Genomic DNA, 66,191 nt, shown 5'->3' with positions numbered 1-66,191 from the left:
GCCACCCCCGTCCTAGCCCCTGCTGCCCCCTAATGGACGCCTCCCGGCTGACATGTCAGCGCCACGGGCCGGGCCGTAAGAAACTCCCGGGCCACGGTGGGGTTGCGACAACCACGTCTCTTCGCAGACACCCCACAACCGTTCTTAGCCGCAGCAGCTTTCCTCCCCTCGGGGCTGCTGCCCGCGGCGGGGTCCAGCCTGCGCCCAGCGGCTCCTCGTGCCCCGGCTCCCCGCCAGGGAGAGCAGCTCCGAGCGCGTGGCCCAGGGACCCGGCCCTGTCACAACGCCGGGCACCGCTTCACACTGGGCCGCGGGGCACAGAGCATCCCCGGGCTGGGGGCGCTGAAATGACCCCTGGCAGCCCGGCAGCGCCGAGGGGTCGCCTGGCCATGCTGGGGCAGGGGGTCTGGGCCGGGCCCCTCCGCCCGCCGAGGCTGTGATGGCAGATCGCCCCTGGGGAGCAGGGGCAGCGAGGCCAGATGTGGGGCAGCGAGGGGGGATCAAGGCTGGATGGGGGGCAGCGTGGGGAGCAGGGACAGTGGGCAGGGTCGGATGGGGGCACTGGGCGGGGGAGGGGGCAGTGCTGGACGTGGGGCAGAGGAGCTGTTTTTGTGAGTGCTCAAAATAGCAACTGTACCAAACTGCTGAACAGAACCAGTCCCAACTTTCTTCCCACCTGAGCCACGGGAGACCCAGAGACCCCAGCTCAAGAGCCACCAGCCCCACACGTGTCTGTCCCCCCACGGCAGCCAGCTGGGGACCCGCCAGCCCATAGCCAGCCAAACCCCAGCCCCATGAGAAAGGAGAGGGCGCCCTCGGCAGGGCAAAGAGGGAACAGCAGCCGCAGTGGGTGCCCTGGGGCAGGCTGGGGAGAAGGGACGGGGGTCGGGTGCTCTGCAGGGCCCAGTCACAGACGTCAGCGGGCGAAGGGCCCTGGGCCCAGCCCGGCCTGGTCTGCACCAAACGCTTGGGTCGAGGTGGCTGCAGCGCTCCGGGCACAGGCGCCAACTTCCCCTCTTTTCCCTGGGGTCTCGACCCCCACATCTGCCCCACCCCACCCCTTCCATGAGGCCCCGCCCCTGCCCCACCCCTTCCCCAAATCCCGGCCCTGGCCCCGCCTCTTCCCCGCCTCCTCCCCTGAGCACGCCACGTTCCTGCTCCTGCCCCCCCCTCCTGGAGTGTGCAAACGCCGCCAAACAGCATATGGGGGAAACTGAGGCACACACAAGCCTCCTAACAGTATCACAGAAAATTCCTATTTCATCACACTGGGTACCTGCCGGCAAACACTGGAGCTCAGAGCCAACCCCCCTGAGACAGGTCTGGGACTCTGCTGGGGACGGGGCTCCGGGGTGTGAATCTCTGGGCCGCGGGAGGTGAGGGGCCCTGGGGGCGGGGGAGTTGGAAGGCTGGGTAACAACTGCCCCCACCCCCGTGTGCTGCCGCTGAGCTGCTCCCCAACCCTGCTGCCCCACTGCTGAGCCCCTGGGGCTGGGAGTGTCAGGCTGGTCCCTGCGGCCCGGGCTTGGGACAGGAGCATCTCTCCAGCTGCCTCTCCCCTGGGAAAGGGATTTGGGGGCCCCCTCCCCGCTCTCCCCATCCCTGCGCAAGGAGCCCATCCAGCCTGGGAACAAACCCGCAGCCTCCCCCAGGAATCACCCCCCTCTCAGAGCCGCCCCGTAGGCTCCTGCCCCCTCCCCCCAATCAGATCCGGCCCCTGCCCCGTGCCCAGCCTGGCTCAGCTGTGTGTTCGCACTGTGCCAACGGGCGTTAGATGGATCCCAGTGGGGTCAGACTGTGTGAAATGCTCGTGAGGGCTGTCTGCGTTAGTCTCCCCCAGAACGGGGGGTCCCGGGCTATCAGGCGACAGGGAAGGGTTTGCTCTGAATCAGTGAATCCAGGCAGGAGAGACGTGTCACCGAGCGTGAAACACCAGAGTGCCCAGGCCGGGTTCTCTCCACCCGGCCCAGCAACAGACGCCCCAGGGTGAGTCTGCACTGCGGCTCATGTCAGCGTAATTTGTGTCCCTCGGGTGTCGCAGGGGCGTGCACAGGAATACAAATTTGGCCGCTTTTGGAGGGGCCCTTTCTGTGCCCCCCGTGCCTGGAGGAGCTGGCTCTTCCCCCCCCCCGCCCCCGGCAGCCAGAGGAGCTGGATCTTCCCCCTTTCCCATCATCCCCCCCTCCGTCCCCGTCCCCCCCTGGCAGCCAGAGGAGCTGGATCTTCCCCCTTTCCCATCATCCCCCCCCCCGTCCCCGTCCCCCCCTGGCAGCCAGAGGAGCTGGATCTCCCCCCGTGGCTCCAGGGCTTGAGGAACTGTCGTCTCCCACCCTGGGGCTGGGGGAGTTCTGTGCCTGTGCTGATTGGGGGGGAGTGCCCCTGCTCGACCCCCCCGGCGCATGCCCCTGTGTGAATAAACCACCTCCCGGAGTGACATAAGTGACACGGACACAAGCACTCGTGGGCCCAGCGCTGCTGGCGGAGAGCGTCCCCCCCACTCCCATGCCGCGCGCAGAGATGGGTTATCGGGCCAAGGGGAGATCTCCCTCCCAGCGGCGTAAAGCGTCTTCACCAGACGCGCTGCAGCAGCCCTGGGCGTGTGGACAAGCCCCACGCCCCAGGTGGGCCCTTGGGGGGCCTCAGAGGACACAGGACTTGGTTGAGGGCCCCCCACACACACCCCCATGAAGGTGAGAGGTGCAGGAGCGCTCGTCCCACCAGCGTGAACATGGGCAGGAAGGGCATGAAAACCCCCGCCCAGGAGAAATCCCTCGCTGGACGCGGCGTGGATGGGAAGGGGCAGGAATGACCAGGCACCAGATCCCCTGGCTGTGCCCGGGTCAGCCCCACAGCAGACACAGCGCTTGCTTCTGACAGGAGTTCCTGCGACCTTTGGGGCCCGAGGGCTGTACCTCCCTGGTGTGTGTGTGGGACCTGCTGTAACCTTGTAAAGAAATCCCAGTGCTTGGTCTCCGTTAACAAGTCTTTACTGAGGTTATTGCAGGATTGGCTACAAGCGTCGTCTGTGGAGTGGGACCGAAGGTGCTACTGACCTGGGGAAAGCGACTGGTCCTTTGGGACAGGGAGAGACCCGAATATCGCTGTGATTTGTGGGGGAAGGGACGATCGATCGATCAGAAGGGCAGGCTGGCCGGGGTGGCCAGACAGATGGGAGAGCCCAAGGGGACTGTCTGTGGCTCTGCAGTGACATCCTTACAGGGCCTGCGGAGTTCACACCCGATACTTTGGTGAAATCTCAGGACAGAACTCAGCCAATTTGGGGTTGGTGCCCCGGGTACTAACTGTGCCCTGAGATTGGTACCCACACTCGTGAACCACTCGACAGCGTGACAGGGTCGCCCCAGGGCCCTGCGGGGACTGAGGGGCAGGGACGGGTCCCCAGGCGGAGACAGCGCGGGCTGGAGCCGGGCAGAGCGCGGAGAGCAGATGGGGATGGGAAGGGACCGGCCCCAGGTTCTGCATTCTCCAGGCTGGGCGAGGGGCTGGGAGAGACGGACGGAAACTCCTGCTGGCCGGGGGTCTGACGCCCAGGATCTAACTCAGGAGCCCTGCTGGGAGAGGGGAGAGAAATCAGCCCCTGGCCGTGGGGCTAGCGGGAGGGACGGGGGATTTTCTCTGCCAGGCCCCAGGGCGCCCCCAGGGACTCTGCCCGGCAGCCGCAGGACTGGGCGATGCTCGGCAGGACCCAGGACCCTCTGCCCCCGGGAGCAGCTCGGGGATCGGCCTGAACGGGGACCGAGGGACCCGCAGACTCCTCCTCCATGTTGCCAGAGCCCCATTGCCCAGCTGCCCCGGGGCTGAGCCGGGCCGGTGTCATGGGCCGAGGGGCAGAAGCAGCTGCCCCACGGGTGTCCCAGGCAGCCTGTGGTCAGTGTGGAAAAGGTGGGTTTAACGGGGGGAGGGGGATTGAAATTACCTGAAGGTTGGGGAATGGGGCGCCCTGAAAAACAAAGAGAGACATGGTCAAAGCCCTGGGCGGGGGGAGCCGGATCCTGGGGGTCAGAGCTCCAGCCCCTGCCCCACGGCATGGAATGCCCCTCACTAGGACCCCAGCCCCGCTCTGGCCCCCAGATTCCCCTGAGCCCCCCCAGCCCCACATCCCTCCAGAGACACCCTGGTGCCCTGCCCCCACCCGGAGCCATTCACCTTTCTTATTCTTCAGGTAGATGAGGAGTCCCGGTGCCAGGAAGATCAGCCCCAGCACGAAGCCCCCGACGCCCGTCAGCATCTTGCTCCTGGCGGAGTCAGACTGCGCCTCTGAAACAGGGACACGGAACGGGCCGGGTCAGAGCCAGGGGCCTCCGGGCCAGGCTCCCGTCTGCGCCAGTGACCAGCGCCAGCCGGGGCAGAGCCCGCAGGATCAGCTGTGGGACAATCTGCCCCAAGTCAGGGCTCCTCCTGGTCTGTGATTATCAGAGATCGGCTCAGACCCTGCAGCGTGAGGTCTGATATCCCTGTCCATTGTCAGCATGAACTCGTCTAGCCAAGGCCGTCCCTAGGGGGGTGCGGGGCCCATGGGGGGAAGTGACAGATTTGTCTCTCTGCCGGGAGTGACCACGCTGGCCAGTCGCACCAGCCTGCAGGGCCCAGAGCGGTTGCCCTTATTCGCCCTACCCAAGGGACAGCTCTGAGTCTAGCCCTGGATAGTCTGTGAGACACAGAAATAGCCCGTCTCTGTGTGAACCTTGCTCTGTTCTTGGGCTCAGTTATATCCTGTGGCAGTGAGTTCCACAGGCCAATTACACAGTGTGTGGGAAACGTCCTTCCTTTTACCAGGTGTGAATTTGCCCCCTTTCCATTCCACTGAGTGTCCCCTTGTCCTTGTGCTGTGATCTCCCTTCTCCAGACCAGTCATAATTATGGAGACTTTTCTCCTTTCCCAGCCCTGTCACTGCCTGTCATAAACATACAGCTAAGGGTAGCATAAAATCCCTCCTTTACCTGTAAGGGGTTAATCAGTTCAATTAACCTACTTGGCACCTGACCAGAAGGACCAATGGGGAAAGAAAATACTTTCAAATGGGGGTGGAGGGAAGGTTTTCTTTGTGCTCTTTGTTTAGTTCCCTCTTGGGACAAAGAAAAAAACCAAGCAGGTAACCCAGCTCCTACTAAAATGATACATCTAAAATTACAAAAATTGTAAGTAATAGCAAAAAATGTGTTAAATTATCTTTTGTTTTAGCTTGTAAATGTTCCCTATGCTAAGAGGGATGTTTATTCCTGTTTTTGTAAAGTTAAGCCTAAAGGGGAATCCTCTGTGTTTTAAACCTTTTTATTACCCTGTAAAATTACCTTCCATCCTGATTTTACAGAGGTGCTTCTTTTACTTTTTCCTTTATAATAAAGTTCTTCTTTTAAAAACTTAATTCATTTTAGTGTCCTAACCATAAAGGGTCTGGTCTGTACTTTTATTAAAGACAATGGGTTGGTAGATTATTCTCAAGCTTCCCCAGGAAAGGGGGTGAAGGGGCTTGGGGGGAGATTTGGGGGAAATAGGAACTCCAAGTGGTCCTTTTCCTGAATCTTTGTCTAAATCACTTGGTGGTGGCAGCAATACTGTCCAAGGACAAGGGAAGGAATTTGTGCCTTGGGGAAGTTTTAACATAAGCTGGTGGAATATAAGCTTAGGGAGTCTTTCATGCTGGTCCCCACATCTGTACCCCAGAGTTCAGAGTGGGGAGGAAACCCTAACACTGCCCCACTCAGGTTGTGTCTACACAGCATTTTGGAGCCCGTGGAAGTGAGCTCCCAGCCCAGGTTGATAGATTTGGGTTAGAAGGGCTCATGTGAGTGCTCTGCCCCAGGCCCATCCTCCGAGGGCTCCACAGAGTGAGGGGTGCCCCTGCAGGGTCAGGGGCTGCCCCACACCCAGAGGCTCTTACCCCAGTGCACGGTGATTGGGTCCCGCAGGCTGACGTGCTCCACCTGGCAGGTGTAGACGTCCCCGTGCCGGGGGCTCATCTCCAGCATCACCAGGATCTGGAAGGTCCAGTCTCCGTTCTGGAGCAGCTCCGTGGACACCACCCCGGCCGTCTGCTCCTGCCCGTTCTTGAACCACTTAATCTCGATCCCCCCGGGGTAAAACCCCGTCACGGAGCAAACCAGCAGGCGGGAGTGGGACCCAGACCCCGATGTCGTGGGGGAAACTTTCACCTTGGGCTGAACTGGGGGGAGAGAGGGGGAGGGGCTGGGATAGGGGCTGGAGACAGAGCAGGGTGACCCCCCTGTCCCCCAGGGAAAGGCCCCAGCTCCAGGATCAGCAGAAAGGGCCCCAGGGGAGTTGTGTCCCGTCACCCCCATGGGGACAGAGCCAGGGACGGTCTGACCCTCCGGGCCCAGGGAAACGGGGTCTCAGCCCAGGGACCAGGGGCTGCCCCCACCCTCCTGCCAGGGGCACCCCAAGGGGGGAGGGGCAGGGTTGGGGGGAGGGGAAAGTTCTGCCCCATCGTCCGGCCTCGCCCACCCCAGGGGGGGGTAGGAGCCACAGCAGCCGCCTGCCCCGAGGGGGGTCTGAGTGGGGGGTGCTGGGGGCTGAACCCCCAGAGGGGCGGGGGGGCTGGGAGGGGGGAGGGTCAGTCCCCCGAGACTGACCCGGGCCTGGGGCTCTGCGGCCTGCAGAGAGGGGGCGCTGCAGCCAGACCCGGGGGGGCCGGGGTGGGCCGGGGGGGAAGGCGAAGGGAGGAGACGTCCCCGCCCCAGCGCCGGGTTCCCGCCTGCTCCTGTTGCTGGGTGACCCCGGCCCCCCGCCGCCCCCCCCGCTCTCTGTGCCCCGCCCCCTGCCCGTGACCCCGCCCCTGCCCCCCCCGGCGCAGGAGCAGCTCAGCCCCCCCCCCGGCCAAGAGCCGGAGCATGGAGATAACTGGGGGGTGGGGGGCAGAGCGGAGGAATCCCCCCCGTGCTCACCTCTCCGGGCCACGGTGAAAGGCGCCTCCACCCCGTAGTTGTGCCGGCAGAACGTGTCCACCGCCGCCCGCGCGTCCCCCAGGGTCTCGGGCTGGCTGTTCCAGAGCTCGGCGTCGGGCCGGCCCAGCTCCGTGTCCGCCACGTACACCCCCAGCTCGCTGTCGAAGTGGACGATCTGCCGCCCGTTGTAGAGGTACCGGTCCAGGAACCGGACCCGCTCGGTGCCGTTGGAGAACAGACACTCCGCGTTCTGCTGGTACACGAACCGCCCTGGGGGGGACGGGCTCGGCTCGGCTCGGCTCGGCTCAGGCACCCCGCCCCGCCCCCTGCTGCCCCCGGGGGGGACCCAAATCCTCCGGGAGCGCCCACGAACCCGTAGCCGCCCCCCACCCCCGGACCCAGGTGACGGTAACACCGAGCGCGGGGCCGCTGGGCCCATGTGTACGGGGGGGGGGTGCTGAGAGCCATTGACCCGAACTGTGACCCCCGTGTGTGAGGGAAACCGCTTCAATCCGGGGGGTGCGGCAGCCCCCAGCCCCCTCGTCCCAGCACCTCTGGGAGGAGACACAGAGAACGGGGGAGACACTGAGCAGACAGGACACCAGGACAGGGGACCCTAAGGCATGTCGGGTCTGACCCCCCCCGCCCCCCGGAAACACCCAGCGCCTGCCCAGGACAGGGCTCCCCGGGGCGCTGGGGTCTCTGCTCACCTGGGGGCTCCGTGCAATGAGCCAGGTGGGTTCTCAGCAAGGTCAGTGCCACGAGCAGAGCCCCAGCCCAGCAGCTCCCGGCCCCCAGGATCCGACCAGTCCCCATCGCTGCTCAGAAGGGAGAGATCTGGAAAGTCGTCGGGACCCCCCAGCCTGAGACCTTCTCTGCCCAGCTCCGAGCACCAGCCCCAGGACGCTGCCCACAGCCCTGGGGATTGGGCACCCCCAGCCCAGGGGCCAGGCAGCATCGGGTCTGGGCAGCATCATCCGTTGCCAGGCAGAGCCGGCCCCAGCAGGGCTCGGTTCCATACTTCTCCCTCGTGGGGGGCAGAGCAGGGTCTGGGGTCGGGCTGCAGGACTCGCTCGGCGCCTGCCATGGCCCTGGGGCAGCTAGAGAGCGGGGCCAGCCCAGGGACCAGCCCCCCCCCAGAGCAGGGCCCCCAGCAATGGGACTGGGACCCTCCGTCCCCTTCCCCTGGTGCCTCGACACCCTGCTGCTGGCTGGGGCAGGCCGGGTCTGTGGGGCGGTCTCTGGTTGTGGATAAATTTAGGCCCAGTGGAAGGTTGGGGGCTGGCCCCACAGGCAGAAGTTCTGAGCTTCCCCCACCCCCACCTCCATGGGCCTGAGCTCTGCCCCCCAGGCACCCCACCAGAGCAGGGGGCTCAGTCTCCATGGGTCAGGCACAGCTCGGCCTCCCAGCTACTCCCACCATCGATCTCCCGAAGGGGCATCTCTGGCCCCACGTCTCTGAGCCCCTCCCCATCTCCGCTGCCTCCTCCCCCCCCCCCCCCCCAGCTCCCGTGAGGCCCAGAGAAGTCAGTGACTGGCCCAGGGTCACACACAGTCTGTGGCAGGGCCGGGAATGACCCCAGGGCTCCTGGGTCCCAGGCCAGCCCCTCTCCAGCCCCTCCAGTGCCCGGCCCCTCCTGCCGGGGGCAGTGTGAACACCCCGTGCGTTAGCTGTGGGGGACAAGTTGGTGCCAATGCGGACAGGAGGCAGTGGGTTTGGGCAGGGGACAGGGACCAGCGTGCCAAACACAGGGCCCAGGACAGACTCCGGGGGGAAGGAAGTTTGGTCACTAACAGCAGATCCACCAGAGGGAAAGGGCCTGTGTCCCATTCCCGCCCCGAGCCAGCCAGGATCCCACCCTGAGGCCAGGTGGGAACCAGTGCCCCTAGAGGGGAATGGCCGGGCGTCCCGGTCTCCCACGGATGGTCCCCCTGAACCCTGCCTGCGGCCTGGTGTGACGAAGCGGGACTGTTCTTAATGTTGCCTCTGAATATTGTGGGGGGTGCCTCAGTTTCCCCTAGGCAGTTCTTAAGTATCTAGGGGGTGGGGTAAGGGTGTATAATCACTGCAGAGCCCTACAGGGCAGGTGTGTGCAGGTGTCTGGACACAGAGAATGGTCCACACCCTGTTTTCTGGCCACTGATGGCCTGGGCCCTTCCCCCCTGCAAGGTGAGAGCTAAAGGGTTGGAGAACAAAGGAATCAGGTGACCTCCTGGCCCGGGAAAGGAACAAAGCCCAGGAGAGGAGGGGCTGGAGAGTTTTTTTAGTTTGGGGCTGGCTGGGGACATGGAGTGAAGGGCAGACGGGGTTGTCTGGCTCCCTGCCCCCCAAAATGGACCCAGCTGAGGGGTCCGGTTCTCTGCACCTACAAGCTCTGTGTTAGACCATGTTCCTGTCGTCTAATAAACCTTCTGTTTCCCCGGCTGGCTGAGAGTCCCATCTGACTGCGGAGTCGGGGGGCAGGGCCCTCTGGCTTCCCCAGGACCCCACCTGGGCGGACTCGCTGTGGGAAGCGCACGGAGGGGCAGAGGAGGCTGAAGGCTCCGAGGTCAGACCCAGGAAGGTGGAAGCCGGGTGAGCTGTGTGTCCTGCAGACAGGCTGCTCACAGGAAGGCGACTGCCCCACAGTCCTGACTGGCTTCATGGGGAGCAGTTCCAGAGCATCGCCCAGGGACTCCGTGACACCTGGTCTACACTTAATGCTTATCCCAGCAGAGCTCTGCAGGTTAGGTGTGACACCACCCCCGGGACACACACAGAGCTCCGGGGGTCAGAGGTGTGACCCCACACCCCAGCACACCGCTGTGTCGCCAAGCCCCCCGTTGCACACAGTCGCTCTGCAGAGCAGGGCATGTGTGGACCGGGCGAGGGCCATGCCGGGAGGCGCTGTCCCCACATGGGGGATAAACCCCTCCTGGCTGCGCTGCGTCCACACTGGGCTGTTGGCAGAGGCTCACCACGCTGGGCCCTGCCATGCAGACACAGCCCGCGGCCACAGGTGGCTGGGGGGGAATTTGCAGTATTGCCAGCCCCGAATGTTCAGAAATCCTGAGTTCATGTAAAAATACCAGCTGCTGCGAGGTTCTTTTAATTTGCCTGATTTGCCTGAAACTTCTCTCGGCGAGGCTCCGCGCTGCTGCTCTGCCCGGTAACAGCCTGGTCGGCGCAGGGATTTCTGCCATTGGGTGCGGGCCCCTGGGCCGGGCTCCCCTGGCCAATGCCGGGCGCTGCCCCCCAGCCCTGCCCCCCCCCAGATGTGACATGTGCCCCCCCGGCCCCCTAGCACTGCCGGCCCTGCGCCCAGCCCAGTGTCCGGGGAGAGGAGATGGGCGCAGGACGGGGCGTCCCCATGGCCCAGCTGGCCCTGCTCACCCTGCTGGCCCTGCCGGGCGCCGGGGCGGTGAGAGGTACGGGGGGGCGGGGGCTGTGACGCCTGGGCCTGGGGGGGGCAGCTTAACCCCCAGAGTGGGACCCTTGGGGGGACACGGGGGGGCTGACGGGGCAGGGAGGGGTATGGGGAGGAGCCAGATAGGGGGGCTGCAGGGAGGGAGAATCTTACCCCACAGTGTTGAGGGAGGGGTCAGGGGCTGATCTGGGCAGGGCGTGTGCTGCATGGAGTGGAGGGTCTCACCCCCATGTCAGGAGGGGAGGGGAGGCTGGCGCGGGGGGAGCAGAGGGATTGTGGGGAAGTCGCTGCGGTTTGGGTACAACACAGCCCTGCCCTAGGGGTGCAGCCCCCTCCCCCACAGGGACTCGGGGGATGATCCCCCCGGGGGGATGGGGGAACGTTCCCCAAAGAGCTGCGCCAGGGCCAGACCCTGCCGAGCAGCGAGTGCGTCTGTGCAGAGCAGGGAGCCCCTGTCTCCGCTCCCCGGCCTGGCCCCATTGTCCCCCATCCCCCCAGGGCTCAGACCCACGGCGGGGGGGCGCTCTGTGGGGCAGACTCTCTCCTTGGCTAGTGGTGGCGAGTCCCCTCCTTTGCAGTCGCTCTGTGACATCCTGCCGGGTGAGCTGGGATCAGCGAACGACTCCCTAGGATGTAGGTGCCCAACTCCCTTGGGCCCTGGGCAATCCCAACCTCAGGCCTGAGCCAGACCCCTCCCGGAGGGTGTCTGACCCCCCAGTGCAGCTTTAATGTCTCTAGCTGGGGAGTTCCCGGGTCTCCCAGTGACCGGCCCTGGGGTGTGAGTGTCGGGGGCCAGGGATTGAAATCGCCCCGAGAACCAGGTTGTGGTGATGCGAGGACTCAGAATGAGCCCTCTGCACAGAGGGGAGAATGAAATGTCCTGCAGTCACAATGTGTAACCTTCCCACCCCCACTCCAGACCCACCCCACTCTGCACTAGGGTCACGTCCCCCTTCCTAAGCTAAGTGGGTGTCGGCCTGGACGCTACTTGGATGGAAAGGAGGACTCGTGGCACCTTAGAGACTAACATTTATTTGAGCAGAAGCTTTCGTGAGCTACAGCTCACTTCCTCGGATACGCTTGGATGGGAGACCTGTTAGAACAAATGAGTGGTGCGGGGGGGGGGGGGCACAGCAGGGGCGCTGTCCCCTCCCAGACAGTGCTGACCCCAATGCCCCAGCGTGATGTCAGGGGTCCCTGCGCTCCCTGCGGGTGCTTTCCCCTTGCAGCGGGGAGTCCTAGGATGAATGCTGGGGGCTGTGGCTGTAGGGGAAGTCCTCCAGAGACCGTGCCCCGTGGGGGGGCTGCTGCTGATGCCCCTCTCCCCACAGTGGAGCACATGAGCTCCCAGATGAATTTCTACCAGCGGACGGACCTGGCCCAGGAGGAGTCTGGCGAGTACATGCAGGAGTTCGACCAGGACGAGATGTTCTACGTGGACCTGGAGAGGAAGGAGACCGTCTGGCGCCTGCCCGACTTCAGCAAATTCGCCCGCTTCGATGCTCAGTTTGCCCTGGGCAACATCGCCGTGCTGAAGAACAACCTGGAGATCCTGATCAAGAGGTCCAACCGCACGCAGGCCCAGAACGGTAGGCACGGCGCGGGGGGCACCTTCCCCGTCCCCTTCCTGGGGCCATCCCACACCTTGCTCACCCGTGGACCTTCCCCGCCACGCACGGGCCCAGTACCAGACACCCTAAAGACTGTGGGTCCTCGCTTAGATCCCCTCCCAGCCTCTGGCGAGGGCTGCGAGCAGCCACGCAGCTGGGGCCAGGGCAGTTCACACCCTCCAGGCTGGTGGCCCGGGGCAGCTCCTTTGCTGAGGGCTGTTCATTGCCCCTCCCCAGCACCTGCCCCTGCCCCTGCCCCTGCCCCTGCCCCTGGGGGATTCTCCCCCTGCCCCTTCTGCCCCATCAGTCGTCAGGGCAGGGAGTTGGGACGGCCCCGGTGACGCCCCCACAGTCCTGGGGAGAGACCCCTGAGCTGGAGCGTGAGCACCAGGGACGAGCTGGCTCAGGGGTGCAGGGAATGGGACCCACTCACCCCTGTCTCCCCAGTGCCCCCCGAGGTGACCGTGTTCCCCGAAGACCCCGTGGAGCTGGGGGAGCCCAACGTCCTGATCTGCTTCGCGGACAAGTTCTTCCCGCCCGCGCTCAGCATGACGTGGCTGAAGAATGGGCAGGAGGTGACGGGGGGCGTCTACGAGACCGACTTCTACCCCCGCCAGGGTGACTCCTTCCGCAAGTTCTCCTACCTGCCCTTCCTCCCCAGCCAGGGCGACTTCTACGACTGCCGGGTGGAGCACTGGGGGCTGCCTGAGCCCTTCACGAAGCACTGGGGTAAGGCCGGGGAGTCCGGGGCCCTGCTGGGCACAGGGCTGGGAGCCAGGACGCCTGGGTTCTATCCTGGCTCTGGGAGGCGAGTGGGGGCTAATGGGTCAGAGCAGGGGGGGGGCTGGGAGCCAGGACTCCTGGGTTCTATCCCAGCTCGGGGAGGGAGGGGTGGGAACAGCCCCCCTCACTCCGTGCCCTGTCCCTCTCCCCCTCTCTCCAGAAGCCCAGATGCCCACCCCCGTCCCCGAGACCACCGAGACCCTGGTGTGCGCCCTGGGTCTGGCCGTGGGCATCATCGGCATCATCGCGGGCACCATCCTCATCATCAAGGGCATGAAGATGAACGCTGCCCGCAACCCGCGGGGCCCCTTGTGAGTAGCCGCTGCCCGGGGAGGGCACCCGCTACACCCACAGCCCCTTGGCCCAACCAGCACCCCCTGGGGAGACCCCCCACCCGCTGTGCTCCCCCCATCCAGCAACAGACCCTCCCCCACCCAGCACACACTGGGGAGACCCCCCCACCCACTGTGCCCCCCCAGCCAGCCACAGCTCCTGAACCCACCCAGCCCCCCCGTGTCAATGAGAGAGTCCCTGCGGGTGCTGGGGAGTGGCCCTGATCCCTGCCAGCCTCACGTCAGGGCCCAGGGCTCCTGGTAACCGACCCTCTTTGCCTTTCAGATAACCGCAGGGAGAAGCCGGGGGCCCTGAATCCTTCCCAGATGCCTTCCTGAGACCCGCTCACGGCCCCCGCCCCCTCCAGCTCTGCCCCCAGCACCCCTGCTCCTGTCATGGTGCCAGCTGCTGTACCCAGGCGGGGCCCCCCGACCCCGTAACCGCGCTGAGCCAAGCCGCTAGAGACTCACTGGGGAGCTGGCCCCTCAGGCGGGCCCTGCACCCCCGCTGGGCTTGGGAGGGGATGCCTATTCAGGGAGCCCCATGGAGCTGTGAATGTGGGTTGCCCCTCGTCAGGGGGCAGCAGGGCCCACGGGGCTGATCCAAACCCCATTGCCATTGTGGGGAAGGTTTCTCTTGACTCCAGTGAGCGCTGGATTGGGCCCCGAGCCCAGCCCCTGTTGGCCAGAGGCTGCTGTCAGGCACCCCAGGTAAAGCCCCTCCAGCCATTACACAGAATCTTTGGGCCAGATTTGGCCATTCCCGGTCAATGGGGTCCCCATGGGGTGGGATCGGGCCCATGGCTGGGGGTGGGGCCCCAGCGCCCAGCTAAAGGCCCCATGGCACCCATGTGCGGCTCCCCCGGGTCCAAGGGCCCAGCGCGGGGTCTGTGTGGGAAGGGCCCAGTCCCTGTATAGCCCCCGCCCCGTGTGTGTCCACAGCCCGGCCGCCCCCCATCTCGCTCTGCAGCTTTGCTAACAGCAATAAAGTGGATTTTGGGGACGTTTCTGAGTTTTTTATCAGTCTGGGCTGTGCCCGCGGCAGCCTGTGTTAGCCCAGCCCAGCTGCAGTCGGTCCAGGGGCCCCGGGTTGTAGTGGGAGTTAAGGGCGTTTGGTAGAAGGGCTAAGGAAGGGAGCCAGGACGCCTGGGTTCTATCCGAGCTCGGGGGGGGGGGGAGTGTGGTCCAGTGGGTTAGAGCAGGGGGGAAGGGAGCCAGGACACCTGGGTTCTATCCGAGCTCTGGGAGCGGGGTCCAGTGGGTTAGAGCAGGGGGGAAGGGAGCCAGGACTCCTGGGTTCTATCCGAGCTCTGGGAGGGGAGTGCGGTCCAGTGGGTTAGAGCAGGGGGGAAGGGAGCCAGGACTCCTGGGTTCTATCTGAGCTCTGGGAGGGGAGTGCGGTCCAGTGGGTTAGAGCAGGGGGGAAGGGAGCCAGGACTCCTGGGTTCTATCTGAGCTCTGGGAGGGGAGTGCGGTCTAATGTGTGAGGCCAGGGGCTTGAGAGTCAGGACTCCTGGGTTCTATTCCTATTGCTGACACTGACACTGACTTGCTGCAAACTGTGAGGCTACATTGATGACATCTTCATCACGTGGACCCATGGAAAAGAAGCCCTTGAGGAGTTCCACCTGGATTTCAACAATTTCCAGCCCCCCATCATCCTCAGCCTGGACCAGTCCACACAAGAGATTCACTTCCTGGACACTACAGTGCTAATAAACGATGGTCACATAAACACCACCCTATACCGGAAACCTACTGACCGCTATTCCTACCTACATGCCTCCAGCTTTCACCCTGCCCACACCACACGATCCATCGTCTACAGCCAAGCTCTACGATACAACGCATTTGCTCCAACCCCTCAGACAGAGACAAACACCTACAAGATCTCTATCAAGCATTCTTACAACTACAATACCCACCTGCGGAAGTGAGGAAACAGATTGACAGAGCGAGACGGGTGTCACGGAGTCCCCGGGCGATGCTCTGGAACTGCTCCCCATGAAGCCAGTCAGGACTGTGGGGCAGTCGCCTTCCTGTGAGCAGCCTGTCTGCAGGACATACAGCTCACCCGGCTTCCACCTTCCTGGGTCTGACCTCGGAGCATTCAGCCTCCTCTGCCCCTCCGGGCGCTTCCCACAGCCAGTCCGCCCAGGCGGGGCCCTGGGGGGGCCAGAGGGTCCTGCCCCCCAACTCCGCAGTCAGACAGGACTCTCAGCCAGCCAGGAAAACAGAAGGTTTATTAGACGACAGGAACCTGCAAGCTCTGTTTTAGACCATGTTCCTGTCGTCTAATGTTTCCCCTCTCTTGGTATTGACACTTCCTCCTCAATTACTGGGAGTGGACCACGTCCACCTTGACCGAATTGGCCCTTTCAGCACTGGTTCTCCACTTGTGAGGTAACGCCCTTCCTTTCATGTGTCAGTACATAATGCCTGCATCTGTCATGTTCACTCCATGCATCTGAAGAAGGGGGCTTTTTTAGCCACGAAAGCTTATGCGCAAATAAATCTGTTAGTCTTTAAGGTGCCACCAGACTCCTCGTTGTTTTTGTGGCTACAGACTGACACGGCTACCCCGATACTTGTCGGAAGACAGGATACTGGGCTAGATGGACCTTTGCTCCGACCCAATAGGGCCGTTCTTATGTTATGTAACCTCTCTCTAGCCTGGCATTTCAGCTTTCAGTCGGACCTGTTGTAGTCTCCCCTTTAACCAGCTCCTTATCCACCTTTCGACTCTCATATTAATCCCCAAATTCTCCAATTTAGCTAAGAATTTCCCATGTGGAACCGTATCCAGTGCCTTGCTGACATCCAGGGAGAGCCAATCTGCTGCCTTTCCTTTGCCTAGATTAGAAGATGGGTTATGTTCTCAAAGAAAGGGATCAGGCTGGCCTGGCACAAGCTACCTGGTGTAACACCATGTTGTATTTTATCCCAATTACCATTCACCTCCATGTCCTTAACAACTGCCTCTTCCACAACTTGGCCCAAGACCTGGCATATATTTGGGATCAAACAAGCGGGCCTGCAGTTTCCTGGATCGCTTCCCCCCGACCGCGTCTTAAAAATCAGTACTGTATTAGCCAGCAGCGCCAGAACCAGGGGGGGGGACCAACCAGGGGGTCTGTGGCCCCCCCACTTTTCCACCTGAGCTGTGCTTAACCCCTGTCCTGTTCCTCTTCCCCCTTCCTGCGCTCACCCAGCAACTCCCAGGCCGTCCCTCCCTGCTCAGCCGGCCAGGCAGCCCCTCGGCCTGCCCGTGAGTAGGGACCCCGAGAGGCTGGGTTCACTTGTGGGCTGGCTCAGGCAGCGTGGGGGAAGGGTTGGAGAGTGCCCCCCCCCCACTCTGTCCATGGGGGGGTGGAGGTGGGCAGCACGACAGGTGAGCGCGGCCCCGTCCAAGGCACGCGGCTGCACTCGGTGGCTCCAGCAGGAGGGTGAATGGAGGGCAGCGGGGAGGAGGAGGAGGCTGCTGGGGGTAGGGAGGACACTCAACCCCCCCCCCCACACACACACACGCTCCTACATGCTGTAGGGGCCTTCCTCTGCCCCTTCCCCTGCTCCTCCCTCTCCCCATCCCTCGGTCTGGGCACCGTGTGAGCCATACACCCCTCCCCCAGCCTCCCCAGGAGCTGGCTAGCCCCTGCCCCTGCCCCTCCACGGACAGACTCCCCCCCACCAGGGGGAGATTCTTGCCACCCTTGGTCCCTGCCGCACGACGGTGGGAATTCCTGCCACAGGCCTTGGGGCAGCCAACCCTGGAGTCGAGCCAGCGACTCCCAGACGCCGAAATCCTATCGCCCCAGCCACACCCGCTGGTTCGGCAGACATGGCTGGAGGCTGGCAGCAGGAGAAGCCTTTGTACTGGAGAGGTCCCAGCGCTTTGCCTCCTGGTTCTCGGGGTAGCGCTGGCCTGGCCCTGCCTCTCCCGCTCGCTGGCTGCGGAGACCCCCAGAGAGCCCGGGGGCACGGGGAGCACAGAGAGCCAAACCCTTCTGCAGGCAGGTAACGCGTCTCCTCTGCCCTTTCAGACGCTGGGGCAGAGAAGCGGGGTCTGCCCTGGAGCCGTCACTGCTCGGAGCACCCCTGGGTGGGGGCAGAGCCACCGCTGACAAACCGCCAGAGATGGGGTCCGCAGGTGTGACAAGGCGGCCTTTGGGGGACCCCACTGGGAGTGTCAATTCAGGACAAATTGCTTAGAGCAGGGGAGTCGCAGCCCAAGGCTGGGGTCCTTCGCTACTAAGGCACCCACCAGCCAGACAGAGAGGACTTCGGTCTCACCCCACTGGCTAAGCAGAAGTCCAACGAGCAATTCCCTCAGACACCCCAGGTCCCTTGTATCACCGCCCGTAGCACACCTCCCAGAAACAACCGAGAGCAGGGCTGTGCTGTGCGGGGGGCTGCCCAGACCCACGGGTTCTGCCCGCAGGAGCCTGACAACAGGACAAAGGTGGGATCGGCCCCCCGGGGAACGGAGACCTGGGCAGAGCGAGGGACTGGCCCAAGATGACACATCAAATTAGTGGCAAAAGTGGGGGCTGAACCCAGGAGTCCTGGCTCCCAGCCACCCCCGCCCTAGCCCCTGCTGCCCCCTAGTGGACGCCTCCCTCCTTACACACACACCCCTGCTGGCCGGCTGACATGTCAGCACCACGGGCCGGGCCGTAAGAAACTCCCGGGCCACGGTGGGGTTGCGACAACCACGTCTCTTCGCAGACCCCCCACAACCGTTCTTAGCCGCAGCAGCTTTCCTCCCCTCGGGGCTGCTGCCCGCGGCAGGGTCCAGCCTGCGCCCAGCGGCTCCTCGTGCCGCGGCTCCCCGCCAGGGAGAGCAGCTCCGAGCGCGTGGCCCAGGGACCCGGCCCCATCACAACGCCGGGCACCGGGGCACAGAGCATCCCCGGGCTGGGGGCGCTGAAATGACCCCTGGCAGCCCGGCAGCGCCGAGGGGTCGCCTGGCCATGCTGGGGCAGGGGGTCTGGGCCGGGCCCCTCCGCCCGCCGAGGCTGTGATGGCAGATCGCCCCTGGGGAGCAGGGGCAGCGAGGCTGGATGGGGGGCAGCGAGGGGGGGGCAGGGCCGGATGGGGGGCAGCGAGGGGGGAGCAGGGACAGTGAGCAGGGTCGGATGGGGGGCAGGGACAGTGGGTAGGGTCGGATGGGGGCACTAGGCAGGGGCAGGGGCAGTGCTGGACGTGGGGCAGAGGAGCTGTTTTTGTGAGTGCTCAAAATAGCAACTGTACCAAACTGCTGAACAGAACCAGTCCCAACTTTCTTCCCACCTGAGCCACGGGAGACCCAGAGACCCCAGCTCAAGAGCCACCAGCCCCACACGTGTCTGTCCCTCCACGGCAGCCAGCTGGGGACCCGCCAGCCCATAGCCAGCCAAACCCCAGCCCCATGAGAAAGGAGAGGGCGCCCTCGGCAGGGCAAGGAGGGAACAGCAGCCGCAGTTGGCGCCCCGGGGCAGGCTCGGGAGAAGGGACGGGGGTCGGGCGCTCTGCAGGGCCCAGTCACAGACGTCAGCGGGCGAAGGGCCCCGGGACCCGCCCGGCCTGGTCTGCCCCAAACGCTTGGGTCGAGGTGGCTGCAGCGCTCCGGGGTGTGACAAACTCACCCTGAGCGACCAGCTCAGCCAGCCTGAGCCCCTGTCCGGAGAGCGCTGGGATTTCGAGGGCAAAGGACCCCGTGACCAACTAGGCTGAGTCTGTACCAAACGCCCCCCCCACAAAAAAAACCCCGGTCACCCACCTATTCATAACTGTGGTTCAAGACGCGTTGCTCATGCCCGTTCCAGGTGACTCACAAGGAGACTGCAGGGAGGTGGGCTCCGAGTTCAGTCTTACCGACTGGAGCACTGCTCTGCCGAAACCGGCGTCATCTCGAGCTTGCTGGGTCAGCGCAAAGCGATCGTGAGGACGGATGACCCGGTAGCAGCCCGACAGATTTCTTGGATAGGCCCCTGTGCCCTAGTTGAGTGAGCCGTCACGATCACCGGTGGGGGGATCTTTCCCAGCTCATAACAGTAGGGGATGGAGGCCGTGATCCGGGACGAGACTCTCTGGGTTGACCCCGGGCAACCCTTCATCCTGTCTGCAACAGCGAGAAACAGCTGCCTTGACTCACAGAACGACTTCGTTCTATCAATGTACAAGGCCAGCACCCGTCTGACGGCCAGGGTACGTAGTCTATTTTCCTCAACCCTCGCATGAGGCTTTGGACAGAGGACTGGTAAATATATGTGTTGACCAGTATGGAACGGGGAGACGACCTTGGGCAGAAAGGCCGGGTGTGGACGCAGCTGGACCTTGTCAATGTAGAAGACCTTATAAGGTGGCTCTGACATGAGCGCCCTGATGTGGGACACCCTGCGGGCCAAGGTTATAGCGACCAAGGAGACCTTCCAGGAGAGAAGCAGGAAGGAGCAGGAAGCCAAGGGTTCTAAGTGGGGGACCCATGAACCTCGACAGCACCAGATTCAGGTCCCACTGGGGGACCAGCTCCCGGACGTGGGGGTAAAGGTGCTCCAGACCTTTCAGGAACCACGCCATCATGGGACGGGTGAAGACCGACCTGCCGTGAAACGGAGGGTGGAACGACGAAATGGCCGCCAGGGGGACCTTGACCGAAGAGAGCGACCAGCCCTGGAGTTTAAGGTGCAGCAAATAGCCCAGGATGTCCTGCATCGGGGCCTCTTCAGCCCGAATGTGTCGGTCCAAGGCCCAGCACGTGACCCGCTTCCCCTTCCCCACGTGGGCAGCCCTGGGAGAGGGTTTCCTGCTGCCCAGCAGGACCTGCTGGACACAGCGGAGCGAACGCCTGTTCACCCAGACTCAGCCACGCAGCACCCAGGCCGTCAGGGGCAGCGCTGCCAGGTTCGGGTGCAGCAGGTTCCCGGGGCTCGGGGACAGCCAGTCCGGCCGAAGAGGCTGCTGCAGGGGCTGGCCGCTGACAGACCAGTGCTGGCGAGGCCAGGCCGGGGCTAGGAGGGTGACAGTCGCTTTGTCTTGCTTCACCTGAAGCAGGACCCTGTGGAGCAGGGGCACCGGCAGGAAGGCGAACATCAGCGTCCCTGACCACGGGACCAGGAAGGCGTCTGACACGGAGCCCTTGTCCCTGCCCTGCAGAGACCAGAACCCGGGGCACTTCCTGTTCAGCCGGGTTGCGGACAGGTCCACCTGGGGAGTCCCCACCTGCGGGAGAGGAGGCTGACCACCTCTGGATGGAGCGACCACTCGTGGGGAGACGAGAAGGCCCTGCTGAGGGGATCCGCCAGGACGCTCTCGGGGCCAGGCAGGCGGGCGGCTCAGGTGAATGGCTGAACGCCGCCCGATATCGCGGCTGTCCTGTCTGGCAGGACCTGCACCACCTGGCAGGCCAGGAGAACCGCTGTGAGCTCCCTGATGTTGCTATGAAGGGCCAGGTCATGTTACAACCACCGGCCCTGGGTGCTGAGCTCGCCCAGATGGGCTCTCCAGCCCAGATCTGACGCGTCTGCGACCAGGGCGAGTGAAGTGGACGCGAAGGGAGCTCCTTGCAGCACGGACTTGGGATCCAGCCACCAGCCTGGGGACGAAAGGACGTGGCTCAGCCCCGTGACCACTTGGTCCAGGGCCTGCCTGCTGGGGATATAGGCCGGGGCCAGCCACGCTTGCAGGGACCACAGATGAAGTTGAGCACGGCTGACCAGGTCCGTGCAGGCAATCGCAAGCGGGTGTGGGCCACAGTGAGCAAGTGGATCCTCACGTGGGGGATCAGGTCTGACATGGCCTGGAAGAGCTCTTCCGGAAGGAAGGCCCTGGCCCGCGTGGAGTGGAGAACCACTCCAATAAACTCGATGCGTTAGACCGGCATTAACCTGGACTTTTCTGTGTTTATTAACAGGCCCAGGTCGCGGCAGGTGGAACGGACATCAAGGCTCCTCTGCACCTGCCCCGGAGACCTGCCTTTGAGGATACAGGAAGATCTGGACATCTCAGGTCAGCTGCCACTGGCCCCAGGCACTTCATGAACACCCTGGGGGCCGAGGACAGGCCAAAGGGCAGTGCCGTGACCTGCAAGTGACGCCCAGCCACTGAGAGACAGGAAACGCCTGTGACCCGGGAAGATGGAAATATGAAAGTAAGTGTCCTTCCGGCGTACCAGTCCCCGGATCCAGGGAGGGGGCAATGGAGGCCGGGGAGACCATGCGGAGCTTCAACCTCTTGATGGACTTGAGGCGACGCAGGTCCAGGGTGGATCTGAGGCCCCGCTTGGCCCTCGGGATTAGGAAGTAACAGGAGTAGAATCCTCTTTCTCCCATGTCCCAAGGAGCCTCCCCCACGGCCCCCAGGGGCAGGAGCTTGTTGACCTTCTGCACGAGGAGTAGCTCATGAGAAGGGTCCCAGAGGACAGGGAAGGCGGGGGGGAGGGAGGAGCGCGTGTGGAAGGGAGGGGCGGCCAGGAATTGCAGGGTTTAGCCTTGAGCCACTATGTCCAGGACCCAGGGGTCCGAAGTGACCCGCGACCAGGCCGAATGAAGAGGGGAGAGACGGTCGAGGAAGAGACGGGGCATTGCTATTGAGCACATGCTCAATACGGTCGCTCCTGGCCCCCGGGGTGTTTGGCGGGCCCAGGCTTGGCTGGCGAGCAGGAGGACGTCGATGAGTAAAACTAGTGTCCCCCCTTCTCGCAGAGCCCTGACGGGGCCTTGGCGGCAGGGAGGGCCAGAAGGCTTATAGCAGACTGCGGGGGGCATCCCAACGAGCGAAGGGGGGCCCTAGTGTCCTTCAACCCGTGCAGCCTGGCGTCCGTCTGCTCGGAGATGAGACCAACCCCGTCGAAAGGAAGGCCCTGAATGGAGGTCTGCATCTGCTGGGAGAGACCCGCTGTTTCGAGCCCGGAGGTGCATCGCATAACCACCGCTGCCGTCGCGACCACCGGAGACGGCAAGTCCCCCATGTCCCAGGCCGTTCGCAGGGAGCACCTGGCCACCGCGGTGCCCTCCTCCACCAGGGTGCCGCACTCCTGGGCCAGACCCCGCAGGAGGGACTCCTGCAACTTTCTGAGACTGTCCCAACATGGCCTGACGATTCACCGCCTGAAATTTTAAGCTGGCGGTTGAATACATTTTTCTCCCAAAGAGATCGAGCCTTTTGGCCTCTTTGTTCTTGGAGTTGAGGACGTGTGACCCTGCTTGTCCTTCTCGTTGGCCACAGAAAACCAGTGAGCCCGGCGGTGGGTGGGTATAAAGCTATTCAAACCCTTGGGCCAGAACAAAGTGCTTCTTTTTGGCCCTTTTGGAAGTGGGAAGAATGGAAGAGGGGGTTTGCCATAGGGCCGTAGCGATCTGAAGAACCCCTTCATGTATGGGTAGGGTGACCCAGGAGGGCGTAGAGGCCGAGAGGACACTGACGAGGGTTTCCTCCTGCTCCGCCATCTCCTGTACCTCCAGACCCAAATTCTCAGCCACGCGCCGAAGAGGGCCTGACGGTCCCTGAAGCCATCCGGCGAGCTAGCCCTCCAAGGTCCCGCGACCGCCTTGCCTGGGGACAACGAGGAAGATTGGATCACTAGAGGGGTTCCCAGGGGTTTGATCACCGCCGGAGAGGGAGGCTTAGGGTGGGCACAGGTTCTTCCACCCCGACTCCGAACGGGCCCCCGGCACCGAGGCCGGTGCCGCCGACCAGTGCTCTGCACGCAGTGAGGGAGGAGCTGCGAAGGGGGCATCGTCACGGCCAGTACATCCCACGCACGCCCATAAAGCCACTGCGATGCCACCGCCGACAGCCCGATCTCGCCGGTGGGAGCTCGGTGATGGGCTGAACTGGCCCTCCATGCCAGAGGAATCCCCCTCCGCCGGCCAGGGAGGGGCCGTCCACACCTGGGTTTGTTTCGCGGTTGTGGCTCCTGGCGACCGAAGAGCAGACAGGGGAGACCAGGTGTCAGTACCAGGGAGACCGGTGCCGAGACGGGGAACCCTCCCGCTGCAGCCGGCGGCCACCAGGGCTGACGTTGAAAGGATGACCGGTGCCGGGAATAGTGTGGGGAATGTCGCCCCCGTACAGATGAGTAACGCCGAGGGGACCTCGACGCTCGTCTGGGTGACCGATAGCGAGCCTTGGACCTCTCCCGGGATCCTTGGCAGTGGGGAGGATTGTTGGCTCTTCTCTGGTGGCCGTCGGGGTTCCCCTGCCCCCTGAGGGGTCTTAGAGGCGGGCCTGCCCCCTCGGGGAACCTTAGCTGAGTCCTGCGGCATAAGAGGGGTCACTGGAGCAGGTGGAGACCTCTGCCGTCCCTGCGCCTGGGGAGCCAGGGAGGACGACGGTGCCGGCCGGGGAGTGGGTTCCTTTGAGGAAGCTGGGGGCCCCAACTGGGGAGGCACAATCATGTGGCTCCGCAGTAGCCTGACCGCCAGGCCCAGGTCCCCTGGCCAATGACCCCTTGGGTCTCTCTGCTCGGTGCCGGGGAGCTGCGCTTTCTGGTTTTCTTTTTTGGCCATGGTGAACGGTGCCGGGAGGAGCCGTGCGCTGCGTACGGAGGCCGAGGCGCTCGGTGCGACCTGCCTGGGCGGCTCGGAAGCTGGGCGGAGGACAGGCTCGATCAGCAGAGCCCTGAGGCGGACATCCCGCTCCTTTTAGGTGCCGGGCTGAGAGATATTGCAGAACCGGCACCGCTTCTTAACGTGTGACTCCCCCACGCACTGACACAGCTGCTGTGGGGTCACTGACAGGCAGGGGCCTGCTGCAGTCCGAGCAGGGCTTGAACCGGGGACCCTGGGGCCAAGTCCCCGCTGGGACGCTAACCACTAGCGCTAAACAACTACTTCACGCTGCTGTCTGCAAACTACGGACCGAGGCCCTGAGGCACTAAGTTCGAAGAGGGGAAACCGCTGGCTCCTGCCAAGCGAGGGGCGGCTCCGACTGACCACCCCGGGCGCGAAGAAGGACCTGAGCAGGGCCGGCGGTGCCTGACATGCTGCGGCATGAACCCTCCCGAGGGCGGCACGGCCGGCCCTGCGGACACCAACAGCCGCGCGGGGGGGCGCGGGCACCTGGAATGGACACGAGCAAGCACCTGAAGAACCTGGGTTTCCCGTCCCTGCCGGAAGTCAGGGAGTAACCTTGGGATACTGAGATTTCCCCCCCGAGACCCCCCCAGGCTGCCTGGGGACACACTCCAATGCCAAGGATAAAAGGACAGGAATCACAGTGCCTCGGATGAGCCAGGAGCCTAATTCCCAGGATGACAGGGTGGGGGTCACTCTCCCTTTCCCACCCATGGGACAAGTGTGGCAGACAGAGGGGTCAATCTGTTCCAGTGCTGCACCATCCCCCCCGAGCACTGTGGCTGACGCACCATCCTGCCCCACACCCTCTGCCTGGACAGAGCCAGGAGCCAGCTGCTCCCCTCCATTACTCAGCAATGGACGAGGGGGTCACTGGCTGGGTTCTAGGCACCGCGGAACTGCTGGCTACAGACCCCCGGTTCCAGGGGCGTGGGCGACCCACAGGTGGGGACACATAGGGACAGCACGCGACTGTCCCAATTTAGCATAAAGGGGCTGCCCAGACCCACGGGCTCTGCCCGCAGGAGCCTGAGACAACAGGACGAAGGTGGGATCAGCCCCCCGAATACAGCTGGGAACGGAGACCCAGAGAGAGGGATTTACCCCCATGCACAGCCCCAGCTCCCACCCACCCCCGCCCTAGCCCCTGCTGCCCCCTAGTGGACGCCTCCCTCCTTACACACACACCCCTGCTGGCCGGCTGACATGTCAGCACCATGGGCCGGGCCGTAAGAAACTCCCAGGCCACGGTGGGGTTGCGACAACCACGACTCTTCGCAGACACCCCACAACCGTTCTTAGCCGCAGCAGCTTTCCTCCCCTCGGGGCTGCTGCCCGCGGCGGGGTCCAGCCTGCGCCCAGCGGCTCCTCGTGCCCCGGCTCCCCGCCAGGGAGAGCAGCTCCAAGCGCGTGGCCCAGGGACCCGGCCCCATCACAACGCCGGGCACCGCTTCACACTGGGCCGCGGGGCACAGAGCATCCCCGGGCTGGGGGCGCTGAAATGACCCCTGGCAGCCCGGCAGCGCCGAGGGGTCGCCTGGCCATGCCGGGGCAGGGTCTGGGCCAGGCCCCTCCGCCTGCTGAGGCTGTGATGGCAGATCACACCTGGGGAGCAGGGGCAGGACTGGACGAGAGACAGGGGGTGGGGGAAGCCGGGCCGGAGCAGTTGTTGTGAGCGCTCAAAACAGCAACTTAAACTGTTGCCCCAAGTGCTGAACAGAACCAGTCCCAACTTTCTTCCCACCTGAGCTATGGGAGACCCAGAGACCCCAGGTCAAGAGCCACCAGCCCCACACATGTCTATCCCCCCACGGCAGCCAGCTGGGGACCCCCCAGCCCATAGCCAGCCAAACCCCAGCCTCCTGAGAGCAGAGGGCACCCTCTGCAGGGCAAGGAGGGAACAGCAGCCCCAGCCTGCCCTCCACAACCCTGGGGGGCCAGCTGGGGAGGAGGGAGGGGGGCTCAGACGCCCCTGCAGGCAGTCTCAGATTTCCAGGGCAAAGGACCCTGTGACCAGCCAGGCCGGATCTGCACCAAACACTAGCTAAAACTCACGGGCCTGAGCATTGCCGCGCAGCCCACCTGAGACCAGCGGAGTCATGGAGGGAAGACAAAAGTTCTCCAGCGACCTCGTTCCTGCCCATCCGCGAGGTGCGTTTACAAGTGCCCCCCTGAGCGTCTACATGACAGAGGCACTGAGCCCTGGGAATGTTGCTAACGGACACAGCCCTGGCCTGACTGCTGGTGAGCCCAGGCCAGAGCGCGCCCCTGACCCAATGCTGGCTTGGACCCAGCTGTTCCTGGGGTTCATTCCCATCATGTGGGAGCGTGGGGGCCTGGGTGGGGACCTGCCCTTTGGGGGAAGTGCTGGGTGGGGAGGGTCTGGGGCTCCCCACTGGCACTGCTGCCCCAGGCTGTGTCAGGAAGGGGATGTGGCCGCACCAGCTCTGAACCCAAAGCAGGGGCTGGGGCTCCCAACTCCATCCTTGGCCACAGCCTGGTCCCTTGGTCAGAGACCCCTTGAACTCCCCTGCTGGGAGCCAGGCAGAGATGGGATGTGCTGGGAGACCCCAACACTGCAGGGTGGGTCCCCGACTCCCAGTGCCTCTGGCTGGCCCCATGCCCAGCTCCCCCCTCACGCCCTTCCAGCCTGAAGGCTCACGACTCAGCCCATCGCAGAGTGCTAGAGTGCCGACCCCCGGCTGAGTGCCCAGGGCTCCGTCCTTCTCTAGGGGCTGCTCTGCACACCCCGAGGCTCTAGTTCCAGCTCTGGCTATGGGAGTTGGAAGGGGATGGGGTCCGTGATTCAGGACTCTGGGGTTCCATCTCAGCAAGTGGGGGGTGTCTAGGACTCAATCCCACGTCAGCCACAGGCTGGGTGACCCTAGTCCCAGGCCCAGCTGGCACCGAGGAACGAGGCACCAGCAGAGACAACAGGGACTCCAATAATATTTTCTTTATTTACATGTTCCAGGCTGGAAAGGTCTGAACAGCTGAACCCGCCCTCAGGGTCTGACAGGGGAAGGCAGGGGACGGGGGAGGGAAAAGGAAGGAGGAGTAGAAAACAATTGTACAGTCAACATAAAAAACAGCCCCCCTCCCCCCCCCCGGTAAGGAGCATGCTGCCCGGGCCGTGCCCCCGGCGGACTCTGTACATTGCAGTCCTGGAGCCGGGCAGGCGACACCCACCTCTGCAGGGCCCCGCGGCCCAACCGCTGCTCAAATAAATAAACCCTCCCCAGAGAAGGGGACGATGCCACCGGCGGGACGTGAGATGGGGGGGCCGGCAATGCAGCCCAGAGCACGTGAGGGGCCTGCGGCATCCGTCTGTCCAGCCAGGCCCCCCCCCCCCAACCCCCCACCCCTCCCAAGAGCAAATCCAAACATGGAGGTTTCCAAACCCTTTAAAACCCAAACTCTGCCCTGGGAAAAGCTCCCATGTGTCAGAACCAAACCAAACCAAACGGTAAAACCTGGCCGGGGTCGTGCCGGGGCATGCGCAGGCTGTACCCGGCAGGTGCCTTGGCGCCGACAACCCCCAGGGGCCTCTGAACTGTAAACACTGGGGCAGTGCCCATGTCCGTGCAGGGGGCAGTCACTGGCGCCCCACAGGCAGGGAGTCCTCAGCGCCCTCCCTCACCTCGGGGGTGCTGCCCGCCGGGTGGAGCTGCTCAGTCCGGTTCACATGGGGTCCGGTCCCGCAGAGCCTCTTCTGAACCTGCCCACGCTTCCACCCGGCCGCGATGCCACCCGCCCACTGCCATCGCCGCCACCACTCTAGCCAGAATCCGAGTCGCTGGTGTCCGAGGACGAGGAGCTGGAGCTGGAGCTGCTGGAGTCGGAGCTGGAGCTGCTGGCGCTGAGCCGCGACACGGGCACCTGCTGGGCAGACTCCGGCTTCTCGTTGGCTGCAGGGGAAGGAGGGAGCCGGTCAGCAAACAGAACATGCCCTCCACCAAGAAGCCCTGGCGCTGGGGAGCCAGGCTGGGCTAGCAGGGGCTTCAGGTCGGGAGTGAGGGGCACCGGCAGAGCGCGGGGGAGCCCAGCTACGAAGCCCTGCCTCACGGACGCCAAGGCTGACGCTCCACGGAGGGAAGGCAGGGGCCCTCCCGCCCCCTGCCCAGCACTCACCCTTCTTGGGGGGCTTCTTGGTGGAGTTGAGCTGGCCGCTCACGTCCTGCAGCCGCTTCTCCAGCTCCCGTTTCTTCTCCAACGCCAGCTCCTCCTTCGTCTTCCCCACCGGCTTCTTCATGGCTGCAGCGGGCAGGACAGACATGCTCAGAGGGCTCTCCGCAGTTGGCTGGCCTGTTGAACAGGGCCAGGCTGCCTCCCAGGGTGCCTGCCTGCGCCCGCGCTACTCCCACCCAGCTTGGGGAGCAGACAAGCCCCCTGCTGCACTCAGCTGTTGCAATGATCCCGTCAGGGGACCCCGTGGCTTCAGTCCCACCCCATCTTTGTACTATGTGCGCAGGGTGCAGAGCGCACTGCTCCCCAATTTCTGCAGTAGGTCTCTGGGCACTGCATTAGGTCATGTCTTTTACCCCACAGCCCCGGGCAGCACGGCAGGGCTGTTCTCACACTGGCACCCGGAGGCTCCAGGACTGGCCTGAGATCACAGGAGTCTGTGGCAGGGCCGGGAACTGAACCCAGGGCTCCCACATCCTAGGCCAGAGCCCAGCCCCGGGACCATCCCCCATCCTCCCCACTCACTCTCGCTGTAGGGTTTGCGCGGCTTCTTGCGCAGGCAGGACAGCACATAGCGCTCCAGCTCCCGCAGGGTGGAGGGCTTGAGGGTCTCGAAGTCGATCTCGATCTCCTCGGGGTTGGAGTCGCGCAGCGAGGGCTCCCGCGACTGGATGATGTGCACCACCCGCCCTAGCTTCTCCCCCGGCAGCTTGTTGATGTCCAGGCTGAGCTGGCGCTTCTCGTCATAGGTCATGGGCTTGCTCTCCTCCTCCTCCTCCGAGTCGTAGAGCATGGGGGGTGCCGGCAGCGCCGCCTTCAACACCTTATTGGAATTCCTATGTGGAGAGGGAGGGTGTCACGCACTGCCACCGTGCACCAGAGACCCCGCTCGTCCGTGCCACCGTGCGCCAGAGAGCCAACCCTGCCACCCGCAGAGCCAGAGACCCCATCCTCAGAGCCATGATGCACCACAGCGCCAGCGTGCAATTCCAGATGAATCCAACTGGGAACTGAAAAAGCAGGGCAAAGCTTCTTGCTCTCCAGAGATTGGAAGGGGGTAAGTTAGGTGTGAGCTCTACTGGTTCCAAAGGCTTGAAGGAAACGGTGACCAGAAACAGCCACTTCAATTCACTAACTAGAGATAAGACACTCTTTGTTCACTAATGGCAGGTTTCAGAGTAACAGCCGTGTTAGTCTGTAATCGCAAAAAGAAAAGGAGTACTTGTGGATGCAACCGATGAAGTGAGCTGTAGCTCACGAAAGCTTATGTTCAAATAAATTGGTTAGTTTCTAAGGTGCCACAAGTCCTCCTTTTCTTTTTGTTCACTAAATCAGTTTTAAACACAAAACATTTTGATAAGTTTCCTTTTTCTTTACGTGTCCACCACTGTTAAGGTCATTTCGCCGAATTATCTAAAAACGTGGGACCTTCTTAAATTGCATTCCAACTTCCCTCACAACGGACCATGACAAATTTAACCAATAAATGCATCATTCCCAATTTCCTTGCAGAATAAAACACGTAATATAATGGCTTAAATAAAAGCATACAGTAGGTCTAGTACACGCTCCTGGATAGCAAAAGAACCACCAAGTTTAGCATAAAGGTTACGTTCAGTTGCAAATCAATAAGTTTTAATGGTTTGCAACTAGGGAGAATGACGCTTTGTAGGAAAAGAACTAAATACAATGGCAGAACAAGATTTCAATCCAGATTATCTGCTTGCTGATTGAAATCCATCCACGGTGATGGCCACAGATCCACCTCCTGTGGGTATCACAGAAGCCAACCCACCACCCAAGGGATCTGCTGTGGAACTCATGCGGGGCAGGGAGAAGCTGAGGGGTGAGCAAGACCCTTTGCTCACTCCCTGTCAGACACACCCATCAGGAAGTTGATGCCGCTGAGATGTGACCTGCCTTGGGATTCCCGTAGAAGGGGAGAGGTGCTCACACACCGAGCTCCTCCAGGGGCTCCCAGGAAAACCCTGCAGCCACAGTGCGGGGACCCCAGGAACTGCCCAGTGGGTGTCAGACCCATGCTACCCCCACCCCGGCAAGGGCCACCGGCCTGGGATCTCGGGGAGTCGGCAGCAGGCAGCCATCAGACATGCTTTGGCTTGTTCACACAAGGTCATCGCCACGGTCGATCCGCCGGGGAAAGAGAGTCATCACGCAGCTGCCCTCACCGCTTCCCCGCTGGGTGGAACACGGGCTGCCCTGTCACCCCCGCGTATTCCCACCACCCGCAGGGCCCCACCCTGCTCACTTCGTGATGCTGCTGCTGCTCCCCCCGCTGGTCCCTCCACTGCTGCCCCCGGCCTTTTTGGCCTTCTTCAGCTGGGCCTGGCGTGCCCGCGCCTCCTCATCGCCTCCCCGGCCCTTGTGCTTCTCCGATTTCTTCTTCTTTCTCTTCTCCTTCCTCTCCCGCTTCTTCTTGGGCTTGGAGACCGGGCCCTGCGACAGGGCTGCGAGCTGCTCATGCACTGCCCGCAGCTGGGGGGAGACACACCAGTGAGGGGACCCAGAGACACGAGGGGAACCCTGTGACAGGGCGGCCAGCTACTCATGAATTCTCACCAGCTGCAGCTGGGGACAGATGCCAGGGAGCAGGGGAAGGGAGCTCAGCACTAGCTCAGAGACAGGGCCCCCATGCAAGGGAGCCAGGACACAGCCAGGGAATCCAGGGAAGATAGCGCCCTGGCCAGGAGGGAGATGGAAACGAGAGACAGGAAGGAAGACACAACTAGAGGCAGGAGCATCTAACTGCTAACTATGGGACACGTGGCAGGGAGACAACACCCCACAGAGGAGCCGAGCGCTGAGTGGGGGGACCAAGCCAAGCACTGGTCCCCCAAGACAAGGCGCCACCTCCACGCCCCTACGCTCAGGGTCGACGGCCTCACCTGCTCCTGCAGCTCCGCCAGCCGGTTGGCGCGCTCCTCCTCCGAGTCGGAGCTCTCCTCGCTCTCCGACGAACTCTCGCTGCTGCTCTCCTCCTCGTCCTCATCCTCATCTTCGTCCTCATCCTCGTCGTCGCTGGACGACTCCTCGGAGGAGGATTTCGAGAGGGCCCCAGACAGCGCTGCCGACGGCGGGTTGGTGTCCAGGGGCTCGTCTGGCATCTTGGCGTAGCTGAACTCGAACACGTCCTGTGGGAGGGGGAGGGTTAGCGGGAGCAGTGGGGAAGCAAAGGCGTGCTTAGACATGGGGCAGGGGAGGGGAAACGTCAGCTGGCCCCGCTGCCCCACTCACCTGCAGCTTGCGAGCCATGGCCACGACGTCGTGGTCAGGCGGGTTGTACTTGTAGCAGTTGGAGAACATTAACCGGACGTCGGCAGCAAATTCCTGCGCGTCGTGGTAATCCCGGTTCTCCATCTTCCGCTGCACCACGGGCAGAGAACACAGGGTGAGTGGGGGTGGCTGCACCGGGGAAGGGGCACAGACCCCCCACCCCCAAGGTTCTCCCCAGACTGGGCTGCAGCAAGGGGGCTCATACCAGCCCGTCAGGCAGTTACCACTGGCCAGAGCCTTCCAGGCACTGCTGGGGGCAGGACAGCCCCCACCGCCCCCGAGGAGGGACAGGGTCTCAGGCTGCCACAGGAAGCCTGTGAGCCAGTGACGCCGCCTTCCACAGGGCAGAGATGCAGGGCAACCCCGCAGGCTCCTCAATGGGGAACCTGTCTCCTGTAGACCCGCACCAGGAAGGCCTCAGCTCACGCCTGGGACGGCACAGAGGTTTCTGGGATGCCCCCTTCCCAGGGCCAGGTCACAGGCTGTACTTCAATGATGCCTTGGGACTAAGCTCTCTCCCAATCCCCAGAGGAAGATGCCAGGATACACCCGGAGGTCCCCCAGCACCCCTTTCCCTCCCTTCCTGCAGAGCCCCCAGCTGTACCTTGATGGTGCTGAGGTCCATGGGGCACTTGATGATCTCGTGGTAGTCGTGCAGCCCCAGGGCCGAGGCGTCGACGGGCTTGTAGAACGGCCAGGCGTAGGCAGCGTGCTTCTTGGACACCAGGTCCTTGAGGATGCCGTTGCAGTACTTGAGCTGCTCGGACAGCTTGCCCTTCTTGGAGGTCTGGTGCTGCTGCGAGTCGGGCAGGTCCTTCTTGGGGGGCTTGATGGGGCGCCCGCTCTCCCGCCGGGTGGGGATCTTGGCCGCTTTGGGCTCCAGAAGGGGGGCCGACGGGGATGACTCCCCGCTAGTGGCGATGATGGCTGTGGTGGTGGGGGTGGTGGTGTCCGCTTTTCGCTTCACACCCTTCTTCTGTGGGGCAGGGACAGAGAAAGTGAGCAGTGCGCTGAGCCAGCCCCCCAGTTCCATGCCCATACAGGACCAACGGAAGCCCCAAACCACCCAGCACCCATCCCGTGCGGGCCAACTGCAGAAGCCCCTCCACAGCCAAGTGTTTTCTGACCCCCACAGGGCCAACCGCAGCCCCTTCCCCCAGGTCTGCAAACGCCACCCTCCCTACAGCAGCACAGACTGCAGACAGCTCAACCCAGCCAAACCCCTTTGCCCCACAGGGCTGACCCACCAATCCCCCTGCAAGTCTCACCAGCAGCTCACTCGACCACCCCCCCAGCCCTATGCCAGAGAGGTGGGTGCCTACCTTGGCCACAGGCTGCGTGGGAGCAGGCACGGCCAGCACTGGCTGGCAGGCAGCGGAGTGCAGTGATTTGAGAAGCGGTGCAGAGATCACCGAGGGGTGGGGAATACTGAGCACAGTGGCGGGGATCTCAGCACTTGGGGTGTAGAGCGAGGTGTGAGAGACCGAGGAGACTGCAGGCACTTGGTGAGCTGCAGTAACTGCTCCTGCCAGGAGAGCTGGGGGAATACGCAAGCACCAGTTAGCACCAGCACCTGGACATTTAGTCACCACCACACAAGGACTGGCCCAGTGTCACAGCTGACCACGGAACCCAGGAGTCCTGGCTCCCAGCCCACCCATCTCTAACCATGACATTCCCCCCACATTTCCAGACCACCCCCTTCCAGGGGGACACTCATTCCTCCATGTCTGGGATCTGCTTGCCCCCACACTGGAGCTGCTCCCTACTGCCCCCCACCCCTCTGGAGCCAACTCCGGCTAGTCTCCCCATCACAGAGATCAGGTACCTGCCGCCCGGGAAGCCCCCTTCTTGTGGCTGTTCTTGGCCACGGTGATGACTATCTCCTGCTCCTCCGCGGGCATCTGAGCCACTTTCTGCAGGAAAATCTTCTCCAGGGTCTGGGCCATCAGCACAATGTCATCCGTGGGCTGTAGGCCAACGCAGAGATGAGGGATTAGAGGGAGCAGGGAAGCGGCTGGGGCTCACACTGGCTCCAGGGATAGCTCAAGAAGGAGAGCTGTGACGAAGTGGGACTGTTTTTAATGTTTCCTTTGAATACTGTAGGGGTGCCTCAGTTTCCCCTAGGCATTTCGTAAGTCTCTAGGTGGTGGGATAAGGGGGTGTGAATGTTGCAGAGCACAGGGCCAGGGTACGTAAATGGCTGACACCCTGTTTCGTGGCAACTGATGGCCTGGCCCTTCCCCCCTGCAAGGTGAGAGCTAAAGGGTTGGAGAACAAAGGAATCAGGTGGGGAAAGGGACAAAGCCCAGATGAGGAGGGGGTGGAGGATGAGTCAGTTTCACTGCCCCCGTAAAATGGACCCACTTGAGGGGTCCTGTTCTCTATACCTACAAGCTCTGTGTTAGACCATGTTCCTGTCGTCTAATAAACCTCTGTTTCCCCAGCGGGCTGAGAGTCACGTCTGACTGCGAAGTTGCGGGGCAGGACCCTCTGGCTTCCCCAGGACCCCACTTGGGCAGACTCGCTGTGGGAAGCACACAGAGGGGCAGAGGATGCTGGAGGCTCTGAGGTCAGACCCAGGAAGGTGGAAGCTGGGTGAGCTGTGTTCCCTGCAGACAGGCTGCTCCCAGACAGGAGACTCCCCCAGAGTCCTGACTGGCTTCATAGGGAGCGGTTCCAGAGCATCGCCCGGGGACTCCGTGACAAGAGCACTGCAGGGAGGGCTGGCTCTCACCTTGTTGTAGATATAACAGTTGGTGAACATGGTGTTGAAGTCCTGCATGCACTCCGCCGCCCCCCAATAATAGTTGTTCTCCAGGCGCCGCTTGATGGTCCCCATGTCCATGGGCTGCTTGATGATCTTGTGATAATCCTGCCAGCAGAAGAGCACAAGGGGCCAGGAGGTCAGTCACAAGGCGTGAGCCCTACAACAAGGATCCCAGTCACACCCGCGCCCCAGAGGCAAACGATCAAAGGAGGGGGGTGGCATCTTAGTCCAGAAATACCCAAGAGGAGCTCGCGGACGCAGGAGCTGTGTAATGTCACTCATGCACACAGATCTCATTCCAGTTTCTACACTCAAGTCACCTGGCAAAGGACAGGGGTTGTGTAGCCTCAGGAACACTTCCTAGGGTGCCTGCAGCGTTCCAGCCAATGCTGGATTCAGCCTCGCATACAAAGAACTTCCCATGTGTCTCAGGGACGGGGACCCCTGCGCGGAGATCAGCTCTGCCGGGAGAAGCCTACGCTACTGGGACAGCTGGTGACCATGAATGGCTGTGGTCCCAGTGACCCAACAACCTGGACTATTCCTGTCCCAGGCGGGGTGCGACAGGGGCGGGGAGACTAAAGCTAAGGAAAGAGTGGAATTTACCTCCGGGCTTTAAATCCTTGAGCGCCACAGGTGCACGGGGGGCTGGCGTTTAATATTGGGGTCACGTGATGTCTTCTACAAATTCATGGATGGGAATCTGCAAAACGCATTCAGGGCACAAGAGATTAGGTGGGGAAGTGTCCAGGTTACCTGTAAAGCGGCTGCCTCACCTTATCCACACCTTTGGAGGGAGCAGTAGGGAGGAGCGGCTGTTCTGGGGAAGCTCCCAGGACAAGCCAAGCAGGCCGGATCTACAGGGACCTGGAGACCCTCAGCTCTGGGACAGGATGGAACCAGCTGAGAGAACACCACAGGTCGGGAAGGAGGAGTTGGGGATGGCACAGCCCAGGCACCTGCAGCTGCATCTTTGTGGCACAGATCCCAGGATGGGACAGTGCTGTCCCTGGGACTGTCAGGCTGGGGGCAGGGAATATTTTAAGTTAGGCCACACGGTGAAAAAATATTTGAATGAGGCATCCTCCTAACACCCCTGGAACTGCACACACTCCCCCAGCCAATAAGGATCAACTGGGGACACACACACACACACACACGCGCGCGCGCACCTCCCACCCTCTGGGCCTCAGACACTCCCAGGCCCAGCCCACAGAGCTCATTACCGGCAGGCCCAGCTTGACAGCATCGACGGGCTGGCGGAAGGGCCAGGCGAACTGATGTTTCCACAGGGCCTTCATCACCACCTTATGGAGATACTGCAGCTGGTTGGTGACCCTGCCTGGCTTTTTGGGGTTGGACACCTCCGGTGGTGGAGGGTTCACCTGGGGCAGGTGCAGGGCTGGCACCGATGCCATGGTGGGGCTCTCGAAACCCTCGTAGAGCAGTGACGGCTTGCGGATCCGCTTGCCCGGGGTCGACTCCGTTGCCAGGCCCATGAGCCCAGTACTGCCCTCCCCCAAAATCCTGAAATGGGAGCAAAGATACCATTAAAAGGGCAACTCTAGGACTAAGAAAGAAGCTCATGCCATCTGGCCCTGGGCCACCAGCACAGCAACACTTCGAGGAAAAGGGCCTGCAGACATCACTGGGGCAGGACACCTGTGGTGCAGGGAAAGAACTCTGTGCCTGCTGGCGACAGCTACTCTTGGGTCCGGGAAGGAGCTCTTCTGAAAAGCCTCCCCAAAACCATTCCTGAAGCAAAGCCAAGAGGTGCCTGTGCTACATGCCCCCGCTCCCAGGACACAATTACTGCTGGGAAGATTGCTCTGATTATCTCTAAGCGCCGAAAACATCCATCCAAAACGAAGCGAAACGTGTACAAGGCAATCTGTTTCTCAGGGACTTGAATTCTCAGCCCCACGCGTGCCCAGGGAGAGGCCATAACTCTAGCCAGCTGCTGCTAGCCTAGGGCTGCATTCCCAACTGTTTCTATGGGAGCCCGAACCAAAGGCCTTTCCTAAGGGCCCAGACCCCAAAGATCTTGCTGTCCAACACCAACACCCCACACGACACTAGTGTGTCACCAGTGAGGGACTAGCTACGAATCAATTGCTGCAGGCACCAGAGAGATTCAGGGCTGCAGAGCCAAGGTTCTGGCACACATCCAGGTTCTGTCTGGAAACAAAGGACAGCAGATTAGGTCCATGAAAAGCCTCATCTATTTCTATCCCTTCTGGACAGGACTGCCCCCCAGAAGTCACTGCCCAAGGTCCCAAGAAGAAGATACCGAATGGCACAGGGCAGGGCCCTGCCCCAGGAAATGGAAGGGACAGGAGATGGCGACTCCACTTCCGCAGCATTACGCCCAGAAGTCACACTGCATGAAGGTCTCCTGCTGCTCGGTAATCTAGCATGGAAGGAGCTATAGATTCATTCCTACTTTAAGGCCAGTCTGACCTCCTGCGTATCCCAGGCTGGTATCTTTCAGCCACTTCCCTCTAATGCAATGGGTCGCCAGGGCCAGAGTTAGACTGTCGCTGCCCAGGGCTCAGGCTTCTGCTTCAGCCCTGGGCGAATGAGCTCAGGTTACAGCACCCTGCCCCCCCATGAAGCTCTTGGGCCTTTGGCTTTGACCTCCCCCGGCCGGCTCAGGTCCCCACTCCTGGGGTTATTTAGTAACTTTTGTTGAGAACCGCTGCTCTAATGAACCAAATCACCTGTGCTATACAGAGCTGTGCTGTGCAAACTAGCCAGAGACAGACAATGAATAAACTCAGGGGAACAGCATCCCCAGGGCCAAACTCCAAGGAACCAGACATCCCCACCACTCTCTTTAGAGGCACACACAGCAAGGCAATGGCAGGGGATGGGACTGTGTCACCAGGTTGCTATGGGGCCCTCTAATCACAGCCCTGTAATAACCAGGGGAACGGACCGGCTGTTACAATCGCACTTAACAAGGAATGAGGTGGGGGTCCCCTGGCTCCACAGTTTGGGGAACCTGGGTTTCCTATCCCTGGCAACCAGCCAGAAATCAGGGAGTAATCTTGGGATACTGAGATTCCCCCCCCCACACCCCCCCTCCAGCCAGGGCCTTTGGACAGGCTGACCAAAGGTGGAGGGCTGGCCCCTGTGAGTCAGGAGTGGGTGACCCTGGCAGAACCACAGCAGCCCCAGGGGCCTGCATGCTGTCACCCATAACACTTGGGAGACTCCTAGCAAAATCACCACTTCATCCCTCCCTGAGCAACTACCATTCAACTCCAAGGCAAGCGGTCTTTGCCAGGGAACTAGTTCTGACCGTTGCTGCCTTCCCTGGGGGTCCAGATGCCAGGGGGGGGTCTCCCTGTCAGAATGCCCGGAGCTGACAGGTCAGGGTCATGGAACTGTCAGCACAGCAGCGTCCCTCATGGGCAGGAGGCCATGTGTGGAGGGATTCCCCAGGCTCCAATGCCAAGGATAAAAGGACAGGAATCACAGTGCCTCGGATGAGCCAGGAGCCTAATTCCCAGGATGACAGGGCGGGGGTCACTCTCCCTTTCCCACCCAGGGGACAAGTGTGGCAGACAGAGGGGTCAATCTGTTCCAGTGCTGCACCCCCCTCCCAGCACTGTGGCCGACACACCATCCCACCCCACACCCTCTGCCTGGAAAGGCCCAGAAGCGAGATGTGCCCATCCTTTGCTCAGCAATGGTAGAGGGAGTCACTGGAGTGGAGGCAAAAGCCGCATAGTAGACCTAGTCCACACCTGAGAAGCTTATTTTCTCTCAGGGGATTTAAGTCACCCCCACAAGGCTGCATGTGCTTCTGTTTGGGTTGGGTTCAGTGTCAGGTCCAGCCCAGGTGGTCCCCTTGGGAAGTCTGGAGACAGGCTGAGGTCATAAGCAATCCCAAAGGGTTGACCTCACACCTGTCCCCTCTCAGGCACTCGAGATAACAAGGGAGCTGGAAGCAGGGATCATGGAGTAGAATTCTCTCTGTTGTACAAATCAGGTACATTCCTAATGACCCTTCTTGCCTTAACATGAACTCTTTCTACCCCCAGGGACTAGGGGCAACCTCCCTTCTCTCCCAGAGGAGCAAGGCTAGTGAACAGTGATGGGAGCAGGCCAGGGGAAGCTGGCAAACTGGCCACGCACACAGGGCTGACACAAGCATGACTGCACAGAAAACTCACCCCTCCCAATACGCTCCCCAACCCAAGCCCGAGACAAGCCCCAGACCCCATTCCAATGGCCCTGCTGCAAGGCACAACTGCAGTGACAGCACAGCCCCCCCTCTGGGCAGGCCCCCATCAAACACCCCAGCCACTGACGCCAAGAAATAGCGGTGCAATGAAAGCTGTGGCAGGGCTCAGAGCACCCATGCACGTAACGCCCAAAGGTGGCAGGTGCAGACCCAGTATCCTCCCACAAAAGAGCAGGACAGAAATTGATTCTGTGTAAATAAACCCAAACCATCCAATGCACAAATTCCCTACATAATACAGGAAGCCCAGAGGCAGAGCTCCCCCATTTAATGCATTATTTAAAAAAAACAAAAACCACTCCACACACACACTGGCAGCATCTGGCGCTCCCAATTAACACAATGAAGCAAACAGTTACTACACAACTAAATCGTACGTCCACATGCAGAGGCATTAGCCGGCAAAGCACACACTTGTAAGTAGGAGCTGGCACCCCCAATTAACTGTGCATTGCAGAAACACAGGCTGCCAGGCGCCTTGCTACCAGAAAACGAATCAATGAAAAACCCTACCCCTGCATAAATAGAAGGGCCCCAATTTGCTTCGCTCTCCCCCATGTAACACAGCAATAGTCACCCAGGACAGCGCTTAGAAGGAAGGCTGAATACCGACTTTCCCCAGGACATGCCAGGAGGACACTGAACGCAAGTGCACCCCAGGGCAAACCGGCCCCAGGCCCAGTCGCCCCACTTCCCCCAGGAAGGGACAGGGACGCGTACACAAACCCAAGCCATCTAACACATGACAAGGGGTCACCGAATTCCCACCATTTCCCCGCAGTGAAGCCAGCGATGCAGAACATACATGGGGCCTGCTGGGTGCATACAAGGTACCCCAATGAAAACCGGGGGCAGAGCCCACTGCCGCCACCCCCTGGGCACACAACACCCCAACAAATGCGAACCGGGGGAGAGCGCAGGCTCCCCCAGGGAGAGCCCGAGGTACCTACTTGTTGTGGGGATTCACATTCTGCAACATGCCTGCAGCTGCTGCTCTCCAGGGTCTCTCTCCCAAGAGTCCACCTCCTCCTCCTCCTCCAGGCTCTGTGTCCTCGGATGACCCCCCCACTTTGCCAGGATGCGGGGGGGGGGGCGCGGGGAAGAGGAATCTTAGAGACACATGCTGCTCCGGCACCTCTGGGAGCAGGGGCGCCCGCGGCCCAGCATCACAGGCGGGGGGCGGGCGGGCGGCTCCCCCCCGCAGGCCCGTCACACAAGGGGGAAGGCGCCAGGGGAGGGGGATCAGCCTGGCACCCCCTCCCCTCCCCGCCGGGGGATCCCACCCAGACGCAGCGGCTCAGGCGAGCAGCAGCCGGGGTGCCGGGCCCATGCGCAGCAGCGGGGCCGACGCTCTCCAGCTAGGCTAGCGGCGGCACCAGCCAGGGGCGGGGGCAACAATCCAAGGCAGCGGGGGCCCCAGCACCATCCACCGGAGTTTACATGAATGGGAGCAAAGAAAATGGCGGCGGCGGCAGCTGAAGGGAGGGGGGATGCAGAGTGGGGGCCCCCTCTTCGGAGCCCCCGACGGGCTCCAAATCCTGCCGGGATCCGGTCAATATAGGGCTCGCTGGGTCCCTCGGCGCCTGCTCTGCCCGTAGAGGCCGGTCCCCAGAAGGATGGTCCCCGTCAGGGAGGCGGATGGCACTGGATTGCACTGGGATCACTGGCCCGGCTCCATCTTGGCTGCCAGGGGCATGGGGGCGTTCTGCGAGGGCCCTCGAGGCCGCAGGCAGGGGTCTCTACGGAAGCCGGGGAGGTCCTGCGAGCCCGTCGGTAGTGTGGAGGCGGGGGCTGGGGGCCGCCCGGCGGAGGATGGATCCGGATTGAGTCCGCCCCCTTCACGGACCAGGCCTCGACCAGCTCCTTCCTCCGCTTCAGCGAAATGGCGCCTCTCGGCCTGCCCCCGGTCGGCCTTATATAGACAGCGGCTCGCCTCTGATTGGGCGTCGGCAGCTGTGACATCACCCCACCGACCGGGCTCGCCCCTTCGCCGGCTCATTGGGCGGATGCTTGCAAGGCGCCGCGTTCCGATGGGCCTCCATAACCATCAGTCACATACCCGCTCTTCCCCGCCCCCACGTAAGGCGCTCGAGCCGCCGGCCTAGGCGGCGCGCGCAGCCATTGGCCAGCGCTGCCATTCGTTGCTGGCTCACTGGCTGCTGAGTCACGTGGGGGCGGGGCGGCCGTTGGAACTGGCAGTTGGATGTTGTTGTTCTGCTCCCCGCGAAGGAGGGGGAGGGAAGCGCCATTTTGAGCTGCAGCAGGGAACCGGGCGGACAATAAAGCCGCGGCTCCGTTCAAGCGGCCCCCGCGCCGCCCCACATACACCGCGACCCCCAAAGCTCAGCCCACCGCTCCAAAAACCCGGTCACAGGCGTGCCCCGAAGGCACACCGCCCACAGCCGGGGCGCCCCCCGGCGCAGGCACGGACACCCCCATCGCCCCACACCCCAAAAGACGGAGAGCCCCAATGAAAGGCGCCCACAAGCCTGCCCCAAGCTGGGGCCCCCCCATCCAACCTGGCACTTGGGCCGGCTCCTGGCGCTCCCGCCAGCCTCCGCTCCGAGGCGAACAGCAGCGCCCCCCACAGGCAGCTGGTGCCCCCCCAACACGGGGTACCCGAAATCCGGCCAGAGCCGCATCCCCCCGCCCCCCCCGCTACCCTCCCACACCAGCCTCTCTGCAGCCCCCCCCTCAGAACAGCTGTCAACCGCACCGTCCCCCCCAAACCCACACAGACGTCACCAAACAGTCTGTCCCCAACCCCAGCAAAGCCCTGGGGCGCCCGCCCGGCACTGCCGCCAGCAGCCCCCGAGCAGACACCCCCGCTCCCGCAGAGCCCCGCGGGGATTGCTGTCTGCGAGCCCCCCGCCCCCCAGTGACCTCCACCGTGTGCTCCGGCACCCTCGGGCCGCGGGGCCAGCCCGTCTTAGGGACCCAGAGCCCCCTTCGGGAGCAGGCCCGGCCCCCCAGGGTTAAAGGCCCCCACAGGGGGCAGATGTGGGGTTTCCAGACCCCCCCCCCAAGGGACTAGCAAAGGAGAGCGATCAGGGCTGCTCCCAAAGCGCCCGGGCAGGCCCGGAAGGAAGGGGTCCGGCCTAGGAACTCGTTCCCCCGGCCTCTCCCCGCCGCCGTCAGGCGGCCTCCACGGACAGGCAGCCGCCATCTTGGCAGCCCCCCCTCCAACGCAGGCAGCAAGTCTCCTCCCGAAGGCGCTCCGGGGGGCGGGGAAAGGGCAACGGTTACGGGGTAACCTGAGGGGGCGTCCGGTGCTTTTCACCCCCCGTTTCCCGCGGGCCCCCTCCCTCTCCTCCGCCCGTCGGCGCCCGCCCCTGCGTGTCCTTGCACAGGTCGCCCCCCCCCCATGCAGGGGGGGGACCCCCGCTCGCGCCGCGGCGCAGGGCTGACCCCCAGAGGGGAGGGGGCGGCGCGGGGACCAGCGGTCCCAGACCAGGGGCTCGTGCCCCACACCGCGGGGAGGTGGCCCCCCCTTCCGCTCTGTCCGCGGCCGCCATTTTACACGGAAAGGCCTAGCCGGGCTGGCGCAGGGCCCGGCCCGGTGCCCGCGTCGCCCCCCCGCAGCCTGGGGCGCTGCCCTGCGGGGCGGGGACACGGGGCCGGCAGCGAGGCCGGAGTCACGCCGGCCGCCGGAGTCACCGGTCTTTGTGCGCGGCGGCCCCCGGGCAGGGCCCGCGCCATGACACAGCGCTGCGGCGGCGGGCCTGCGCCCCGGGAAACGCGCCGCCTCGCTGCAGGGACGGCGCGGGTCGGGTCGCGAGCCGAGGGGCTGGGGTGCGTCACCCCGCCACGCACCCGCCACGCCCCTCCCCCGCTGCGGGCGGCCGGGGGCCCGGCGGAGCCGAACGCGCCCCCCGCTGGTTCGCCCGGCCCCGCTCCGCGCGGACACGGGCTTCGAATGCGAGCTCGCCGCGCGCCCCTCTGCCAGGCCAGGCCAGCCCCAGGCCCCGGCCCCGGCCAGCCCCCGCCCCAGCACTGCCCCACCCGGGGAACCGGATCCCCGCCGAGAGCGCCCCCCCACGGCCCCGCCGCAGGCCCCGGGACACGGCCGCACCCCGTGCGCCTTCCCCACCAGGCCTCCCCTGCTCCGCGTGACCCCCGCGCCGGGCCCCGCCGCCCCTGCCCCAGGGCGATCCCGGCTCCCGCAGCCCCCCGTGCCCGGCCTGCCCCCGGCTCCCACTGCCCCCTTCCCCGCAGGGACCCCGCGCCAGGGATCTCCCCCCACCCCCGAGCCCTGACTGGCCCCTCCCCAAGCTCCCTCTGCCCCTTCCCCCAGGGATCCCTCACCCCCCCCCGTCTGGCCCCACCCCAGGCTCTCACTGCCCCCTTCCCCCCAGGGATCCCTCACCCCACCCTGTCTGGCCCCACCCGAGGCTCTCACTGCCCCCTTCCCCCCCAGGGATCCCTCACCCCCACCCGTCTGGCCCCACCCCAGGCTCTCACTGCCCCCTTCCCCCCCAGGGATCCCTCACCCCCACCCGTCTGGCCCCACCCCAGGCTCTCACTGCCCCCTTCCCCCCAGGGATCCCTCACCCCCCCCGACTGACCCCACCCGAGGCTCTCACTGCCCCCTTCCCCCCAGGGATCCCTCACCCCCCCCGACTGGCCCCACCCCAGGCTCTCACTGCCCCCTTCCCCCCAGGGATCCCTCACCCCCCCCGACTGACCCCACCCCAGGCTCTCACTGCCCCCTTCCCCCCAGGGATCCCTCACCCCCCCCCGACTGGCCCCACCCCAGGCTCTCACTGCCCCCTTCCCCCCAGGGATCCCTCACCCCCCCCCGACTGACCCCACCCCAGGCTCTCACTGCCCCCTTCCCCCCAGGGATCCCTCACCCCCCCCGACTGACCCCACCCCAGGCTCTCACTGCCCCCTTCCCCCCAGGGATCCCTCACCCCACCCTGTCTGGCCCCACCCCAGGCTCTCACTGCCCCCTTCCCCCCAGGGATCCCTCACCCCCCCCCGACTGACCCCACCCCAGGCTCTCACTGCCCCCTTCCCCCCAGGGATCCCTCACCCCCCCCGACTGACCCCACCCCAGGCTCTCACTGCCCCCTTCCCCCCAGGGATCCCTCACCCCCACCCGTCTGGCCCCACCCCAGGCTCTCACTGCCCCCTTCCCCCCAGGGATCCCTCACCCCCCCCGACTGACCCCACCCCAGGCTCTCACTGCCCCCTTCCCCCCAGGGATCCCTCACCCCCACCATCTGGCCCCACCCCAGGCTCTCACTGCCCCCTTCCTCCCCAGGGAATCCCTCAGCCCCCCCCGACTGGCCCCACCCCAGGCTCTCACTGCCCCCTTCCCCCTCAGCTCCCCCACCCACCCCGTCTGGCCCCACCCCAAGCTCTCACTGCCCCCTTCCCCCTCAAGGATCCCTCACCCCCCCCCGTCTGGCCCCACCCCAGGCGCTTACTGCCCCCTTCCCCCTCAGGGATCCCTCACCCCACCCTGTCTGGCCCCACCCCAGGCTCTCACTGCCCCCTTCCCCCAGTGACCCGCACCCCAGACCCCCTCCCTCCCCGGTCAAGCCTGGCCCCTTTGCCCCAGGAATCCCCAGCCCCCCAAGTGCCTGTCCTCACCCCCACCGGAGTTTCCCCAATTTATTAAGACATATGCTAATGTTTGCTAATTACCCCTCTAGGCTGTTCGTTACAGCACCTTCCCCCCCCCCCACTATAGAGCCCCCCCATTGTTCGGCCCCACACAATGGTGGCGCCCCCCCACTAGCAGACCACGTGACCCATCGATGGGCGCGAGGCCGCCGCGCCCGACAATCACCGCCATCCTCGACCCCGATTGGCGGAAAATCAGCCCGGGGGCGGGCACACGGTTGATTGACGGCTCCGCACGCCACGTGGCTCTCCCCTCCCCCCAGCCCTTAAAGGCACAGGACGCACTCACCGGAGGGGCTGCCGGGCGGGCGGCAAAGCCCCGGCCCGCGGTGCGGGGGTCCCATCTCCTCGCCCCCGGCGGAGCCCAGCCGCAATCCCCGCGGCGCCCCGCCCGCGCGGGGGCCCAGCACATCCCGGGGCGGAGGGAGCCGCCGCCTACGTCACCGCCGCGCTGATTGGCTGCCGCCGTCACGTGACGCGCCAACTCGCTCTTCCCCCCCCCGGGGGGCCGATGCCCCCGCTCGGTGCCGGGAAGGCCGCTGGGGGGCCGCGCGCCGGCCGGGCCCGAGACGCGGGGCCCGCGGGGGGGGGCCCTGCCCACCAGGCCCCCCCGGGCTCCTGCTTTGGGTTAATGTCAGCATGGCGGCGGCACAGGGAGCCCAGGGCGCATGCGCGGGGAGGGGGCGCATGCGCGTGGGGCTCTCGCTGCAGCGCCGACTCTCCCCCTCCCCCACCCCCTCCAGGGCGGGGCGGGGCCGGCCGCGCGCGGCTGCTCGGCGGGGGAGGGGCGGCGGCCTTGGGAGCGCGCGCCGCTCTGCAGTGCCGGGGCAGCGCGCACGTGACTGCAGCGCGGGGATGCAGCGCCCTGCGGGAAACTGGGTTAACAGCCCAGCGGCGGGTGGGCCGTGCCCGGGAGCGGGGTGCAGGCGGCGTCCTGCAGTGTGCCGTGGGAAACCTGCAGGGAGAGGGGGAGCGGGTCCGGCGGGGAGCGCCGGGGGCCCGGCGTCCTGCAGTGTGCCGTGGGAAACCTGCAGGGAGAGGGGGAGCGGGTCCGGCGGGGAGCGCCGGGGGCCCGGCGTCCTGCAGTGTGCCGTGGGAAACCTGCAGGGAGAGGGGGAGCGGGTCCGGTGGGGAGCGCCTGGCCGGCGGGCTGCAGTATGCCGTGGGAAACCTGCAGGGAGAGGGGGAGCGGGTCCGGTGGGGAGCGCCGGGGGCCCGGCGTCCTGCAGTGTGCCGTGGGAAACCTGCAGGGAGAGGGGGAGCGGGTCCGGTGGGGAGCGCCTGGCCGGCGGGCTGCAGTATGCCGTGGGAAACCTGCAGGGAGAGGGGGAGCGGGTCCGGCGGGGAGCGCCGGGTGCCCGGCGTCCTGCAGTGTGCCGTGGGAAACCTGCAGGGAGAGGGGGAGCGGGTCCGGCGGGGAGCGCCGGGGGCCCGGCGTCCTGCAGTGTGCCGTGGGAAACCTGCAGGGAGAGGGGGAGCGGGTCTGGCGGGGAGCGCCGGGGGCCCGGCGTCCTGCAGTGTGCCGTGGGAAACCTGCAGGGAGAGGGGGAGCGGGTCCGGTGGGGAGCGCCTGGCCGGCGGGCTGCAGTGTGCCGTGGGAAACCTGCAGGGAGAGGGGGAGCGGGTCCGGCGGGGAGCGCCGGGGGCCCGGCGTCCTGCAGTGTGCCGTGGGAAACCTGCAGGGAGAGGGGGAGCGGGTCCGGCGGGGAGCGCCGGGGGCCCGGCGTCCTGCAGTGTGCCGTGGGAAACCTGCAGGGAGAGGGGGAGCGGGTCCGGCGGGGAGCGCCGGGGGCCCGGCGTCCTGCAGTGTGCCGTGGGAAACCTGCAGGGAGAGGGGGAGCGGGTCCGGTGGGGAGCGCCTGGCCGGCGGGCTGCAGTGTGCCGTGGGAAACCTGCAGGGAGAGGGGGAGCGGGTCCGGCGGGGAGCGCCTGGCCGGCGGGCTGCAGTGTGCCGTGGGAAACCTGCAGGGAGAGGGGGAGCGGGTCCGGCGGGGAGCGCCGGGGGCCCGGCGGGCTGCAGGCGGGAGCGGCCGCCGCTGCCCGCAGCGAGACCGAGCCGCGGGCGTGCTGCGCTCTGCGCGAGCGCTTTTGAAAGCGCAGAGCAAGGAAGCGCGTGAGCTCCGCGGCTGAAGAAGTGGGGTCTTTACCCGCGGACGCTTGTGCCCCCATAAATCGGTTCATCTTTAAGGGGCCAGCGGACTCCTCCTTGTTCATGTGCACGCTGGCTGATGGTGCAAAGCAAGATGCTGTGCAGCTGGAAATGCAGCACGTGCAAAGCAAGAAGAAAAATACTGCCTGAAGTAGCAGAAGGCAACCGTGGAAGGAATTTTAAAAGGTCCTAGTCCTGCTACGCTTAAGCGAGTGCCTGATTTTACTCCCACAAGTAGTCAGTGGAATGACTCTAGCGCTTGGAGTGATGCAGGGCCAGGAAGGGTTAAGCATCCTGCAGGATGAGTGACCCAAATTCAACCCTTAGAGACACTTTGGTATTGTGTGTTTCCATATGTATGGTTAGAGGTTAACAGTGTAATCAAACAGTTCCTGTCTACGCTGTATTCTCTTAATTCAGAGACCAAAGGAAATATTAAAATTTAAATGAACTGTAAATATAGTGACAGGTCTCAGAGTAGCAGGCGTGTTAGTCTGTATCTGCAAAAAGAACAGGAGGACTTGTGGCATCTTAGAGACTAACCAATTTATTAGAGCGTAAGCTTTCGTGGGCTACATCGGATGCATAGAATGGATGCATCCGATGAAGTGAGCTGTAGCCCGCGAAAGCTTATGCTCTAATAAATTTCTTAGGCTCTAAGAAAGTCCACAAGTCCTCCTGTTCTTTTTGTAAACATAGTGACATCTGACATCTGCTGGGAGAGGAATACAGCGGTGCACAGACAATCCAGGAAGTTTTTGGAGAGCGTTGGGGACAACTTCCTGGTGCAAGTGCTGGAGGAACCAACTAGGGGCCGTTCTCCTCCTGATCTGCTGCTCACAAACAGGGAAGAATTGGTAGGGGAAGTAGAAGTGGGTGGCAATCTGGGCAGCAGTGACCATGAGATGGTTGAGTTCAGGATCCTGAAAAAAGGAAGCAAGGAGAGCAGCAGCATACGGACCCTGGCCTTCAGAAAAGCAGACTTTGACTCCCTCAGGGAACTGGTGGGCAGGATCCCCGGGGAGGCGAATATGAGGGGGGAAGGAGTCCAGGAGAGCTGGCTGTATTTTAAAGAAGCCTTATTGAGGGTGCAGGAACAAACCATCCCGATATGCAGAAAGAATAGCAAATATGGCAGGCAACCAGCTTGGCTTAGCAGCGAAATCTTTGGTGAGCTTAAACACAAAAAGGAAGCTTACAAGACGTGGAAACTTGGACAGGTGACTAGGGAGGAGTATAAAAATATTGCTCGACCAGGAAGGCCAAAGCACAATTAGAGTTGCAGCTATCAAGGAATATGAAGGGTAACAAGAAAGGTTTCTATGGGTATGTTAGCAACAAGAAGGTGGTCAGGGAAAGTGTGGGACCCTTACTGAATGGAGGAGGCAACCTAGTGACAAATGATGTGGAAAAAGCTGAAGTACTCAATACTTTTTTTGCCTCGGTCTTCACAGACAAGGTGCACTGGGCAGCAGGTAAGCAGCCCTCAGTGGTGAAGAAACAGGTTAAGGACTATTTAGAAAAGCTGGACATGCACAAGTCCATGGGGCCGGATGCGCTGCATCCGAGGGCGCTGAGGGACTTGGCTGATGTGATTGCAGAGCCATTGGCCATTATCTTTGAAAACTTGTGGCAATCGGGGGAGGTCCCGGACGATTGGAAAAAGGCAAATATAGTGCCCATCTTTTAAAAAGGGAAGAAGGAGAACCTGGGGAACTACAGACCAGTCAGCCTCACCTCAGTCCCTGAAAAGATCGTGGAGCAGGTCCTCAAGGAATCCATTTTGAAGCACTTGGAGGAGAGGAAGGTGATCAGGAACAGTCAGCATGGATTCACCAAGGGCAAGTCATGCCTGACCAACCTGATTGCCTTCTATGATGAGATAACTGGCTCTGTGGCTATGGGGAAAGCGGTGGATGTGATATATCTTGACTTTAGCAAAGCTTTTGGTACGGTCTCCCACAGTATTCTTGCCAGCAAGATAAAGAAGTATGGGCTGGATGAATGGACTCCAAGGTGGATAGAAAGCTGACTAGATCGTTGGGCCCAATGGATAGTGATCAACGGCTCGATGTCTAGTTGGCAGCCGGTATCAAGCGGAGTGCCCCAAGGTCGGTCCTGGGGCCGGTTTTGTTCAACATCTTCATTAATGATCTGGAGGATGGTGTGGATTGCACCCTCAGCAAGTTCACGGATGACACGAAACTGTGGGGAGAGGTAGATATGCTGGAGGGAAGGGATAGGGTCCAGAGTGACCTAGTCAAATTGGAGGTTTGGGCCAAAAGAAATCTGATGAGGTTCATCAAGGACAAGTGCAGAGTCCTGCACTTAGGAAGGAAGAACCCCATGCACCGCTACAGGCTGGGGACTGACGGGCTAAGTGGCAGTTCTGCAGAAAAGGACTTGGGGATTACAGGTCTACTTCAAAGTCTCCATGATTGCCTGTTTTTCACCTAAGGACTCCAAGCTGTCAAGAAAAGGCCTGGAACTGTATAAAAAATCCCTTGGGTCCTGATCCTTTTTATTTCAGATCTGCTTGATGCTTCATGCAGGGGAAGCTTAAATCGTAAGACTGAGATCTCCAGTCCTAATCTGGATCACCCTGAGTATGAACATTGGACTATAACATATGGACTGATTCTGAAAGAACTCTTTGCAACTACAAAGCTCACCATCTTTACCATGAATCTGAGCTCAGAACTGTACTCATGTCAGTATGTATACTGATCTTTTAACCAATATTCTCTTTTCTTTTTAAATACATTTTAGTTTAGTTAATAAGAATTGGCTATAGCGTGTATTTGGGTAAGATCTGGAATATTCATTAACCTGGGAGGTAATGTGTCCAATCCTTTGGGATTGGTAGAACTTTCTTATATGATTAATACGATTTTCAGTAATCCTCATCATATTTGACTTGGCTGGCTGGGTGGGAGCCCACGGCTGGATTCCTTCAAGGGAACTGTGTTGTGCTGGCTTGGTGAATCTAAGTATTGGACTATCCACCAGCTTCGGGGATTGTCTGCCCCATTCTTTGCAGTTTGCCCTAATTGAGTAACTCCAGTGTGGCCCCCTGGGAGCCTGGTCACACGTGTACATCACAGTATAGGGGTTTAGATACAGGAACTCCAGCTTGTGAGAGCAGAGCACGGGGAGCAAGGCTACTACAGACTGCATAGGTTCCGGGCCTGTGCAGTGTGAGCTCTACAGTGCAGCACAGAATACAATCACGCACTGTGAAATAATGCAGTACAGCTTGATGTCAAGTGAAATAAAACCATACGATAGTCACTAATACAGTGCACTATAAAAATGGAAAAATATACCCAGGAAATCATTCTAGGCAATACAAGAGGAAAGGCAACGCAATGCACAACAGCATATTACAGCATAAAATAGGGTAGCACTCTGTGAAATATTATCGTCAATTATGCAAAGTAAAAGAGTGGTGGGCAATGCAATATGAAATCACATATTGCAAAATACATGCAGGTCCATATCCGAGAAGACAGACCAGTGCTGTAAAGTGCTGAACGCTCACGCTATACTGCCTTTAGGGCATGAGAGGATCAAGCCTGAAATTGGGCAGAAAGGAATTTAAAAGCAAATAGATATTGGGAGCTAGCTGCTGCCGAAATGGACTTCAGGCCCTGGGGCAGTTTGCAAGATTTTAGTCTTAGTGCCGTCTTCTGCAGAGTTTAAGATTTGGTTTAAAAAAATAGATTTCTATTTAATTTTTCAGCAAAGATGGAGTGAACCCTGTCACTTCTTACCCCGTCAGTCAGACAGTGTTGCAGGAAATAAATAACAGCTTCAGCAAAACCCCACTCAGCTCAATGACCTGTTAATTCAGCCCAGCTGTGAATCCTTCCAGGGTTCAGATCTGGGCTCTGCAAACCATTCACCCAGTTAAGGTTACAGTTGAAATTAAAGGTACGAAAGTTTCCATTGAAGTTCGTAAATTGCAATTTAACTCAATGGCGTGAACTAGTTTGGAAAGGCTAGTCTAGAGACAGATCCCAACCCTTTGAACAATGACTCCAGGGACAGGACACGAAGGTTGTGATTTGCATGCAATTAACTCAGGAGGAATGATCGTAAAAAGTGACATTAACTCCTCTGCAAGGGTCAGGGATAAATAGTTCCAGCATTTCCTCAACCCCCCTGGTCACATCCTGGGGTGCAATCGAGATCAGTGCGGGGCAAGCGGTGACACCCCTGCATCCAAAGATCAGTGAGGCTGGGACCGGAAGGGACCATTGTGATCATCCAGGCTAGTAGAGCACAGGCCACAGGGCTACCTTGAATTAACCCCGGTTTGAGCTAGAATAGCTTTGAGAAAAACAACCAAGCTTGATTTTAAAATTGCCCCTGACAGAGAACCCATTGTGAGCCAGAGCCTCAGAAATAATGAGATTGCATGATTTTTAAGCCAATCTAAAGAAAGTAATAAAGGCTGGGTTCTTTTTACTTGCCTCCTATTATTGTTTGGTTTTTTGAGTCATTTGGGATCATTGCTTCACGATTTTCTCCCCAACCATTAGAGTTAACAACTTGCTTTTTAAAGAGGAGCGCCGAGGTTCTTACCCAGTCTCACGACCCCGGGAGCTGAGACGTCACTCACCTGCCCGAGAGAGCTGGCCACACAGCCTCTGTTCCAAGAGACAAGCTGCAAATGTTTGTATCCCAGCTAAAGTTTGATTAATAGATATTAAGGCCAAAAGGGTCCCCTGTAGTCTGACCTCCTCTACATCACAGGCAGAGAATCTCAGCCACTCATTCCAGCATCAAGCCCACAGCCCTCGCTTAGCTCCATCTTGTCCTTTAGAAATAGGGTGACCAGATGTCCTGATTATATAGGGACAGTCCCAATATTCGGGGATTTTTCTTATACAGGCACCTGTACAGGCACCCACACTCTGTCCTGATTTTTCATACTTGCTATCTGGGCACCCTATTTAGAAAGAGCTGCAATCTTGATGTAAAGACTCCAGGTGATGGAGAACCACCAGAGCCCAGGTTAGTTACCCTCACTGTTTAAAGAATTGCCCCTCACTTCTACTCTGAACGTATCTAGCTTCAGCTCCCTTGGATTTCATTGTGCCATGCTCACTGGGTGCCCTGACTAGCATTTGTAAACGCAGGTTAATTGACAGGCAATTAACTTGAGTTAATAAAACCTCCAGTGCAGACCTGCCCAATGGAAGGTGAATTCTGTAACCTATTCTGTTGAAAGCCTTGGGAGTCTCTCAGAGCCCGGAAGAGTCAATCAAAACAGGCCCTTCTACTAAGATAAATAGAGGCACTGTAACTCCATTGATGAGGCATAAAGGTCATGGCTTTAAATGAATACACTCAGGAGAAGGATCCCAGAGTGGCTCCTGGAGGAAATACTGCTAATGGGACTAGTTGGGCAGTGAAGGGTATGTTCTGTGTATGTTCCCACTCAGATCTGAGCTGTAGTCTTAATTGCTAAAGACTTAATTATTGTGCTAGCCTTTTAAAGGGGAGTGAATGCAGCGTTGCCAACTCTCCCCATTTCATTGCAAGTCTCATGATATGTGGTGGTTTTCTTAAAGCCCCAGCTCCCAGAGTCATGGTATTATGTAAAAAGAAAAGGAGTACTTGTGGCACCTTAGAGACTAACCGATGAAGTGAGCTGTAGCTCAGGAAAGCTCATGCTCAAATAAATTGGTTAGTCTCTAAGGTGCCACAAGTCCTCCTGTTCTTTTTGCGAATACAGACTAACACGGCTGTTACTCTGAAACCTGGTATTATGTAAGAATCTCAGCTTTCATTTAAAAAAAACCAAGCTTCTAGCTCCCTTAGCTGTGGAGAAAAGCTTGAAAACACAAATCTAGAAGGCAAATAAAAGATCTCAAAATTGTTATTTTGAAAATTTCATAATTTTTAAACCAAACTTATGGGGGTTTTTTGCTGGGGGGAGGCACTGATTCATGACTTTTTGAATCCTTGTGCTTGGTGATGATGTGAATTTCATTTTCCATAATAAGGCTGGGATTAAGTATTCATTGACTCGTAGGCCTGAGGGACCCACTGGGATCATTCTAGTCTGACCTCATGTATACACAGGCGATAGGACTGCCCTGAATTCAATCCTGATTGAATTAGAGCCGGGGCAGGCAAATTTTTTGGCCCAAGGGCCACATCTGGGAATAGAAATTGTATGGCAGGCCATGAATTCTCACAAAATTGGGGTTGGGGTGCAGGAGGGGGTGAGGGCTCTGGTTGGGGGTGCAGACTCTGGGGTGGGGCTGGGGATGAGGGGTTTGGGGTACAGGAGGGTGCTCTGGGCTGGGATCGAGTGGTTTGGAGGGTGGAAGGGGGATCAGGGCTGGGGCAGGGGGTTGGGCCACAGGGAGTGCGGGCTCCAGATGGTGCTTACCTCAAGTGGCTCCTGGAAGGCATGACCCCCTTCGGCTCCTATGTGGAGACACAGCCAGGCGTCTCTGCACGCTACCGCATCCGCAGGCACCACCCCTGCATCTCCCATTGGCCATGGTTCCCGGCCAATGGGTGCTGCGGGGGTGGCATTGGGGTGGGTGTAGCAGGCAGAGCAGAGCCCCCTGGCTGCCCCTATGCGTAGGAGCTGGAGAGGTGCCATGCCGCTGCTTCCAGGAGCTTTGTGGAGCGGCCCCCGACCCTGCTCCCTGGTTGGAGTGCAGGAGTGGGGCAAGCCCCAGACCCCACTGCCCAGCGGAGCTCGAGGGCCGGATTAAAACAGCTGGCGGGCCGGATCTGGCCCAGGGGACGTAGTTTGCAAACCCCTGAATTAGAGCAAATCTTATAGAAAAACACTGCCAGTGACAGCAAATAGATCTAAGCGTTGCTAGTGATGTCACCATTTGATTTAAATCAGTCGGCCCTGATAGAAATCATGTTCCCAGAGCACCTACTGGCTCTAACTGAAATCACGGAACTGTATATAATTAATTAATCCAAATGTTAATATTTATAAATAAACAATACACGAATATGAGCACAGTAGAAATAAATACACAGGAAGGGTGGTGTCTGTGCGCCCCTATCCTAGGCAATGCATATAGACATCCTGATCCGTAGAAATAAAACATTTCCAGTGACTGTTTTACAGCACCCCAGTCCATGCTCGGCACAGCACATGCTTTCCTGAATCGGGGCCCGTGCTCGGGGGCGTACATTAAGGCAAAGCACTTACATACTTCACTTGAAGCATGTGCTTAAATCCCGTTCACTCCGAAGGGATTTAAGTTAGCCCCATAAGGCTGAATGCGTGAGCAAATGCTTTGCTGAGTCTGGGCGCAGATAAGTGCAGTCCCTGCCCTGGGTCGCTTGCATCCAGCGGAGCTGGTACAGATGCAGGGGCTGGATAGCAAAGCAGAATTAGCATTGTATTATTATCATTTCGCTAATGTTTCTAGCTACGGAACCGCGGAATTCCTGCGCTGGATCCGTTCAGTGGGCTCATCTACCCCAGCATCCTGTCTCTGAGAGCGGCCAGCACCAGCTGCTCCAGAGACAGGGGCAAAAGCCCTACAAGGATGGGCTCATCTGCCCTCAGGGGATGAGTCCCCATTCCCCAGCCATATCAGATTAGGGTCTGAGAGTTTACATCCCCAGTCAATTGATGTTTGATCCTATCTAGTGTCACTCTGGATTGTCTCACTGTCCATAGAAATCTCCCACCCTTTGGGGGATCCCACTGAGCTCTTGGCCCCAATGAGGTCTTGTGGTAATGAGTTCCACAGTCTAACTATAGGAGAGACAGTGTTCCCTAGTGGCTAGAGCACTGGACTAGGACTCAGGAAACGTGGCTTCTATACTTGGCTCTGCTGGGTGACGTTAGCCAGTCATAGCCCCTCTCTGTGCCTCAGTTTCCCCCCTATATGCGGGGAATAATCATCCTGACTCCTTTGTACAATGTGTTGAGAGCTTCTGATGAGAAGAGCATGCCACTATTGTTTTCAAGTCCCCTCTTATTCGCCTCCTATTGTTAATTATTCTCTCTCTTGCTGGGGTGCCGGCAGGCTGCAGTCCTGGCTCAGGGCTGTGCAGAGAGACAGGCCATTCCGCAATCTGAGACAGACAGACGGGGGAGCACAAGGACACAGTGAGGCTCTGCATTGGGGGCACCCCACTGGCCAGGCGCCCACTGGCCCAGCCGCGACACAGGTCTAACGACCTCCTATAGCTGGAAGTTGAAGCTGGACAAATTCTGACGGGAAATAAGGTGCGACTTTGTACCCCAGTGGAACTAACGACTGGGACAAGATGCCCAGGGCAGCGGTGGGTTCCCCGTTCCTGGCAATGTAGGGCACTGAGATGGGGGGGGTTTGTCCGGGTGTGTCTACATGGCAACACCCCCCCCCCCCCCAGCAGTGAGTCTCAGACCCCGGGTGGGGGCTGCAGACTGGGGCTCATGCTACGGCCCTACAAACAGCCATGTAGCCATTTGGGCTGGGGCTGGAGCTCGGGTTCTGCACCCACCCCAGGTCCAGTGCCTGGGCCCATTCCCCCCGTGGGGTGTACACCCCCTCGAGCTCCCCCATATCCCCCTAGTGGTCAACTCGTTATATGCAGAGTTGCCACTTTAGCCACTTTCCAACTGGCTCTAGTTCCAAATTTTCTCGTTGGAAAACAAGTCCACTGAGTCTGGCTGGAAATTTGAAACCGACCCCTGAACTCTCCCTTTCAAAGCAGGGGGGTGCTGAGAGGCTCGTCCCTGAGAGCCCGCAACGGGTTTGAAAGGAGGAATGGCGACGCGTGGCCTCACATCGCTGCGTTTGTTCTGTCAACGCCGGCAGCCGGCGCCCGGCCCGGTGCGTTCCTTTCGGCCGCGCTGGCCGACCTGGTAATGCCACATTCCGATTCAGAAACAACTAGAAATCGGCAGCCGCCCCGAGGCTGCTGTTTATTGGTGCTTTATCCTGTCTGGAACGTGGGGCCGAGACTTAGCGCCGAGTGGCCTTCCTGGTGAAAACGTACGGTCCACCTTCGCCTCAGGGCCTTGCCCTTCACCCCCCTGGAAATTCGAACACCCTCTCCCCTCTGATTTCAATTCCTGGGGAAAACCCTGACACGGCCGACCACCTCTGCAGACCCTGGCTCTGCGCGGCCCCGGTTTTTGTTTGGCTGTGTGGACATCCCAAAGAGATCAGCTCTGGTTTAGCCCGGGGTGAATCCGGAGCAGGGCTCTGGCCTGTCTAGACAGGAGTGAATCCGGAGCAGGGGCTATCTGGGGTGAATCTGGAACAGGGCTCTGGCCTGTCTATACAGGAGTGAATCCGGAGCAGGGGCTATCTGGGGTGAATCTGGAACAGGGCTCTGGACTGTGCTATACAGGGGTGAATCCAGAGCAGGGCTCCAGCATGTCTAGACAGAAGTGAATCCAGAGCAGGGCTCTGGCCTGTCTAGACAGGAGTGAATCTGGAGCAGTGGCTATCGGGGGTGAATCCGGAGCAGGGCTCTGGCCTGTCTAGAAGGAGTGAATCCGGAGCAGGGCTCTGGCCTGTCTAGACAGGAGTCAGACCAGATGCTCACAATGGTCCCTCCTGGCCTCGGACCTTCCCACGTGTCCCCGTCCCGGCCGCCCATCTGTGCTACCCGGCTCTCCGCGGCGGGCGTCTCCCCGGTAACAGGTGACAAGCGCTGGCGGGGCCCAGCCATTGGCCAGGAGGCGGCGGGGCGCCCGGGGATTGGCCGGCAGCCGGCCGGAGATGCCCCGGGAGCCCGGGCCGGGACGGGAGCAGAGGCACCCGGCGGGGATGGAGGCGCCCGGCTGCTGGGGGCTGCTGCTGGCCCTGGGGCTGCTGCGGGGGGGGGCGGCCACCGCCGCGACAGAGGGTAGGAGCAGCCCGCGGGCGTTACTGGCGGGGGGGGACCAGTGCACGGCCAGTGTGTGTGTTCTGTGCACAAGGGGGGTGGGTGTGCCGCCGTGGGGGTGCATGCACGGGCATTGTGTGAGTGCAGTGCTGTGTGTGTGCACAAGGGGATTGTGTGTGTGTACGTGCAGGGGGACTGTGTCTGAGAACGAGTGTGCACGTGGGGACAGTGTGTGGGATTGTGTGTGTACCGGTCCATGGGTGCATCTCGGGGGAGTGTGTGTTTTTGCGGGGGGGTGAAAGTGTGTCGGGGTTGTGTGTGTGTGTGTGTGGAATTGGGCACGCATGGAGATTGTGTGTAAGTAGGGTGTGTTATACTGTGCGTGCGTGAGAGCAAGCCCTTCCCAGGGGTTAGCCAGGCGCTGCCTGGGTGTGTGTGGGGAGGGTTGTGTGAGTGTGTGTGTGAGGCAGCTATCCCTGCTCTTTCAGTGGGTGTCCGTGTCCAGTGCTGTGTTCATGGGTATTGCTGGGTGTGTGTGGGGTTGCAGGGTGTGTAACCATATAAATGGGAGTGTGGGGTGGCGGTAGATTTTGCGAGTGTGTGTGATTGTGCACACAGGGGAGTGAAAAGTGGGGGGATTGGTTGTGTGTGATTGTGTAGGTGTGCAGTGTGGGGTCAGGGTTGGGGGGCTTGTGGTGTGTTGTGTGCCTATGTGCACATGCAGACTGTATGTGTAGATAGGGTATTTAATGCATGTGTGTGGTTGTGTGTACAGGGTGTGTAGTGTGGGTGTATGGGAAGAGTGTGCTTACACATGGGTTGTAATGTGGATTTGTGTGTGAGGGATAGCAGCATGGTGTGGCGGGGGGCTCTGTGTGTGCCTGGGGACTGTGTGTGTACCGGGGCTGGAGTGTGAGGGGGAGCGTGTGTGTGCAAAGGAATGTGTGTGTGTAGGGACTGTCATGCCCCTGTGGGTGTGTGACTATGTGTGCTTGCATGTACGTGGCAGTCGTGTGTGTGTAGAGGGGGTGTGTGTCTGTGTGCATGAGGAGTGTGGGAACGGGCGTGGGCACAGAAAACGGGGTACGGTGTGCACAATGTGTGTGTGACAGTGTGTGTACAGGGGGGTGATGAGTGTGTCGTGTGGGGGATTGTTTGTGTAGGGTTGTGTATGCACAGCGTGTGTGTGTGTGTGCCCAGCGCGTGCGTGCCCCGTTGCTGACCCCGGTCGGTGTCTCTCTCCCGCAGCGCCCCCGGCCCACGTCCTGTCCTGTGTGCTGTTCTGCCAGCCGGACCGCCCCACGCAGGGCCTGGCCGACACCTTCGACGGGGACCAGCTCTTCTCCTTCGACTTCCCGGGGGCGCGCTGGGAGCCCCGGCTGCCCGACTTCCAGCCCTGGGTGGGCGCCCAGGAGAGCACGGAGCAGATCCGCAACGACTCCCGACTGTGCCAGCACCTCCTCTTGGTACTCACCAACATCACCACGGGCTTCCTGCCCGAGGCCAGAGGTACCCGGCCCTCGGTGCCCGCGTCTGCCCAGCCCCGCGGCCCCTCCCCACGGCACCCCCAGCGATCCCTGACACTGCCCTGCCCCTGCCCGAGGCTAAAGGTACCCGGCCCTCGGTGCCCGCGTCTGCCCAGCCCCGCGGCCCCTCCCCACGGCACCCCCAGCGCCCAGCGATCACTGATACTGCCCTGCCCCTGCCCGAGGCCAAAGGTACCCGGCCCTCAGTGCCCACGTCTGCCCCAGCCCTGCGGCCCCTCCCCACGGCACCCCCAGCGCCCAGCGATCACTGATACTGCCCTGCCCCTGCCCGAGGCCAAAGGTACCCGGCCCTCGGTGCCCTTGTCTGCCCCAGCCCCGCGGCCCCTCCCCACGGCACCCCCAGCGCCCAGCGATCACTGATACTGCCCTGCCCCTGCCCGAGGCTAAAGGTACCCGGCCCTCGGTGCCCGCGTCTGCCCAGCCCCGCGGCCCCTCCCCACGGCACCCCCAGCGCCCAGCGATCACTGATACTGCCCTGCCCCTGCCCGAGGCCAAAGGTACCCGGCCCTCGGTGCCCACGTCTGCCCCAGCCCTGCGGCCCCTCCCCACGGCACCCCCAGCGCCCAGCGATCACTGATACTGCCCTGCCCCTGCCCGAGGCCAAAGGTACCCGGCCCTCGGTGCCCTTGTCTGCCCCAGCCCCGCGGCCCCTCCCCACGGCACCCCCAGCGCCCAGCGATCACTGACACTGCCCTGCCCCTGCCCGAGGACAAAGGTACCCTCCCTGTGGCACCCCAGTGTCTGTGCACCCATGCCCTTCACCCCACAGCACCCCCTGCACAGGTGCCCATGCCCCTTACGGTGGTACCCCCTCCCTGCCCACATCCCCCCAGCAACCTTATCCCCCCTTCCCAGGCCCCCCAGCACCTCTTCCTCCTCCCCACATATCCCCAGTGCTCCATCCCCTGCAGGCCCTCCCTTACCATCTCCCCTCTCTCCGCAGGGACCCCCATGGCCAACGTGTTCACAGCCCGGCCCCTGGAGCTGGGAAAACCCAACACCCTGATCTGCCAGGTGGGCAACCTCTTCCCAGCCTCGGTGACAGTGTCATGGCAGTGGCTGGGGGAGCCGGTGAGCCAGGGCATCAACACCACGCGGTACTACCCCACTGAGGACCTGGGCTTCCTGCTCTTCTCCTACCTGGAGTTCACCCCGCAGGAGGGGGACGTCTACACCTGCACCATCACGCGGCCCAGGGACCGCTTCACCACCGTGGCCTACTGGGGTGAGAGATCCCCCCGATCCGCTCCCTGATCCACCCCCCGCACTCCGATCCTCCCCACTGCACCCCGTTCCTCCCCCCTGCACCCCGTTCCTCCCGCTGCACCTCCCCCCTCCCCCCTGCATCCCTACCCTCCTCCTGCACCCCATTCCTCCCTGCTGCACCCCGTTCCTCCCCCCTGCACCCTGACCCTCCCACTGCACCCCGGCCCTCCCACTGCATCCCAATCCTTTCCCTGCACCCTGATCCTCCCTCTTGCACCCCATTCCTCCCTCCTGCACCTCAGTCCTCCCCCTGACCCCGATCCTCCCCCTGACCCCGATCCTCCCCCTGCACCCTGTTCTTCCCCCCTGCACCTCGATCCTCCCCCATCCTTCTCTCCCTCCCCTGCACGTCTCCCCACCGGCACCATCACGCAGCCCGGGGACCGCTTCTCCACTGTGGCCGACTGGGGTGAGAAATTTCCCCCCTGCACTTGATTCAAGCCCCCGCCCTGAACTCGATCCCCTCCATACCCAATCCCCCTCCACCTGATCCTGCACCTCCCTCACTACCCCCCTGCTGCTGGGATCCTTCCCTGATTTCCCGCCCTTGGCCTGTGTGCCCCACACCTCCCGCCTCCCCCACTTCCGGGAGCCCCCCCAACCTCCCTGGTAGCCCTGGCCTCACCCTGTATCTCTCCCCCCCGCGGTGTCTCTAGTGCCCCAGAACCCCATCCCATCGGAGCTGCTGGAGAATGTACTGTGTGGCCTGGCCATCGCCCTGGGCATCTTCTTCATGGTCACCGGGATCGTCCTCCTCCTCAAATCCCGCAGGCCCAGCCCCACAGGTACACCAGGCGCTGCCCCAGCTGGGGATGGGGGGGAGTCTAGAGGGTTAGAGCAGGGGGATGGGGGCCAGGACTCCTGGGTTCTCTCCCCAGCTCTGGGAGGAGGGTGGGGTCTGGTGGGTTAGAGCGGCAGGGCTGGGGGCCAGGACTCCTGGGTTCTTGCCCCAGCTCTGGGAGGGGAGTGGGGTCTATTGGGGTAGAGCGGGGGGGCTGGGAGACAGGACTCCTGGGTTTTTTCCCAGGTCTGGGAGGGGAGTGGGGTCTCATGGGTTAGAGCAGGGGGGCTGGGAGCCAGGACTCCTGGGTTCTGTCCCTGGCTCTGGGAGGGAGGGAAGGTTAGTGCAGGGGTCTGGGGGCCAGGAGTTCTGGGTTTTATCCTAGCTCTGGCAGGGAAGTGGGGTCCAGTGGATTAGAGCTGGGAGCCAGGACTCCTGGGTTCTATCCCTGGCTCTGAAGGGAAGGGGGACGTCTGTTGAATTACAAAGAGGGAGGCTGGGCACCAGGACTCCTGGGTTCTATCCCTGCCATTGAGTCTCCTTGTTCTGTGTTTTCACCCTCAGAGTGAACACGGAGTGGCTGGAAACGCCTGAAGAATTATGAGGAGACGCCCCGTGTTCCCCGAACCCCTCCCCATTCCAGCCCCCCCAGCCCTTGGGAACTGTGGGAAAGGCAGTTCCTGGACCAGCTGCAGTCAGCACGGTGCTGAGACTGGACACACTCCCTACACACGGGGCACGTCCATGGGAACCTGGTGCCTCTCCTTCGGGGGTACCACGCTCTGCCCCCCCCAGCATTCCAGCAGTGCAACACCCAGGGGCAGACTCCGACCCCCAGCCTGTGCCAGGGGTTGCCCCACTCCGGCGTATCGGTGCCTTATCCAGCCTCCTGCTAATAAAGGTCTATTTCCTGGAGCTGTTTTGCCACTGCCCCTCTGTATCGGGACCTCTCCCCATAGCCTTCGCCCCATGCCACCCCACACCCCCTCTCCTGTCCTGCAGGGACCCCGCTGGGTGGGAGGGGAGCTCACATGCTGCGGCCAGTTCAGCCCTCAGCCTGGCTGCTGGCGAAGGGGCCGGTTACTGCCCATGCTGGGGGCACCTGCCCTGCTAGGATCTGGGCTGAGACCCACCAAATTCGTTACACTGATCAGAACCTGCATCCCATTCCTTGCCGCCTGAGCCAGCCAGTCCGTGCCCTGGGGCTGTATCGGAACCAATGCCCCCTGGAAGGGAAAGGCCCCGGGTCTCATTCCCTGCCCCCCTGAGCCAGCCAGTCCCTGCCCTGGGGCCAAATCGGAACCAACGCCCCCTGGAAGGGAAAGGCCCCGGGTCCCATTCCCTGCCCCCTGAGCCAGCCAGTCCCTGCCCTGGGGCCGAATCAGAACCAACGCCCCCTGGAAGGGAAAGGCCCTGGGTCCCATTCCTCACTCCCGTTCCCGAAGCGGCCAGTTCCCTCTGGATAATCAAAGTCTCTGTCTCGCTCAGAGAGGAAGTGAAAGTGTCTCAAGCTGAGCCGGTTGGTTTCACGTCCCCATGCAGCTGGGAGCTGAGTCCCGGGGGCCAGCTGCCGCCCAGATGCCTGTGAAGTGCCAGGCTCCACTTCCCCGCGCGGGGGCTGGGGAGGGGAGAAGGGCGGGGATACGTGCGGGGGGCATTAGCTTTGCTGGGAACAGAAGGCCGTTGGCCCTGGGCTGAGGGGAAGCGTCTGGTGCACCGTGGAGAAATGGGGCCGTGGTTCTCACCCAGGGGCCCCCTCGGGAGCCTCGAGCAGGTCTCCGGGGGTCCTCCAAGCATGGCCAGCGTTAGACACTCAGGGGCCCGGGGCAGAAAGCCAAGCCCCACTACATGGGGCTGAAGCCCGGGGGCCCCGAGTCCTGCCACCTGGGGCTGCAGCCGAAGCCTGAGCAGCTTAGCTCCATGGGAGGCCTCGTGGGGTGGGGCCCGGGGACCTGCCCGGCTGGCTGCCCCCTAACGCTGGCCCCGGCTGCGTGGGCAGAAACCCAGGTGTGGAGGCACAGGTGGGCGGTGGAGTTTTTATAGCATGGCGGGGCGGGGCGGGGCGTGGGGGGTGGGGCCCCCAGAAAGGAAACGGTTGCGAACCCCTGAAATAGGGGAAGCTGGGCCCAGAATAGGGGAAGCAGCAGGCCGGGAGGTTTCAGACACGCCAGGGCCAGCCCTGCCCACGGGGGAAGTGAAATCCCCAGGCTGGGAGACATGGGGCCCATCCCCTGTTCCGGCGAGAGCAGCCGTCCCGCTGCTCCTCTGCCAGAATCCCCCCCCCCCCAGCTGCCCCCCCTGCCGGGATCCCCCCCAGCTGACAGGATCTCCTCCCCCATCCTCTCCCCCAAGCTGCTCCTCTGCCAGGATCCCATCCCCGCCTCCAGGGCCCCCCTCTGCCAGGATCCCCCCCCAGCTGCCCCCTCTGCCAGGATCCCATCCCCGCCTCCAGGGCCCCCCTCTGCCAGGATCCCCCCCCAACTGCCCCCTCTGCCAGGATCCCATCCCCACCTCCAGGGCCCCCCTCTGCCAGGATCCCCCCCAGCTGCCCCCTCTGCCAGGATCCCATCCCCACCTCCAGGGCCCCCCTCTGCCAGGATCCCCTCCAGCTGCCCCCTCTGCCAGGATCTCCTCCCCCATCCTCTCCCCCAAACTGCCCCCTCTGCCAGGATCCCCCCCCAGCTGCCCCCTTGGCCGGGATCCCCCCCCAGCTGCCCCCTCTGCCAGGATCCCCTCCCCCCAGCTGCCCCCTTGGCCGGGATTCCCACCCCCCGGCATTCGTCCCTTTCCCCTGCAGCCAAGCCCTCCGCCACACGTCTGGCCCCGTGCCCCATGGCTGCTCCGTGCCTCAGTTTCCCCACCTGTAATGGGGGCAGGGGGCTGTCACAGATCCCCTGGTGCCGCGGGAGGTCCGGGGAGATAAACCCACCACGGCCCGAGGGCTGCCCCGAGTCTGAGCCCAGCCCCACGGCGCGGCGGGACATCTCCCCGTCGGGCTCCCGGCCCGGCCGCCTCCACCCAGCGACTGATGATGCCGGCAGCGGAGCCGGCTGCCATTGGCCAGGCTCGGCTGGCGGGGTGGGGGGTCAGGACAGCGGGACCTGCCTGCGCGGTCCGGAGCCAGAGGGACCCCTGCAGAGCCCAGGGATCCCAGAGAGAGATCTGCCCCCCCAGACCCAGGGATCCCAGAGAGAGATCTGCCCCCCCAGAGCCTGGGAGATCTGCCCCCCCAGACCCAGAGATCCCGGAGAGAGATCTGCCCCCCCCAGACCCAGGGATCCCAGAGAGAGATCTGCCCCCCCAGAGCCTGGGAGATCTGCCCCCCCAGACCCAGAGATCCCGGAGAGAGATCTGCCCCCCCAGACCCAGAGATCCCGGAGAGAGATCTGCCCCCCCCAGACCCAGGGATCCCAGAGAGAGATCTGCCCCCCCAGAGCCTGGGAGATCTGCCCCCCCAGACCCAGAGATCCCGGAGAGAGATCTGCCCCCCCAGACCCAGGGATCCCAGAGAGAGATCTGCCCCCCCAGACCCAGAGATCCCGGAGAGAGATCTGCCCCCCCAGACCCAGAGATCCCGGAGAGAGATCTGCCCCCCCCAGACCCAGGGATCCCAGAGAGAGATCTGCCCCCCCAGAGCCTGGGAGATCTGTCCCCCCAGACCCAGAGATCCCGGAGAGAGATCTGCCCCCCCAGACCCAGGGATCCCAGAGAGAGATCTGCCCCCCCAGACCCAGGGATCCCAGTGAGAGCTGTCCTGCAACAGACCCAGAGACCCCCAGTGCCCCCCACCAAGCCAGGGATCCCGGGGATCACCCCAAAGCAGCTGGAATCCAGCAGCAGAGAAGTCCGACGCCCAGGATCCAGAGAGAGCCTCTCCCGGAGCCCCTGGGATCCAGCGATCTCCCCCCGCAGAGCCGGGGATCCCGGAGCGGGGAGAAGGGCCTGTGGGATCCCGAGAGATCCTCCAGCCAGAGATCCCAGAGCGCGCCCGCCGCAGAGCCGGGGAGCTGGAAACTTGCTTCAAGGAGCAGAGACCCGAGACCCCCGCGCCGAGCCGGGGACCCCGCACAGACCTGCCCTGGCCTGGGACCGAGGGGCCGCCATGAAGCTGGTGCTGTGGCTGCTGTCCATGGCTCTGAGCCACCACGGAGCAGGTGAGGGCGCCCGTGGGTGCCACGGGCCTGCGGGGAGCTTGGGGTCCCTGCCCCCTATAATCCTCTCCGGGGGTCCCCGCTTCAGAAACCGGCCTAGCGACCGTCTGACCACCTGTCCCCAGGGCTGTGCCCTGGGACCAGGACCCATGCTGGAGATGTCAGGCTAGGGCTTAAACCCCATGTCTAACCTTAGGGGACAGTGCCTGTGTGTGGATGGGGGATAACCCCAGTCTGTACCCCTAGAGGGCTGTGTGTGTGTGGGGGGGGTTATAACCCCAGTCTGTCTGTACCCCTAGGGGGCTGTGTCTGTGTGTGCAAAGGGTATAACCCCAGTCTGTACCCCTAGAGGGCTGTGTGTGTGTGTGTGGGGTTATAACCCCAGTCTGTCTGTACCCCTAGGGGGCTGTGTCTGTGTGTGCAAAGGGTATAACCCCAGTCTGTACCCCTAGAGGGCTGTGTGTGTGTGTGTGGGGTTATAACCCCAGTCTGTCTGTACCCCTAGGGGGCTGTGTCTGTGTGTGCAAAGGGTATAACCCCAGTCTGTACCCCTAGGGGGCCGTGTCTGTGTGTGCAAAGGGTATAACCCCAGTCTGTACCCCTAGGGGGCTGTGTCTGTGTGTGGGGCATAACCCCAGTCTGTACCCCGAGAGGGCTGTGTGTGTGTGGGGGGGGGTTATAACCCCAGTCTGTCTGTACCCCTAGGGGGCTGTGTCTGTGTGTGCAAAGGGTATAACCCCAGTCTGTACCCCTAGGGGGCTGTGTCTGTGTGTGGGGCATAACCCCAGTCTGTACCCCTAGAGGGCTGTGTGTGTGTGTGTGGGGGGTTATAACCCCAGTCTGTCTGTACCCCTTGGGGGCCGTGTCTGTGTGTGCAAAGGGTATAACCCCAGTCTGTACCCCTTGGGGGCTGTGTGTGTGTGGGGGGCATAACCCCAGTCTGTACCCCTAGGGGCTTTGTCTCGGGGGGGGGGCTTGTCTGTGTGTGTGGGGGGTATAACCCCAGTCTGTACCCTTAGGGGGCTGTGTCTGTGTGTGCGGGGGTATAACTCCAGTCTGTCTGTACCCCTGGGGGGGAGGAGCGTGTCTGTGTGTGTGGGGGGGGTATAACCCCAGTCTGTACCCCTATGGGCTGTGTGGGGGTGTGTGCGGGGTATAACCCCAGTCTCTACTCCTAAGGGACTGTGTCTGTGTGTGGATGCGGGTATAACTCCAGTCTGTCTGTACCCTGACAGAGCTGTGTCTGTGTGTCGTGTGTGTGTGTGTGTGTATAAACCCAGTGTGTACCCCTAGGGGGCTGTGTCTGTGTGTCTGTGTGTGTGGGGTATAACCCCAGTCTGTACCCCTAAGGAACTGTGTGTGTGTGGGGGGCATAACCCCAGCCTGTACCTCTAGGGGGCTGTGTCTGTGGGGGTGGGGGGTATTACCCCAGTCTGTAGCCCTAGGGGGCTGTGTGTGTGTGTGTGTGGGGGTAGTCCTAATCTGTACCCCCAGGGGGCTGTGTCGGTGTGTGTGGGGGGATAACCCCAGTCTGTACGCCTACGGGGCTGTGTCTGTGTGTAATGTGGGTATAACCCCAGTCTGTACCCCTAAGGAGCTGTGTCTGTGTGTGGGGGGTATAACCCCAGTCTGTACCTCCAGGGGGCTGTGTCTGTGGGGGTGGGGAGTATTACCCCAGTCTGTAGCCCCAGGGGGCTGTGTGTGTGGGGGGGTAGCCCCGATCTGTACCCCCAGGGTCTGTGTCTGTGTGTGTGTGGGGGGTATAACCCCAGTCTGTACCCCCAGGGTCTGTGTGTGGGGGGGTATAACCCCAGTCTGTACCCCCAGGGGGTGTCTCTGGGGGGGGTATTACCCCAGTCTGTAGCCCTAGGGGGCTGTGTGTGTGTGTGTGGGGTAGCCCCGATCTGTACCCCTCGGGGCTGTGTGTGTGTGTGTGTGGGGGTATAACCCCAGTCTGTACCCCCAGGGGGCTGTGTCTGTGTGTGGGGGGGTATTATCCCAGTCTGTAGCCCTAGGGGGCTGTGTGTGTGTGGGGGGTAGCCCCGATCTGTACCCCTCGGGGGCTGTGTGTGTGTAGGGGGGTTAACCCCATGGTTCCCAGCGTACACACCCACAGTAGGGCTCTACAATTGCAGAGGAACCCTCTGGATGGGGTTTCAACCCAACATCCCCTGGTCTACACCCCGGGGGCATGGCCTAGTGTGGAACCGGTCCCCATCTGTCCCCATAACCTCCCTGATCCCCATCCCCCCAATGGCCCGCCCTCCTTGACCCATCCCTCTGTCACCCCACTGGTCACTCCCGACCCCCATGGTCCCAACGTCTCTGTGCCCGTCCCCCATGTCCCGCCCTGCCCCAAACCCGCTTCTGACGGCCCCGTCCCCGCAGGCGGGTTCCTTGTGCACCTGGCCACCGAGTGCCCCCTGGCAGCCAACGGCTCCGTGCTCTGGTTCAGCTTCACCTTCGTCTTCAACAAGAACCCGCTGGTGTGTTACAACGACCGCGACCGGCTCTTCGAGGCCTGTGACATGGGCCTGCTCCACGACATAGCCGTGCGCATGGCCACCCAACTCAACGCGGACCCCGACTGGAGCCGGCGCATGGCAGGGGGGCGCCAGGCCTGCCAGAGCCAGAGCCAGCGGCTCTGGAGCCACACGGGGCAAAGGAAGAGTGAGTGGGGGCTGCAGGGCACCGAGCCGGGGCGGGGGCTGCAGGGCACCGAGCCGGGGTGGGG

At 62.1% G+C, this 66,191-nt stretch overlaps 5 protein-coding genes across 8 annotated transcripts in view; 3 read left to right on the top strand and 2 right to left on the bottom strand.

The window, feature by feature from the left end:
• Window positions 1-2,975: 2,975 nt before the first annotated feature.
• On the bottom strand, window positions 2,976-7,798 carry LOC141998002 (H-2 class II histocompatibility antigen, E-S beta chain-like). The gene is made up of 6 exons (XM_074970607.1): window positions 7,635-7,798; window positions 6,925-7,194; window positions 5,904-6,185; window positions 4,168-4,278; window positions 3,938-3,961; window positions 2,976-3,569 (listed from the first exon to the last, which is right to left on the bottom strand). The coding sequence occupies exons 1-6, from the start codon at window positions 7,738-7,740 to the stop codon at window positions 3,556-3,558; spliced, it is 807 nt and encodes a 268-aa protein (XP_074826708.1). The 5' UTR covers window positions 7,741-7,798; the 3' UTR covers window positions 2,976-3,555.
• Window positions 7,799-10,215: 2,417 nt separating this feature from the next.
• On the top strand, window positions 10,216-13,441 carry LOC141998008 (HLA class II histocompatibility antigen, DR alpha chain-like). 2 transcript variants are annotated; one of them, XM_074970622.1, is made up of 5 exons: window positions 10,216-10,332; window positions 11,663-11,920; window positions 12,389-12,670; window positions 12,885-13,035; window positions 13,343-13,441. In XM_074970622.1, the coding sequence occupies exons 1-5, from the start codon at window positions 10,251-10,253 to the stop codon at window positions 13,344-13,346; spliced, it is 777 nt and encodes a 258-aa protein (XP_074826723.1). In that variant the 5' UTR covers window positions 10,216-10,250; the 3' UTR covers window positions 13,347-13,441. The 2 variants fall into 2 exon arrangements, with proteins under 2 accessions (XP_074826723.1, XP_074826722.1); XM_074970621.1 differs by lacking the exon at window positions 13,343-13,441 and having other exon boundaries at window positions 12,885-13,039.
• Window positions 13,442-27,011: 13,570 nt separating this feature from the next.
• On the bottom strand, window positions 27,012-39,203 carry BRD2 (bromodomain containing 2). Of its 2 annotated transcripts, none has more exons than XM_074970595.1 (12): window positions 39,061-39,203; window positions 35,085-35,385; window positions 33,826-33,963; window positions 32,917-33,058; window positions 32,411-32,625; window positions 31,693-32,064; window positions 31,050-31,178; window positions 30,701-30,946; window positions 30,064-30,290; window positions 28,320-28,630; window positions 27,741-27,863; window positions 27,012-27,517 (listed from the first exon to the last, which is right to left on the bottom strand). In XM_074970595.1, exons 1-12 carry the CDS (start codon window positions 39,087-39,089, stop codon window positions 27,387-27,389), a joined length of 2,364 nt encoding a protein of 787 aa, XP_074826696.1. In that variant the 5' UTR covers window positions 39,090-39,203; the 3' UTR covers window positions 27,012-27,386. The 2 variants fall into 2 exon arrangements, with proteins under 2 accessions (XP_074826696.1, XP_074826697.1); XM_074970596.1 differs by lacking the exon at window positions 39,061-39,203 and adding an exon at window positions 34,465-34,561 and having other exon boundaries at window positions 27,013-27,517; window positions 35,085-35,226.
• A 16,431-nt stretch (window positions 39,204-55,634) lies between these two features.
• Window positions 55,635-60,199, top strand: LOC141998009 (class II histocompatibility antigen, M alpha chain). 2 transcript variants are annotated; one of them, XM_074970623.1, is made up of 5 exons: window positions 55,635-55,733; window positions 56,961-57,221; window positions 58,203-58,484; window positions 59,182-59,310; window positions 59,871-60,199. In XM_074970623.1, the coding sequence occupies exons 1-5, from the start codon at window positions 55,655-55,657 to the stop codon at window positions 59,873-59,875; spliced, it is 756 nt and encodes a 251-aa protein (XP_074826724.1). In that variant the 5' UTR covers window positions 55,635-55,654; the 3' UTR covers window positions 59,876-60,199. The 2 variants fall into 2 exon arrangements, with proteins under 2 accessions (XP_074826724.1, XP_074826725.1); XM_074970624.1 differs by lacking the exon at window positions 55,635-55,733 and adding an exon at window positions 56,197-56,231.
• A 2,864-nt stretch (window positions 60,200-63,063) lies between these two features.
• Window positions 63,064-66,191, top strand: part of LOC141998003 (HLA class II histocompatibility antigen, DM beta chain) — a 6,795-nt gene continuing 3,667 nt past the window's right edge. Inside the window, exons 1-2 of the mRNA XM_074970608.1 lie at window positions 63,064-63,460; window positions 65,846-66,127. Of these exons, the coding sequence (XP_074826709.1) occupies window positions 63,409-63,460; window positions 65,846-66,127 (334 nt within the window). The 5' untranslated portion in view covers window positions 63,064-63,408. The remainder of the gene's footprint in view (window positions 63,461-65,845; window positions 66,128-66,191) is intronic.

Source organism: Natator depressus, chromosome 14 (genome assembly GCF_965152275.1).
Source record: "Natator depressus isolate rNatDep1 chromosome 14, rNatDep2.hap1, whole genome shotgun sequence".
Taxonomy (NCBI): domain Eukaryota; kingdom Metazoa; phylum Chordata; order Testudines; family Cheloniidae; genus Natator; species Natator depressus.
The sequence above is the reverse complement of the archived record's forward strand: the minus strand, read 5'-3'. Positions and strand labels throughout refer to the sequence as shown.

Excerpts from the sequence above, each read along its gene's own strand:
- LOC141998002 (XM_074970607.1), bottom strand. The coding sequence starts at position 7,740 with ATGGGGACTGGTCGGATCCTGGGGGCCGGGAGCTGCTGGGCTGGGGCT. Across the intron at positions 4,279-5,903 it reads CCCAATCACCGTGCACTGGG|AGGCGCAGTCTGACTCCGCC; the intron begins GTAAGAGCCTCT and ends TCCCTGTTTCAG. Across the intron at positions 3,962-4,167 it reads CTACCTGAAGAATAAGAAAG|GGCGCCCCATTCCCCAACCT; the intron begins GTGAATGGCTCC and ends TTTGTTTTTCAG.
- LOC141998008 (XM_074970622.1), top strand. The coding sequence starts at position 10,251 with ATGGGCGCAGGACGGGGCGTCCCCATGGCCCAGCTGGCCCTGCTCACC. Across the intron at positions 11,921-12,388 it reads CCGCACGCAGGCCCAGAACG|TGCCCCCCGAGGTGACCGTG; the intron begins GTAGGCACGGCG and ends CTGTCTCCCCAG. Across the intron at positions 12,671-12,884 it reads GCCCTTCACGAAGCACTGGG|AAGCCCAGATGCCCACCCCC; the intron begins GTAAGGCCGGGG and ends CCCTCTCTCCAG.
- BRD2 (XM_074970595.1), bottom strand. The coding sequence starts at position 39,089 with ATGTTGCAGAATGTGAATCCCCACAACAA. Across the intron at positions 30,947-31,049 it reads CCATGGCTCGCAAGCTGCAG|GACGTGTTCGAGTTCAGCTA; the intron begins GTGAGTGGGGCA and ends CCCCTCCCACAG. Across the intron at positions 27,864-28,319 it reads GCGCAAACCCTACAGCGAGA|CCATGAAGAAGCCGGTGGGG; the intron begins GTGAGTGGGGAG and ends TGCCCGCTGCAG.
- LOC141998009 (XM_074970623.1), top strand. The coding sequence starts at position 55,655 with ATGGAGGCGCCCGGCTGCTGGGGGCTGCTGCTGGCCCTGGGGCTGCTG. Across the intron at positions 57,222-58,202 it reads CTTCCTGCCCGAGGCCAGAG|GGACCCCCATGGCCAACGTG; the intron begins GTACCCGGCCCT and ends CTCTCTCCGCAG. Across the intron at positions 58,485-59,181 it reads CACCACCGTGGCCTACTGGG|TGCCCCAGAACCCCATCCCA; the intron begins GTGAGAGATCCC and ends CGGTGTCTCTAG.